The 72,089-nt window shown below is 40.7% G+C and overlaps 1 protein-coding gene across 2 annotated transcripts; it reads left to right on the top strand.

The window, feature by feature from the left end:
* The first annotated feature begins 23,594 nt into the window (after positions 1-23,594).
* Positions 23,595-32,520, top strand: FAM110C (family with sequence similarity 110 member C). Of its 2 annotated transcripts, XR_014317193.1 has the most exons (4): positions 23,595-23,913; positions 24,111-25,280; positions 28,618-28,927; positions 31,181-32,520. XR_014317193.1 is itself a non-coding variant. In XM_082756969.1 (3 exons), the coding sequence occupies exon 2, from the start codon at positions 24,140-24,142 to the stop codon at positions 25,238-25,240; it is 1,101 nt and encodes a 366-aa protein (XP_082613095.1). In that variant the 5' UTR covers positions 23,595-23,913; positions 24,111-24,139; the 3' UTR covers positions 25,241-25,280; positions 28,618-32,520. The 2 variants fall into 2 exon arrangements, 1 of the variants encoding a protein (XP_082613095.1); XM_082756969.1 differs by having other exon boundaries at positions 28,618-32,520.
* Positions 32,521-72,089: the final 39,569 nt, after the last annotated feature.

The raw sequence follows: 72,089 nt of genomic DNA, 5'->3' as shown, positions 1-72,089 counted from the left end.
CTCTGGCAGAAAATCGAAGAGGAGCAGGGAGGGGCAACTGGTTAGATCAGCAGTGGCTTGTGAATTTGATGCTGAAAAGACAGCAAATATACGTAGGCTAGGTGCTGCATTATGCTTGATGATCCTGGGACCTTTCTTTTACATCAATCCAGATCTGTTATGTCACTCAGAGTAAACTTCTTTCTTTTACCTTTCATTTCACATTGTAAATTCTTCAGTACACTTCCTCTTTCTCATTGGGTATCTGCACAGAGCCAAAGACAACAGGTCTTGGATATCCTCCTGTCCTGTCTCAGCCATCACCACCTTGGCCTGCAGGTACCAGACGGGCTGGGCAGCCACACAATACCTCCATTGCCTTTACTTCTTCTCCCACCACACCATGAAGATTAAACACTTGTGACCTGCTGAGGTAGCAAAGGATTCATACATGAAAGAAGTTTAATAGGCATAAAACCACAAAAGTGCAAATCAGACAAAAAGCAACCGGTAGAATTACAAATTCATTTTGGAACCCAGAACACACACATACAAACAATAGTCACATTAACACACATGCTTCTTCAACCTTTTCTGAGGTTTCTCTTCAACGATGTGTGCCATGTACAGTCATTTACTAACATTTGTTGAAAATCTGTAGGGAAACATAAAATGAAAAGTCACTTGGACTGGTATGCACCAATGAGAAAACAAGTTTTTGAATTTCAAATAGAGCTTGTAGGAATACAGAGAGCTCTCATAAACAATTCCCATATTAGAGGGCATCTTCCAGGAAAGCAATTAACATTCCACCTCCTGTATTGCCTCCACTGGAGAATCTGGATGCTGACAACTGTTGACATCTGCTCACTTACTTCATTTCCCTCTTGCACATTCAGCTCCCAAAGATGAGTGCTGTTTTCTTAACTCCAACCCTTTTATTAGTGATAATAACAATGCTTCAGCGAGAGCAATTACAAAGCCGCCTCTTGAGAGACTTGGCAGTCATTTCCCCTCGTGCTAAATATGTCAGGATCTGTCACCAACAATTTGACCAAAAATAGTCTAAAAACTTTCCCACAGTGATATATTGTTCTGTCTATACCAATTAGCAGACAACAGGATAGTGATAATGCTGAACATTACTGGTTTTTTGCTGTAGGCCACCTAAATAAAGCTACCACTGTCCCTACCCACAAGACACATCACAAGAGCAGCTCATTTTCCTGTCTATGCTGTATTACACATTTCTAATTTACAGTGTAGGAAAACATCTGCACTGAGGAGAAAAGAGCAAAGGGGGAAACTTCCAAAATGCTACAGTCACTGGCAAACAGTTCCACCTCTATGGGGAACTCTTACCCAACTGATCTCAAAATCATTTTTGTTAAACTAAGGAAAGAGAGGAGAGGATCATGCATCATTGCATTGTGTGTCACTGGGTAGGTGTCAGCCACATGGGCTGTGGGGCTCCTCTGTGAGGAGAGGCTGGGGATGCCCCACGTCAGACACAGATGGTTCCAGACAGCTCCAACAGCCCCACCACAGGGCATGGCTGGGCCCACCAGCCAAGATGGTGGTGACTCTGGGAAACATATTTAAGGAAGCATAAAAATCATATGAGAGAGAGGAGTGAGAAAATGTGAGAGAAGCAGCCCTGCAGACCCCCATGTCAGTGCAGAAGGAGGGCAGGAGGTGCTCCAGCCCATGGAGAGCTCCCGCAGGAGCAGGACTCAGGCCAGAGCTGCAGCCCATGGAGAGGAGCCTACGCAGGAGCAGAGGGTCTGGGGGGAGCTGCCACCCATGGGGGACCCGTGTTGGAGCAGTTTGCTCCTGGGGGATGGACCCCATGGTACGGAGCCATGTGGGAGCAGCCCTTGAAGAGCTGCTGCCTGTGGGCAGCCCCCACAGGCTCAGTTCTGGAAGGACGGCATCCCGTGGGAGGGACCTCACGGGGAGCAGGGGCAGAGAGTGACCATGAAGGAGCGGCAGAGACAAAGCAGCAGGGACTGACCACAGCCCCCATTGGCCATTCCCCTGTGCCACTTGAGGGGTGGAGGTGGAAGAACTGAGACTGAAGTTGAAGTCGGGAAGAAGGGTGGGAGGAAATTGTTTTTAATTTTGTTTTTCTCTCTATCCTACTCAGTGGTTAACTGGCAATAAACTAATCTTCCCCACACTGAATAAGTTTTGCCCATGATGGTAACTGGTGAGTGATCTCACTGTCCTTAACTCAACCAACAAGTTTTTTTAATTGTATTTTTCCCCCCTATCTTGCTGAGGAGGGGGAGTGAGAGAGTGACAGGGTGGGCACCTGAAAGCTAGCCCAGGTCAGCCCACCAAAATCATTTTATTTCTGAACATGTGCATTAGTAGAACATACATTTTCCTGGTCAATGGACAGTTCTGAATAAAATGCAAGGCCTGGTGTTGAATAACAATTTACTGGAAAGATCTCTCCAAATAAACAAATCCAATGAACACAGTAAAGTACAATTTTTGTTAGCTGAATAAACTTGTACATACCAGTTACATTTTTCCTTTGTTTGATTCTTAAAAAGAGTTACTCTTTCAAAATTTATTTCACTAAGAAAAAGGATTTAATTCTCAAATCCTAGGCTATATTGCAGATTTATAGGGATATTCGACCAAGACACAGCTATTATTTTAAGAGAAAATTCATCTTCTACAGTATTTAGCATTCTTGTACTTGTAGCAGGTTCTTTCCTTATCCTTCTCTCCCTCCTTCCCTAAACACAGCTTCTTCCCTTAAAACATCACTAATCATTTTAATTAAGTTGCCAAGGTTTTTCCTCTTCTTTTCTCTAAACTCTGCTGTGTGAATCAGCTCACACAGGATCAGATTAAGCTGCAGAATGTTTTAGTAAACAGAATTTATTCTTGACCTTCAGCTCCCCATCCACTGTTACAAAGCAATTCTTCATTCCCTTAAGGCAGCATCTGAGCAAAAAGCTTCTGTATAAAAGACTTTCAGCTCCTGCATACTCCAAGGAATAAGCTGTCAAAACAATGCACTGAAGAGGTTACATCCCATAATACTCATGTCTGTTCACACCACAGCAAAGTTTAGATTCTACACACAGCTCACATGTCAATTCTGAATGTTTTTTTTGTGTGTGTGTGTTGTTGTTGTTTATTTGTTTTGGTTTTGTTTTGTTGTTTTTTGTTTTTCTTTTAAAAAGCAGAATTTAGCTATTTTAATTCATTACTTGATAACACTTTAGGATATAATTTTAGCTACTAGGAAAATGAATTGGTATAAGCACCCATAAATTCAATAAGAGGTTCAGAGACTGCTGTGACATCCGTTATCATCCTCAGCAGATCAAGCACTTCTCTACACTGAACTCTGACTCCTTTGCACCTCAAAGATCAATAGGTCTGTTTGATCCATGTTTACCAGCAAGAGTTTGGCCTTGTCCCCCTCTTACTACCACAAGGATGTACACTGTCTTTTATGTGCTATCATAACAGGGACAAAAAAACAACCAACCAACCAAACAAACAAAAAAGCCAGGCCAGCTAATAACATTTATAAGCTAGCATAGTGTAGGGACATTCTGCCCTGATTTTGTGTGTATCTGTGGTTTTCCTACAAGACGGGATGGGAAGTTATCCTTTGCTTGATTAACTTCTGAAAACCAAATGGAACCAACCCTAACTCATCAGAGACACTAGCAAGTTAATCTGTTATGTTCATATACAGACCAAAGTACTTTAGCATTGCCCTCACTGGAGCCCTTTCCCAAATACATACTGTGGTTATCAATACATGGCAAATTATGCATGTGGTCTTTGTGGCTCAGAGGATGGCAAGTTCAGCACCATGCACATGTGCTGCCTTAGCTAGTCAGCCTCAGTGCTGGAACTAAGACACATTTAGCTTGCTGTAATAGATGAAGCCCATGGGTCTAAATCTCTCCTTCCTAAAACTCAATATATGAGATTATATTATGACACAATGAAAGTTCAGATCCTTCCAAACCACTGGAACAACTCCAGTGTCTCACTTCCACATAACAGTTCAACCATGTGCACGGGGAAGTTGTATGCTGAAAACATGTTAGCCCAAGCCACTAAAATATTCTGCAGTGGTTCTACTTTGTCTTGTAGGGTTAGTCAACTTCCAACAACAATGGGAGAAATCACTCTCAGGCTGTAAAAAATAAAAATAAAAATAAAAATAAGCGTCACTCTAAGGCTGTAAAAAATTAATCCCTTTTGCAGACCACAATTTAGGCTCTAAACTTGAATGAATTGATTCATATTGATACATACAAAGGGAACTGAGAAAGAGGAGGCCTCTCCTTTTAATATTCCTCACAACATTTATTACTTATAATATTCCTTATAACACTGGGGAATCCAGAGTGGAGGAGACATCAAATGAAAGGATGTTTCATGTAGTAACGTGAGATGCCTTGTCCCACTGAACACTGGGCCCAGAACCACTGGTTGTACTCCAGCTGGTCTACAGGACCTGCTGAAACAGACCTAGACCTGTAACTCCCCCATGCCAGCACAGCCCATCTCTCCACACCCCAGCATCCTCACTGAAGGTGGTAAATCTGTTTCCTGTAATGCCAATCTTCTTCTTTTACAGCTCTTCAAAAAAAAAAAAAATATATATATATATATATATATATTAATCCTGAAGCTTTTATTTATTTATACTAAAGAAAGATGATCTCATTGAGCTGTAGAGTTCCTGAGGGCATGTAATGATATACTGATGACTGCAACCTGTGAAAGTGCCTCTACTTGTTTAACTTCAACCACATGAACTGTCCTGCTGAAGTCAACAGGACTACACTGTGAGTAAATTTAAGTTCATCTGTTATTTCAGGGAGAGGTAACACATTTGGAGCATGCACACTCATTTAGATGAGAGAAAAATTAATATTTTCCTGACAAAGTATCTTGTGTGCCCAGGTACAATAAAACCATTGTTTTTGTAATGAGTATTTTCAGCTGATCTTTAAAACTGATTGTTCAAGATAACATAAAAGTTCAAAATGAGCAAGTTATATAACACTAGGGAAAGAAGCAGAAAACAAGCATGGCCCTTCTACCATGACTCATTTTGGAGTCACCACCACCCAAAGGGGTGGACTTGGGGACATTTTCCATACTCAGAGAAGTGCAGAAATTATAATTGTTCCTTCAGCCTCTTTAATAATAACAATAATAACAATAATAACAATAATAACAATAATAATAATAATAAAATTTAGAATGGGCTAGTTTAATTCAGTGGGTGCAAACTGATTAAAAATAGGAACCCTGAGGTGTGAGCACTTCCAAATTTCCTAAAGCAAATATCTTTTTTCTCCCTGTGTATTGGTATCACATCCAGATATGGAAATTAATACAACACCTTCTTTGAATGCAGCAAAAATGGCAACAAAAATACATTGGCTCCTCAAGCCAGACATCACTGTATATTGCAAAGATTTTGTTCTCTGTATAAGCTCTGAGAAAGCTGAGAAAGCTTACTTGAGTAAGCTACAGTGGTACTTTTTGTTGTCATGTACTGTTGCCAAGATCTTCTGGATGTCATGTAAATATAGTTTGAGTTATCCATTCCAGCTTTTCATTTAAATAGTGTAGAAATTGAGTACTGTAGGCATTTTTTACAGTGGCACCTGTAAAATGACAACATCTCTGCTATATATTGTTATTGCTCCATTTACCATCCTCAGAATGATTTCCAGTTTTATACAATCATTCAAGTTTTATGACCCTGGTGTCATTGTAAAACACACTGGTGTTTTCTCATATGCATTATTTCTAGAAAAGGAAATAACCAGCAGTTAGGTGGTCCGTTTCCTGTGTTGCTCCTTTCTTATAAATTGTTTCTTAACTTCTACAGCAAAAAAAATCTGATAAGTACTTAGTTACAGCCCAGAAAATAGTGTTGGTCTAGTTAAGGGTACTACACATTTGGAAGTGTTACCAATAGACAACAGTCAATAAACATACATGACACTTCTGCAGCAGAAATTTCATGCTGTACTAATACATATTTCATTAAAGCTCACAGATGATAAAATTTCACATCTTAAGTGCCAAATTATTGCTGGAATTCTATATTAATGTCAAATCCCTACCATCCTATATTCCACAGCATAAAGACCTTGCCTTCTGCAATCTGTATGTGCATCCCATAAGACTTTCTCTAAAATCTCCATTTAATTTATTATATATATTTCTCACCTATAGTTACATTGTTGTTTTGTCCCATCCCCCCCCCCCTTCCCCCCATATATATATATAAAATTATTTTTGCTCATCTGATTAAAAATAGTGCTGCTTGGAAGAATTTCTGAAACTTTAATTAAAATAAATCTATAAATAAAATAAAATAAGTCTGGAAAAAGCTATATGGTCAGCAAGGGATGAGTCAGTGAAAGAAAAGCACAATGCAGGCAATCTGGAAATTAAAGAAAATGACTTATCCCAGCATCCATGCCAGGTTCCTATGTGTGCTCTCTAAGCATCCATTACTGGCCCCTGCCACCAGCAGGACACTGGGCTACTTGGATATATTTTTCCAGTCAAGTACTGTCCTTCATATAGTTTTATTATTTATTATTTATATATATATATAATATGTATATAATTTATTATTTATATTTTATATAATTTCCAACTGCTGCTTCTCCTACATCCCATCCTTCTCCTGTATTCATTAAATGAAGCCTCCTACTTTCATGCAAATGATCACTTATGTGTAACTTATACCACCATTATACCATTGTATATGACACCTATGAATTTGGCTGAGAAAGAAGCCTGGTTTTCATCCTACTTAATTATGAGATATATCAAACATCAATTTTAAACAACCTGTAGGAAAAATAGGGAAAGCTCTTTAAATATCTGACATCATGATATGATTCATGCATCTGCTCCCTATTTAAAGATGTATTTTGCATTTTTATGTAAGAAAAGAATAAATGGATTCTCAGTGGTCATATCTAGTTAGGCTTTAGCTAAAGTAAAGTGAGAAATTAACTACCCAAAGAATGTCATTAACAATGCTGCTCAGATAAACCACGATTACCAAACTGACAGCTCCTGGCATTCTTCTTTACTTTCTTGTGGTGTACATTCATTCAAAATGTCTAGAAAGATATTAATTACCTCGGCCTTTTACAACGCAAATCTAAATTCAAAGAACTGTGGAGAGTTGCAAATTGAATGGTATGCGAAGAAAAGGGCACCATGCTGACAGCACTTTAGGATCATTAACACATCATTACGACACCCAGCTAAACAAATGGCCAGACATAAAGGATCACATATCTTGTTGAGAAATATAATTTCTCTTATATAGAGAAATCATGAAGACAGGAAATAATAGCTCTAGGAAGCAAGATGTAATAATGCATTTTGTATCACACAGTACGTATTGTAATCAGTATGATATGGACTTCTGAAAGAGTTTTAGCAGTATCTAGGATCAAACTAGCCTGAAGAGAAAATGTGCTTGAGCTTAAGGTAAAAGGTAAAGTTATCATTGACTGTACAAACATTCAGCATATTCAGGCAGTTATAATCTATCCTGTATTAAACAGTAGAGCCCTATTAGGAATATGAGCAAACCTAAAAGGATGAAACATTGCTGTACAAGGGGAAGTTGCAATAGTTATTGCTCAGTAATGTCAGCCACAATATTTTGCTTTGGTTCTGACGCATTTGTCTTGTGCTACTGGCACTTGCTGTTATGAATATCCCAAATTTCTCAGCTAGGTTACTGGTAAGAAGTGCTAGATTTAGGCTGTACTGTACTGCACTCCCAAATCTCAAACCTTTAATAGTTATCAGTGATCCGTAAGAGTGTATATATATATATTATATAAAAATATAATTCTCCTGTGTTTGAAAACATGAGCACCAAATCATGGCAATCTATCCCTTTCTGGGTAGATTATGAAATCAGTTGAGGTGTTTCAGCCCTAAAATATGATTAATATTAATATTAATATCCATATCAATATCAATATTAATATTAACATTTATATTAATATTAATTCTCTTTCGTGTGCACAAAACTAAGTAGTGACACAATTAAAAGCAACAGCCCCTGGACTCTCACTTCCTCCAACTACCAATATATATATATTTTTAATGTATTTGAAGCAAACGTGGATGAGAACACTGTACCACTATAACTGCCATGTGGATAATACCACAAGCAAGAAAATTGCTGGTCACTCAGTAGTTGAAAGAGGGATTGCCGATAGAGCCATCATAGTGTTAGCAGCACCAGTTTGTGAGGTTGAGTAGTGTTGCTGCTCTTGAACCCATCTCATGATGAAACTGAATATGAAAGTGAAAGAAAGCCCTTTCTTTCAAGGGCAAAGAGAAAGAAATTAAGTCTTGGTGCTGGAGACATAACAGACAGAAGAGATAGTCCTGTACTCACTGTCAGCACAACATACCTAAAATTATGTATAACCTAAATATACACCGAGATTGTGATTCTTCAAAGCCTGCCATAGGTCTAGGCAGAGGAACACAAACTTGTCTTACATTTGCTGTCAGTCCCTCTCAATGAAAAAGAAGGAATACCTCAAGCCCTTTTTCATGTTCACAAAATTGTTGACTGTGGATCAATTAGTCCTAAAGAAAAGTTATGAAGGAGCAGCCTTCGACTGCCCCTTCCTTTCTGAGACATACACTGAATAAAGAAAACAAAATAGAAAATTTTCTTTGAAAAATTTTAATTTGGCCATTCAGGTTTTTGTCGTTGTAGTTTGTTTGTTTCTTTCTTTCTTCCTTTGTTTTTCCAATGACCTTGGCTTCTTGTTATTCCTACAAAAAGAGCATGATCCTTATAAATTCTCAAACATGGTTTTATTTTCTCTGAGGAGTTCTGTATGTCACTGACCACTCAGCAAAGTGTCAGATAACTTGCAGAAACACAAAGACTGAAGATTATTTAGCAGCACCTCCCTCTTATGAGGAGGTGGCCCAGAGTGATATATTTGTGCAGATTCTCAGGTGGACACTTTGTTCAAAAAGCTCTTTGTCTCATTTAGCATAGTGAATTTTGGAAATGAGTGAATATGTGCAAAGCTCACAGGATACATCCACACAGACTGGCACCTTAGCTCAGACTCCATACCTCAGTAACATGCTTACACAAATTCCAGAGAAGAGCTAGTCTATGTCTGCCCAAAGCAAGTATAGACAAAGGGAACGAGGTGCCCACTGATCCCATCAGTTCAGACATGCACAGCACAGGGAACAAAATTGTGCAAATGGAGACACCCTTACTGTGCTATTCACACTCTAAATTCATACTTTGGTTTTCCATAGATAGCCTTTTCCATGCAGGCCTAACCTTTAGATGGAGGAAAAAAAAAAAACACTCAAGGACTTCTACGTTGGTCAGCCATGGCTGGAAACACAGGGTGGAGAAGGATGTAACCAGTAGATTTGAAAGCCCTCAGCTAAACATTACTATTTTAATACTGACATAGTCCATGGGCTGCAAGACTGTGTAAGAATTCAAATTGTCACTTCCGTTTTAAACTCTGGATAACCCAGGACAAATATATATATATATCCTCAACCATCATAATGCTGTTGTTATGGTTATGTGCTGAATCTTACAGTCCCTGAATATATATATGTGTGTGTGTGTATATATATATATATACGTACACACATATTTTTTTTCAGCAATTCATAGCAGGAGTGTACTAACCATACCTGTGCCACACCCTGGGTGAACTTGGCAGCATTATTAGTTGAGGACATACAACAAAATTGCCAAAAGTCCTGGCCAAAGGGCAAAGTGTGGTTACATTACAGGAGAGTAGTGTGGGAGCAGGGTGTGACTCTGAGAGACTTCCTGGCACAACACCAGGGCTGCACCCAGCATTACCTTCTGCAGATTTCTGCACGCATTCTTCCTAAGCAGGCATATTCACACAAAAAGTTGCAGATATTTTCATACAAGCCCATCACCTGGACAGCTGTGTAGCAGTAAAAGAGGTATTCCAAAACACATGTACTAATCATTTGTTTCAGACTATCCCACTCTGTCTGAAGGCTCACTGGAATACCATGGAGATATAAACGAAGACTATGGTATGTTTTTTCCCCTTAGTTTACATGCCAAGTTTTGTAGATCTAAGATCAAACACACATCCCCTGTTCAGAAAGAGCTAGTTTGCACATCTGGCTTGACGACACAATATACCTGAAGTGGGTTTTGCACAAGTCCATCAGATATTACTTCTACTGGTTGCATTCCAGCAGAGCACACCATATGGATAAATAATTCATTGTTCAAAAGAACATTCAGCACCTTCTGCTAACCGCAGCTATTTTGATAACAGTTAAGTGATAAGCTAACTAAAGCCAATTGCAATATTTTAACTTTATAAAATAAAAATAAAAAAATGTGGCAGCAGACTTTTACACTTACTCCCTCTTTTACACTTAGTCCTTTCCAACCCACATCCTTGGGAGAACTCTTTGTACTTGACAAAAATGCATTGTTTCTTCTGGCTCTCAAGGAAGCTGGGATTGGACCCTAATTAATGCAAAGCATTGAGAGAACCTGTATCTGTATCCTTGGTGACCACAGAGCAAATGGCCCCCATGTGCTCTACAAACTGCACTAGAGGCCAAGGATGACCAACTTAAATATCCTCTGCTTGATGGCTGGACTTGATGATCCTATAGGTCTTTTCTGACTTAAGTTAACTCTATAATTCTTAAACTTCCCATGCCATGTTTTTATACCATATCTGTTCCCCGGAATGAACAATCTGATAGAACTGAGTAAAGAAACCATCTTGAGGATGAACTCCATTGCAGCTGCATTGAATGAGATGTTCCTGGCAGCATCTATCAAGTAGAGTTGGAACAGACCTGCAGTGGTGTCTGGGAAAGATCTAAGATGCTGTCCCTTCCACACAGCACACACACACAAACACATGTTTGGACAAAAGAGGAGAAGCTTTGTCAGGAAGCCTGAAATTAGAGGCTGAAATTCATTTTTTTACTACCATCTTGGGGGAAGCCAGGCTAAGAACCTGCTGCTCCAGGGGACATAAGGGTAAGGTTAGTGGATAGAACATATACAGACCTGCCATCCACACTGAACACGGTTCCATTGTCCGCTGGGATGTATTGTGTTCAAGTCTAGTTTTATCAAAAATCTTTTTTTCCAGTCAGGAAATCTGATATTGCTCTGCAATGCATATCAATGTGCAATAAAAAGAAATGATCAGGTGGAGATTTGGCTGAAAAACCCATATCTGAACTGCATTAAAATTGATGTAGATGCAACAAAGGATTAGCACTGTTAACTGAGTTGTTTGGGCATGTGAGAGCCCTTCTTAGCACTAGCAAGATGATACTGCTTTTTTCAGACTCCGTGTTACTATTTAAAAAACGAAAAAGCCATTTTCGTAGCTGTCTTAGGTATTTGCAATATTCTGCTTATATTTTTCGATATAATTTTTGTCTGTTCCTTGAGGGTTCCTATTTCAGATGCCACAACCAGGACACATCTGCATGTTTTTGTTCCGAGAGACACAATGAAGGATGAGACTCTCCCTGCAAAGAAGGATCCAGGTCAAGGACTCCAAATGTCCTGGCCGGTTGGCACTGAGCACAAGCTGCTCCGTGACATGGCAGCGATAACGGCCGGCTGTTCTCCACGGGGGAGCTGGATGAACATCTGCTCTCCTCCTGGAAAGAGCTGAGAGACATGGAAACGGGACAGTGAGCCAGAGTCCCAGCTGGGAAGCCATAAGCCATAGGAGAGCACAGAAGGGAAGGCAAATGCCTCTCATCAGGCCCCAATTAGCACAAGTGTGATGGGGGAGGCTGCCAGCCCTGCGGGCTCTTAAAGGCTTGGCAAAGGACAGTGGAGAGGCAGTGGCAGGGGGAAGAGAGGGAAAGCATCAACAGAGAGGGTGAGATGAGGCAAAGAAGGGAGTGGGCAAGATGGACAGTGTGGTTTATGTGCTCTGACGGAGATAAAATCACCGGTGGCAGTAAAAGCATTTCAGCCTTCCCTGACACAAAGCTGTTGTCCAATGACTTTGCCAATAATCTAATAGTCCTCACCTCTGTCTGCAGCCACACAGTGCAAACCCAGGGATGAACAGTGTTATTGGCAAAGAAAGCGAAACCCCACTGCTGTTGTGCTAGTGACTGCAGCCCCCATTTCCATGAGCCCTTCCATCATTTCTCAAGTTGAGCTACAAAGAACTATGCACTGTGTAAACTGTGGTCTCAGTCCAGGTTTCCAATGTGTGCCGTGTACACCATGGCTCTCAGTTAGACAGGACAGAAATATTTCATGTATAGGATTTGGGTTTAAAGTGAAAGAGAAGGAAAATTCACATTTGTGTTGGAGAAAATGCATTCTTCAGTGCAGAGGTCAGAGGTGCAGAGGTGGTTTTAGTGGTGTTCAAGCCCAGTTTGGAAGGTAAGGTGAGACTGATGTGATTCAGTGCCTTCATGTTCTGCCCTTCTCAAAGAGGTGATTTTCATTAATGCTGTATTTATACACGCTGACTACAAATAACGAGATCCAAACTAGATAAAAGCACTTGATAGCAGAAGGATTTGGAACTGTCACCACTTCAGATTATGTGTAAAATGATTTAAGTGTTCATTAAAAACATTGCCTATTATCTTACTTCTTTGTCTGGGAAAGGAAAGATTTTGTATCTTTTTATTCTTTACATACTCTGTGCAGCAGTATGGAATTGAAAGTTGATCTTGCCAGCAGACGTCCTTGCCAATCACCCCTTTTCAATTCCCCAAATCCTTTAAAACATGTTAGGACAACTAGGTGAATGATGTCTAATCTCAGCCTTTTCAAAGAATATCATGGAAGCATGAAAGAAAGAAAGTAGACGTTAAAGCTCAGAGAGGTACCCTAACTCTTTGATATCCATTTACATATTCAGTGTTAGAAATGTTTAGATAATATTTTCAAAATAAAGACATCTCTCAAATAAGACAACAGTAAACCAAAGTGTGCATTCTTTGTCTACAATATTAAAGCTTCTAAAAAGGTTACATTGAGATTAAATTATTCTTTAATAATTCATTTAGTTTAAATTATTTTAGAATATAAAATAATTACAATTAGTTAAGTGATAAATTAAGCTCTTTACAATATTGGTCTCCTTCCAAGTGCCTTTGTAAAGGTTCAATGGGCATTGATATTTTTGGATAGCCTAACAGGATGCAAGTTATTTTTATTTCTGGAGCGATTGTATCTCCAAGCAAAGAAACTTGCGTGGTGCTACACGTCCTTATCTCTGACTGAAGACAGTGGGGAATGGAGCTGATGATAACATAAGAGCATGAAACGATGCTTTGCAAAGTCCTCATTTTTGGATGAAAAGCTGTAAGGAGAACACCCTGTAATTTTTCACCATCTTTCTCGTCATCCCTGCCATGCTTGTATATTTTATCTTGGCTGAAGCAGCAGGCCCAAGAAGGAAGGAAAAGAAGAAAACCCTGGAATGTTTTGGTCTTGCAGATGACTTTGTGTTCTCAGCAAGTCTGTGCAAGTGTCAAATGATTCACAAATGGTTCACCAAATGCTGGCTCTGCCACAATGAGATCAGAGGGCAGTTCCAAGCACCACAAGGAAGCACACGAAGCCAGAGCCAGGGCTGGATTTGCAGGGTTCTTCCTTCCTCCTGTACTCTGCAGGTGCCTGGCCCTGCAGCCCTGCTGACACGTACCCTGGGCAGCAGTAATGTTCCCCTTCCTGAGAGCTGGCATCCTCTGAGAAAATGTGTGCAACTGTTGGATTTGCTGTTCTGTCCTCAGAGGGGTAAAGCTCATGAAAAGAAATGGTGCTAACCTGACTACTGCACCCTACATCAGGAGCTCTACCAGGAGATGCAAGAGGAAACTCAAATGTTGCATGATCAAGTGTGTCAGCACCCATCTACATACCACCTCCCAACATAGGAAAGTGTTTTAGTTCAATGTGGGTGGGATGCTCATTGCTACAGGACTGGGAGGATCAAATTTGTTCTGTAAGTGGGGGTCACTGGGAGAATTCTACACAAGGTGCACAAAGCTGCACATTACAAAATCACAGAATCAGAGTCGTTTAGGTTGGCAGGAACTCTGGAGGCCACCTGGTCCAACCCCTGCTCAAGCAGGGCTACCCAGAGCAGGTTGCCTAGGCCCATGTCCAGGTGGCTTTTGGAGATCTCCAAGGAGAGATCTCCACAGCATCTCTGGGCAGCCTGTGCCAGTGCTGCATCACCTGCACAGCACAGAAGTGCTGCCTGGTGTTCAGATAGCACCTCCTGTGTTGATTCTATGAAAACTGCCAGTTCATTTATTACTGAGTACTAGTCTTAAATCAAAGGATTATGATTTTTTTCTATAACATGCTACATCAGATGAGTTTGTTTATTAATCCTTACTTTCTTCACGTTCCTAAGAAGTTGGACATAGATTCTGAACAAGTGGTTGGATTAATTAAACTTTTTTCTTGTTCTGTGAGAGGAAAAAAAAAAAAAACAAAAACAAACAAAAACACAACAGTTTAATCATTGCAGTACTTTAATGTGGTTTTCCTTTAATGGGTGAGTTTTTTGAGAGGGTTAGAAAATGTACTTATGGAGGCTATTTTTGAAGAAGAAGAAATTTTGTAATTTGCAGTTACACTTTTAACTTTTAATAACAAGAAATGAGTTCTATTTGGCCTACATTATGGATCTCCTTCTTAACTTTAGTTGATACTAAAATAATTGAGATTTTATATTCAAAACCAAAGAACAATAAACAGAGGTTATTTTTCTCTCCAGTGAAGGCTGGCTTTCATCGGAGACAAATAATTACTTTAGACTGTGAAAACGGTATATCACATTTCTTTGAAAGCCAGTTGATTTTAATATTGCTATCATTTCTTTATTTTATGCTGAAAGACATTTTAGGTATTTTGCAAACCAATTTAGTATACAAAGCAGAAACCTATAATTAAATTTAGAAAAATATAGGGAAAAAAAATAATAAAGGATCGTGGTAAAAATGAAAATGAAATAGGAGATGTTCGAGAACATCTCAAGTTATCAGGTATTATTTTTTTTTTTTTTTTGACTTATCCTTATTTTTCTGCAAAATCTGAATGGTCTTTATATAATCTTCCCTCGCAATACTATTTTTATTTCTAGGCCATGACCTGCTCTGATCTCACAGCTGCCCCTGCTTTGAGCAAGAGCTTGGACTAGAGACCTCCTGACGTCACTTCCATACTTAATTTCCCTGCAATCCTATGATCTGTGCAAATTCCACTCTTTCTCCATTTTTGAGCCTCAGCATGCTTGTAGGCTACATCTCTGACATTGAATTGCTCAGTTCGTGGGGTTGTCCTCAGCTCCCAAGGCAAGAAGGTCTGTGCACCAACGAGTGCAAGGCAGACCTTCTGCACCCCTACTGCAGATACAGACAGACAGTCTATGCCTGTGCCACATCCTCCATCTGTGTGAGCAGAAGAGGGGTCATTTAGTCCAAAATATCTGAAAAGTGAGGGTTGTACTGTAGTTCTCCAGGGTGAACTACCCCTGCTTGACAGCAGACCGCCAAGGGTGCAACGTGCAGGGCACCAGAGCCAGAGGGCAGAAGGAACCAGACCTGGTGCAGCCCTGGCTGTGCACCCTCCAGTCAACCTCTGGGAGTGAAATCTCATTAGCAGAACCCAGGAGAAATGCCAGTCCTGAAGAAGAGCAGCTGTAGGCTCCTGAGGTGAAGCCAACATGAGAAGCCAACAGGGGATGAGGCTTGAGCCAGCAGGTCACAACACATCCCTTGTTCTACCTCTCCACTACCTTCAGCCTCTTTAATATTAGCTCATCATTCTGTGAGGCATATGCCTACCCATAGCCCTTCCTCCTCCACAGCAGCCTTCACAGAAATCACTCCATATCTGAGGCTTGATGCAGTGAAATTTCACTCAGTTTTAGATTAAGAGATCCAACAGACTTTGTGCCCTCTCTAACATGCAGCTCAGAATCTATTAAGACTCCAAAAGCCTTGGGCATCTACTTTAGAAAAGTAGAAATCTTTTCCCTTTTTGTTTTTCTCTACAAATATGTATCTTAGAAACTCTTAAACATATGGACTTTTTTATAGAAAGAATGCCATAAGTAAGGCTCCTGTGCCAACAGTGCTTGCAAAGATAGAAAATGATAAGAAATAGGTAGAAGTCTATTTCCTGGCAGGTAAATTCCTGGTTGGATACTGAATGGTCACATGGGATAAACAATTAAAATCTCTAATGCTTCCAGTTCCTTTCTGTGTATTGAATCTTCTGACCCGGGGAAGAAGATAAGGTTCACATGTGAATCCTCACAGCTCAGCAGTCCCCAAGCTTGCAGGACCTGCACTTTCCATGAACTTTGATCGTTGCTACTCATGTTTACTGGGAAGCACAGGAGTGTTACAGGAGGAAGTAGCAGTCAGGTGTTTGCCTAACATTCCCAGAGAAGCGCTTTCCTTTTGTTCCTGCCAGAAATCTGAAGTAGATGCATCCCAGCTTAAGCCAGGGTTGAACATCTTGATACCACATGAGTTAATGTTTGCGGGTTAGGGGTGGATCTGTTTACTAAATAAATTTGGACCACTGGTTCCCACAAAACCCCTGCTGTATGAATAACTGTGTGAGCCTGTCCAGAGCAGTCGCTTCGACACCAGCATGATAAGAGCTGACTGAATCTGTAATTTTGTTTAATGTGGCTGTTGCAACATAAACCTAACGAGGCTTGAATACTGGGGCTTATGTTTATTTGTTTTGTATAGCTTTGGAATTAATATAATTATACAGAATGGCTAAGCCATTTTGCTTTCATTATCCAAGTTGTTATTTAATCTTCAATCAGATTAGAAGAAATCTGTTATCGCTTTCAAGATAAACTCCTGTAAATCAAGACTCTGTAGTCAGGTCATTTCAAGAGTGTTGGGAATTCTCTTCTGTTATTATTCAGAGCTCAGTTGATGCTAGATTGTATTTAGAAGGACTCTGAAATGCAAAGGGAAGGGCATTCATAAGCTTTGTTGCACGTGGTCTGATTTCACAATGTAAAAAACTGTCAGAGAACCCAATTACGTCTGTGGTCTCAGATTGATTGTCTGCTCATAAGACTAAAACAGACATGATTTGACCAAATCTACACTGTTAATCTCTCCTGTTAGCCAAACAAGATACCTGGGAATCGTAAATAGTCTGCACTAACTCCCATAGTTAGGCAAAGGAAACAGAGCCTATATATCCCCTCTGTAGAGGGGATATATAGATATATATAGGGGATATCAGACTGCAGACTCCCTTTTAAGCTTGGAAGATATTTGGCTATTATGTCTGAACTGAACAAAAACCCTTAGAAAATGAAAGGACAAACCACCACACCTTCACAGACACCATGACTGATGGCCATTCTATGCAAAGGTTTGTTCTTGGCAAGGGAACTCTTGATAAATTACTCATTTTTCCCATCTAAGCTCCAGAAGGAGCTATTAAGTCAGAGAACTCAAGGAGCCCAGAAAAGTTGCAGGAACACAAGCACATTTATCAGCTCTCCTAGATTTGCATACTTCTTGTGCATACTCCACTAAAAAGCAATCACCCTCTGGCGCCGTTAGATAGCCTGTACTTTAGCAGTCTCCTTTAGCTATCACAAGTCCATTAAAAACTGAACTGCCTACCCATATGTTAAGGGAAAGACTTTAAGCTCTTGAAAAACATAGAAAATTGCCAGGCATCTTAGCAATGGCTCCTTCAGTGGAAAGGTAACATACAGACCTTCCTTGGTCAGTAACTCTGCTAGAGACATCATGCAAGATCTCTTCCAGATCTAAATTAATATATAGAAAGTACAGATAAAAAATTGTCTTCAGTCAAGTCTTCAGAGATTACATAAGGAAAGGGGATAAAGTTTCCAATCACTGATAAGAAAGACTGAGAGTTTGCTAGCTACATCTACCAATTAAGTATTGCAAAGACACGTAAAATTATTATCCAAATTATTATTAAAATCGTAGTAAGAAGATGACAGGCTTCACATGTTACATATGCTCAAATGCTACAAGTTCTTCCTCTGCAGGTAATATCAGTAGTGTTTTGGTGTTTGTCTGATAGATGCATTTATTTAAATGTTAGGAGCTGTGCCCCTGTGAGATAGACATATTTATTCAGTTACCTGTAAAAGCAGCTCGATGTTTGGCTGTGGCTTTTTGTGTGTGTTCCTGTCTTCCTTGCAACCAGACAGACCTTGTGAAGCTGTCCATCCCAAAGCACTGCTGGAGCTTATTAGATACTGAAAACGTAGAGTGTGTCTGCTGCCTTCTCAGCGATCAGTACAGTCATTTATGGGTCTCTTCCCCTGGAACCGGGAAGAGGACCTATGCTCAGCTGTGGTGGGAAATGCTGCAGCGCCAAGGCTCCTGTGACCATCCTGTTAAGGAAAATGTGTCAAAACATAGGCCTTAATATAAATATTTTGGGCTTAATGAATCAACTCTTACTATAAATCTTTTCATATATTGTACAGAAAATGAATGACAAAAATAGGACAAGGCATGGGATTTCCAGCAGTCAGTGTCTGAGTGAGGGAACACCCACATAAGCTGGTAGGACATGTTCAGATGTCCTGTAAAGCTTAGACTGAAATGGAGATTGTAGAATTCCTGTGTGTCATTAGGATTTTCAAACATGAATATTATCCTGTTGATTTCTAAATTTGAGCTTTTATCATGGAAAATGAGGCTAGGAGAGATTATAACAGCCTGCAAGGTAGAAGAGCTGAGGTTATCAGATGTTGCATTGTGATTTGAACCCACATCTCCAGAGACAACTTGCTGAAACCATTATTGAGAGATCCTTCTTAAATCCTTCCACTTTGCATGAGTAATTAAAAATTCACTGGGGATCTCCCTCTTCCTAGAGGGATTCTCCCTCTTCCTCACAAGCTGAGGTTTTAGAATTAATATCTTCTACCTACTATCTTTAGTAAATTTCAATTAGGCAAGCAGAACAATTTTCAACAGCAGAATTTGAACAATAATGAGCTAGAGTAGCCATGTTACAGCTACTGTGTTGGGAAGCAGAAAATCTCATTTCACACCTTGGCTCCACATCTGGGAGGAGAAAATGGCCTTTCGAGCTGAATACCCCAACTAGCAGGATGTAGATGATATATAAGAGAAACCTGCCAATCCTCTGTCAGATATCCAGTAAACCAATGACCTTTCATATTCTTCCTAATATGGTACGTGCACTCGTAGAGAGCCCAACTATTAGAAAAAGCAGAGGAGTCCATAGGATGCAAGCATACTCTGAGTCTCAAATTCTTGACCACAGCAAGAGATGTATGACGGTGTTAGTGTCATTAGTAGATGTCATGCCTTAGCACTGTAACAACAGAAATTTTGTACTGGTTATTTTAGACATCTACATAGCAAGGAAACAGCAGGGAGAGTTTTGGTGATCCCAGTGACACATACATGCTGGAAGTTCCCCAGAACATCAGGAGCTGTACAGTGTTAAAACCTATTTTAGCCTTAGATAATATGAAAGGGATTTTCCATGAGTATGAGATCAGTCTAACACTACTTCCCTACAGGAAAACTGTACAGGTAAATATGTTGATGAGTGAGAGATATTGCAGCAATACTGCCTATAACTTAATTACTTAAAGAAAAGCACGGACCCATCCCTGTGTGGGGTCAAGTGGGAGTTGTTTAGGAGCTCAATTGGTTTGTAAAGGGTTTTGCAACCACTGAGGGATGCAGTTTCATAACTGCAAGCTATGACAGTGGTTACAGAAGAGTGTGGGAACATTTATCCAGCTGACACAGGACAGAAACAACGGTAGGAGACTTTTGCTGAGTGCCAAGTTTATTTTAACAGGTGTAGCATGCATTCATAAAAGCTTCCCTCTGCAACATGGTAGCTGTATTTCATTGTGGAAATTCTAGCTTTTCCCCATCCTTGTATACAGTACTCAGTGATTTTGATTCCTCAAACAACACGTTAAATAAGTCAGTCTCTTTAAATCAATATATTCAATCTCAGCATTTTAACACACACTTCCTACATTAGGTACCAAACTTGGGGTTGGATTTTTTATTTTCACATGTGTTACTCATGCCAGAGGTGTCTGAAAGGTGTCTGCTGGTCTAGGTTCAGTTGCACTGCAGGGCCAAAAGGACATGAGAGAGGAAGGGAGCCTGTTATGGCTTGTGTCTTCCCCATTAACACTGTCTGGTGTAGTATATGCTGCATTTGTCCTTCCTTTTGTCTTTTGCTCTCATTCTGCTATTCCATGCTATTCCATGACTTTTTTTTTTTTTTTTTTTTAATGCTCTCTGTTTTTAATAAGTTTTCCCATACATTTAAATGAATTGATGTGCTATTAATTGCATAGTCCTATTTAGATTTGTAATGGTTCTTCAACCTAGCAAACACTATACGTAGGGTTTCCAAAATAATTCTATTTAAATGCAGAGACCACTAGTAAGAATAGTGAACAAGCTGGACTGATTTTAGGAGGACACTGTTTTCTGTCTAAGGTGCTAAATTGTTTAATGAACTAACCAACTAGGAATTACAGGAGTGTGAAAAGGTGCTAAGTGAGCTGGCACTGGTGGGAGAGGCTAAAACCCAGAACACACGAGTGATGTAGGACTGTCTCTACCAAAATCTTTTGCTGTCCTGGAACACAGCTGTTTACAGGCATCTCCAAAGCTGGAGCATCCCATTTCTTTCGGATCTCGAGCTCTCTCTTCTTGTGACCTGTATTCTCCTTGCTTTTTTAACGCCCATTGCCGTTCTGTTACTGCCAGCTTCATTTTTGCCCTTTGACCACTACAAAGGGTCAAAGGACCGTCACTGTCACCGGGAACTGGGTGGTAGCAATAGACAGAAATGACCTAAGCATTGCACACACTACAGTTTTTACCCGCAGTCACATTGCTGCAGCTTGGATTTACTGGCTTTCTAATCACCCACAGCAGGAAAATGTGCCCTGCACACCTTTCTTATGCATACAAGCAAGGAATTGGTTTGTGTTACCCCTAACAAAAGGAAAAATTCAACTGCTTTGTATTTAGCAATAACTTTAATTGCCAGCTGACTTAGTGTTTTGTAAAACTTCCACTGAGTGGGGAAACTCTTGCTGCCAGATAAGGGTTAGGGTGTGCAGGATTTGCTTCTCTTGCCTTTGCTTAATGCATCACTGCCAAAGAGAGACAGGATGGCAGCTGACAGGTTGAGGGAAGGGGGATGCTGCTTACTTCCATTTTAGTGTCTCTATGCCTCTGCTGGGCCGGGAGCAAAGCTCATTTGCTTGAAGACATTCTAATGCACAACATCTTGCTCCACTTTGCAGAAATTAGGAATACAATGGCTCTCTCTTCTTTGAATATTGTGAGAGTGTATCCATAAATATATCAGCTAACTTCAAGATATTTAAATATAAATATTTCAAATAATCTTATCTAAATATCTCAAATAAATGCAAATGAATTAACAGTCTGAGAATTGTTGTAAGTTCTTAAAGCTCAGAGATATAAGGTACAAGAAATTGGAAAAAGAAGAAAAAAACACCAAGATGTACGGAGGAGTGTGAAATTATGTTGTTTCATTATATAGTTTTTGAACTCCAAATGAAGGAAAGAAAATAAGACAAAATTTGTCAATATGAGGATAGGAATGAAACTTTAATCTCATTAATAAGTTCGTCACATCTATTGGCTTCCTGCTACGGTTCTTTGTCAGAAGAAATAGCCTTCTCCATAAGTGCAGCCTTCCATGAAGCATTTAAATATGTAACAATATTAAACACACTCTTGCACATTTTTGCATGAGCTGCTTTAATAGTGAAGGGCTCCTTAGTAATCAGCTGTGCTTATATCATCATTACTGCTTATTATCATTACTGTTGAGAACATTAATTTTTAGGCATGCTGATATGGGAGGCAGCTCTACCTGCTCATTCTACATATCCACAAGAGTTGCTTTCAAAGTGATGTCAAAGTACATGTGTTGCAGTCATGCTTATGGCAGGCGTCTCTTCTGGGATTGTTGCCGGGAATAGGAAGAAGTTTGTGTTATGAGATTTCCTGAGTTCAGACCTAAGCATCTAAGGGCAATGAGGATGTAAAATGAATGTATAGAGGATGCAAAACCACGTGCAGAGGCATGTTGGAGAGGGAATATTTCTGTTTACTGCTACTTCGAGCAGGTCTTCACTGAAGTGTTAGCCTGGATTCCTACCCCGGGGCAACCCTTTCCTTCTCACAGTGGGAACATCTCACCAAGCCTGCTGGCCTTGTGCAGGGGATTGGGCTAAAATGTGGCCAATGCTTTCAGCATGACTGGTGACTCATTGCTTTGCATTGAGGGCACAGATGAAACCACTCCATTCGTTACACTCAAAAAGTAGCATACATTCCCTGCACTGTGTTAGGGAAGTTGGACCATGACTTAGGTGGTCCCTTGACTGACAGTCATAATATGGTTCCAATATTGCACAGAAACTATGGTTATATCCCCAGAAAAGCCAGACATGCCCAGAGGAGTGCTGCTCCACTGAAAACACAGCTGCTCAGGTCACAGTTTAGTACCTCATACTGGTTTATGCCTGAAAGAGGATAATGTCAGTGCCAGATTCATGGCTCAACTCTTTGGTGATGACACAGCCCCTGGACACAGCCATCAGAACAGGGGTCTGTTGGGACAGCATTTTTTTTTTTTTTTTGGTGTAAGCACAAAAGCTATCACTTTCCCACCCCAGTGCAAAGCACCTCCCTGTACCAGAGGTGCCCAGACCCCTGCTATCTCCTTCTACTGGGTGGCAGGGGCATCCATACCCAACTCTTGACCTACACTTCCTTGACATAGATGGTGCCTAGTAATTTATTCTGTATTCCATCTATCCCTTTGCATTTGCCACAACTTGGTGACTGTAAATATTGAATTCAAGTCTATCACCACATGTTCTGTTATTATAATCACAAAGGATTAATAGACAATGTAGAACCATAGAAGCATCAAGGCTAGAAAAGACCTCCAAGACCACCTGGTCCAACCATCCCCCTACTACCAATGTCACCCACTAAACCATGTCCCTAAGCACCAGGTCCAACCTTTCCTTAAACACCCCCAGGGATGGTGACTCCACCACCTCCCTGGGCAACCTGTTCCAATGCCTGACTGCTCTTTCTGAGAAGAAATTAAAAATAAAAATAATAATAATAATAAAAGTGTGAATGAAAAACCTTGCAGACGTAACCCGGCTTACATTTTCTGTATTAGAAAAATAAATAAATATAAAAAAATAATAATAAGCTCTTTGGAAGCTCTGTCCGACTCAGTTACAAGCGACCACAGGGCAGACTTATCGCTCACCAGGCTCCACGAGGCAGAGCCGAGCTCCCAGCCCGCCCCAGGTGTCTGCCTCCACGTTCGCATATTTAAATCACAGCAAGCAGCTGCCCTGCCCGCTGGGAGCTGCCGGCACGGGGCGGGCAGGGAGGGGGGGGGAACTCTGCCCTGTACTTCTGAAGGGCAAAGCAGCGCCGGATCCTGTCGCCGCTGTGTCGCCGTGTCGCCCTATCGCCGACACCCCCCCGACAGCAGCACGCACGTCGTCCCCGGCCTCGTGGGGTCCCCCCACCGCCCCCGTCGGAGCCCTGCCCCGGTGCCACCGCCGGGGCCGTGCCGAGCGCCGCTCCCCGGCGCGGCGGGGCCGGGATTGGCTGCGGGGGCCGGGGGGGGCCGGGCACGGCCGCGGGTGGGTGCGCGGAGGAGGCTGCGTGGGGCAGCACAGAGAGAGCCCACGGCGGCGGCCGGAGGGAGCTGCAGTCGGGGACTTCTGTCCACGGAGGGTCCTGAGCCTAAGGGTGGGTTGTTTTTTTTTTTGGGGGGGGGGTGTTATTAATTTTTTAATTTTTTTATACTTTATTTTATTTTTATTTTTATTTTTTATTTTATTTTTTTTATTTGGTGTTTTTTAATATTTTGTTGTTGCTGGTGGTGGTGGTTTTAAATTTATTTATTTATTTATTTATTTATTTATTTTGGTGCCTTGCCCACGCAGGACGGGGAGCGGGGGGCCTCGCGGCTGCTATGCCCGCCGAACCGCTCAGCCGGGCCGTGAAGATGCACGCCATCCCCGACCTGCACTCCTCGCTCACCGTGCGGCTCCTCAGCAAGGGGCCCGAGTACCTGCGCAGGCAGATGGGGGCAGGCACCCCCGGCAGGAGAAGCGCGGTGGAGAGGCTGGCAGCCGACAAGGCCAAGTACGTGAAAAGTCAGCAGGTGATCGGCACCAAGCAGGAGCCCGTCACGGTGTTCAGCTCGGCCTCGGAGAGCAGCAGCGAGGCGTGCTCGGTGGAGAGCAAGATCAACAGGGACTTGGGCAGAGGGAAGGGCACGAAGCCGCTGGAGCGGGCAAAGGCGACGTGCTCCTGCCGTGCCCCCCTGCAGCACGGCCCCCCCATAGCCAGGCGCAGCACCCCCAGGAGGCAGATGCGGCCAGACTCACTGGTGATCTACCGGCAGAAATGTGAGCTGGGGAGAGGCCAGAGCCAGGACGGCTCACGAGGGAGTTTGGTGAGGAGGCTCTTCCAAGGGCCTGGAAAGGAGAAGCAGCTGGCCTCCCCTGAGATGCCCAGAGTCATTATGGAGGACACCGCAAGCACCGAGAGCAAAGAGCTGCCCATGGCAAAGCACAGTGACCACGAGCCGAGCAGCCATGGGGCTGAGCAGACTGCTGCTGAGAGCACCCAAACCCCGGGGCTGTGCAAAACAGAGCTTGAGAGACCCTCAACATTGACTGTAGCTGCTGAGGAGGTCAAGGAGGTGAAGAGGAGAGGTCTCCATCGCTCCCAGTCAGACATCAGCTCTCGCTACTCCAAGTCTTTCGCTGAGTTTGATACATTTTTTAAGTACTGTGGCCTGGAGCAGGAGGTCATCGAGGATCTGGGAAGAGAGAACTTCTCGGTGGTGTCTGACAACATCTCCTTCAAGATTCGCAGCATCAGTGTGGCAACATCCGAGAGCGACTTCACAAGGCACAGCGGGGACGAGGGGCTGCTGGAGGACGAACTCACCGAGCAGGTCCCGAGCAGCACCTCTGTGATCGAGCGCAACGCTCGGATAATCAAGTGGCTGTACACGTGTAAGAAAGCCAAGGAGACTAACAAGGCGATGCAAGAGCTGGCATGAAGGCTTCTTTCAGCATGCATTGCAGCCTGGCAAACTCAAGGTGTGTGCAAAGCCTCGCCCTGTTGATTTATACATTTCTCTTTCCTCTTCAGCGAGCACTAGGCTTTTCATAATTTATTTTAGTCTTTTTATGAACGGTGGTGGGAACTTGTATTTTGTAGACTACTTGTCATAATATAGCATTTTTGCAAAGCAGAAATCTGGGGCATTGCAAAGAACAAAATGCAAACAAACAAGTACAGCTCGCCAGACTGAGATCAGACCCCCTACGAGAAATCAAAGCGTCAGTGTCTATGAGGGCTGTCTGTCTTTTGCAGACTCCTGCTTTGTAAATAGTTTGTTTTCTGCATTTCTGCTATATTAAGTGCTGAAAAAAAAAAATTAGAAAAGTATTAAACCCTTAATTACAGCAGCTTATATAACAGACTGAACTCAAACTATTAATAATGAGGAGTACACTGTATTTTTACCGTAATGCTACAGCTTCCCCCTCTTTACTTTCCCTCACACTCTCCTTGTTCCCTTTTTTTGCTTACACATAGGCAGCCCTACTCTCAGGCAAGCAAAGCAGAGCCAGTACTACTGCTATCAGTCTTCTTGCTGTGCAGATTGTAAAAGTTTGCTCCAGGTGATCCCCTAGCATATGTTATCTGTCCTGTTTGATCATAGTGGATTTGGCTCTTCTGAAGTGGGTTTTGCTGTGCGGCTTGGTACCGGTGGCTAGAAATGAGTTGTGTGGTTTTCTTTGTATAGAGGGATACATTGCTTTGTAAAACTACAGATAAGTAATACAAATATGTGGCGTCAAGGTTTGGGAAACAATTACTTCACACGGTGAAATAGAATAAATTTAGCCCTAGCGAAATCTGATATCCTGGTTTTAGTCAAAGCTGTGTTTATTTTGCATCTGATCTCAAAGAGCTGTGTTCCTGGGGACTTTGGTACTGATGTTCTACTAGACATTTTTTTCTCCTTCCAATACATGAAGCCCTTAAGACAAGTACCACAGTATGGTCTTTAAAAATTGCATGAACAGTTCTCAATGTGAAGGATTACATGTATGTTTTCTGACAGTTTGTAATTGGTGCATGAGAAGAGCATCGCTTAGTGCAGGTACAGCTCTTGAGAGTGAGTGTAGGCCTTATGAACGGGGAGCAATGAAATGCTTGAGCCTCTTTCTCATGTGGATGTGGGGCTGTCACTCCAGATTCCTTTAATCTATGAAATGCAGAAATCCATTAATTTACTTAAAATAGTTTTAATTATGTGAGAAGTGGATAATTTTTAAAATTTGTATTCTTCTTGAAAGGATATTTTTGTCCTGCAAGTAGAGCAAGGAAGGAGAGACATTTTTGTACCAACATTTCAAGCTGCTTTAGATAAGAGCAATTGTCAGGTCTCCGCCTGACAAGTTAAAGAAGCGTTGTTATGTGACAGATCTTTTCCAAATTACGTCAGAGAGAAGAAAGGACTCTTCTGATCATTCTTCTTTGCTCATACCTCTGTGATAAAAGGCAAGGGAGATACACAAAACAGTGCATGTGGCCATTTGTGACCCTTGCTGTCACAGCTGGCCTCACAAAACACTGAGGACGGATGGTACAACTCACTCTCTTCCACTGCAAGCAGGAGCCATGTAACAAAACCAACTAAATTTCCATGAAGGGAAGCAAAATAAAAACCTGTCTGCTCTTGCGTGGCCTTGTGAGCAGTAGGTTCCAGGTCCAGAACAGCAGTCGTCACCACAGGATGCCAGAGCCTGCTCAGGAGGGAACAGTTGGGCCTTTCCCCATCCATTTGCATGGTGCTGAGGATGTCCAGCACTGCAGCTGAGACAGGAGATGTTGGTGACCACCCCAAGGAGCATGCAGTCTTCAGAGGCTGAGGACAAGAGGGTGCTTCGCCAGGGCAAAAGCCAGGGCAGGAAGGGGAAAGGTGTTATTCAGGGGCTGAGCTGGTGCAACTTCACAAAGGCTTGGTCAATGTCTATTTATTTATTTTTTTTAACACCTAAGACAAAATAACCATTCAGAAAGAGTGCTAGCCTAACAGTGTGGTAAAAAGACCTCCGTGAAGTTCAAGGGACAAATATGATCATTCTGCAGTAATTTTAATTTCTAGAAACCACATGTTCTAGGAATGATTTTCCTTTAGCTGTTCTGTACCCCTAGCAATGGTGCTTACTGCCATTTAAATTGAAATCAGAGTAGAGCATGAGGGAATGCTTTACGCTGGCAGCGATTTTTTTTGGAACCAAAATTCTGGCAGTCTTAGAAACATTAATCCACACGGTTCATATTATAAACCTAATTTTAAACATAATACTAGAGCTGACTCTCAGCTGATACACCTCAGTAGTAGGTCTATGATTGTTTCCAGGTTAATTTGTGGACACTTTCTGAAAAAGAAAATACCAGTTAGGCCACAGAACCAGAAAGAGTTCAGTGAGGTCAGCTAAAAATACCAGGGCACAACACCTAGAATAAGGGATAGGAGTCACCAAGTTACCATATGTTAAATATTATAGTTACCAGGCAAAATTTAAGCTATCTTCATGTGATCTCAGGTTGAGTCTTCTAGTTACGGTGTTTACATTAACGTATACCCAAATGTTCATCTTCTCATTCAGTTCTACATTTTCTCTGACAATGCAGCATCAAGTTAGATACGCACATTTTTTACAATATCCACATATTTGGCTTTGTGGCTCTGAGACACATTCTTGAAGGCACTTCATTTTACAGAGAGGCTTGAAAAGTATTACAACTTCTTTGGAGAACGAAGCAAAAGCCTGTTTTTCTAAGATCTAGCATTTATTACGTCTAAACTACCTTTAGAGAACTGCATAGCTTGTATGGGTTGGTGAGCACCTCATTCATATTTTATGTTCTCTGTTTAATTTTTCATGAGCTCTCTGGAGCCTGGTGGGACACTGCGTAAGTAAAACAACTACCTGAAGGATCAAGTTCCCTGACACATCTCATCAGAGTGATGAGCACAGAGTCTAAATGTGGGCTGTGGGCTTCAAAACACAGATTTCCTCAGTGAGATGAGCATTGCTGTTTCACAGTAGGATGTTACCTGAATTCACCTCTGCAGTTCAATTCTGCTGGCTCCTCTCACTGTCAGCTCTGCTTGACTCCAAGAAAGGGGTTCACAGATCATCCTCCTTCCTGGCTTGAATCAGGATTATGCAGCCTTGTGTTTCAGCACCATTCTTACTTGAATGTTCATTATTCACATGGAGATCTCATGGTAGGGGAATTTATTATGTTGGCAATAACTGCAAGCATCTGAATAAAAGCCTTGTAGTATCACCTAATGCTGTTTGATATGATAAATGATAAATGACACTTTTTTTTTTTCTCTTTCATCAGAATCCTTGACTTGGAAGTTGAACAAAACCAGACACTGGAAGAAACTCTTCCCTCATCTGGCTCATGGCTACTTTGTCCAAGTTTAGCATTTTCTTCTGGCCTCCTTCCCTCGCCCCTGTCCCTCTTGACAGCCTCACTCTTGTCAAAAGCACAAAGGGTGTCCGAGAGCATGACGACAAGCTGAAATCATGAACTGTGCCACGGCAAGGAAGCAGGAAATGAAAGCTCCTGGCAAAGCAGAGCATGCTGTTGGCAGAAATATCCAGCATCAGGTCACCGCCCCAGGATGTCGCTCTGGGATGTGGCAAAGGTCCGTGTTGCACACCTGTCTCTCCCCAGCAATGAGTTTGTCACCAGGGATGGGAGGAGAAAGTGGGGATGAAGTGGCAATGAGCCCTGGGTCAGGCCTCGCCCTGCAGGCCAGCTGGCTCCTCCCAGCCACTCAGAGGTCCCATCCCACCAGGTCTGTTTGACCAGGGCTCATCCTGACATCGGGAGACGTTGTTTGCCTGGCTGGTGAGGACTGTGGCAGCTTTATCTGGTGTGCTTGGCAAACATGCTGTAAGCTAAATCCCTGCCAAGCCTCTCTTTAAGGCTGTTCATTGAACACTGGAGTACCTTTTGTCCATCTAGCTTGCTCTGTCGCACACCCTCCTCAGCCAATGGGGAGGAATAGCTTCTAAAACACTGCCTGAGTTTTTTTCAGAAGCGCAGTTCTAAGAAACAGGTAGTCAAAAATTAGAGAGGGTTTGGCGTTATTGTTGCAGTGCTGCAGAACTGTACAATTCACATTTATATGGGCTCCTCTACTGTGCTTACAACATATTTCTGCCTCTACTAGAGAGGGTTTCGTTCCAGTGCTTGGCAGCTGGTGGCTCAATACCTTGTGTTTTATGCACCATGAGTGAGCAGTGGGCTTACAGGATCACAGTAGGAGACTGTATCCTAGGCTATGCAAGGCCACGCTTCCCTAGTGTGGGTCTGGAGTAGAGTTGTACTCAGGATGTGCAGGCCAGCATCCCTGCACTGTGACATCTCGCAAGAGGATGTGCTGGGGCATAGGTGCAACCATGCCAGGTAGATGTCCTCATGGGAAAAGATCAAGTGTAGACAGCACCGCATTGAATATCATCAATGGAATGCTTCACTTGAACTGGCCAAGTGAAATGTATTTCAAAAGCTGATAAAAAGTACTTTGGATCATCAGTGTAGGGAATGGTGCCTTCTGCAACAACTCAGGAACCTTGCTGTCTATGCCCCAGATACTTAATGCAATCTTTCGCTACTTAATAAAGAATGTCTGAGACCAAAGCTTTTTTTTTTTTTTTTTTTTTGTGGTTTGTAATATCCACAAAAAAAAAAAAAAAAAAAAAAAAGAAACCAGTGTAGGCCCGTTGCCCTCTCAGTCACACCAAGGCCTATCTGACAGCTGTGCAGCGAGGACTCCAGCAGGGCGTCCTGCAGAGGCTAGATGTGTGTTGCCACAGGCATGGTGTCCTTCTTGCCACGCCAGACTTCACAGACCTGGCTGTGAGGAGTCCAGAAAATGGAGCTTTCATTCTCTGCATTCCTCTCCGCTTGCACACCAACAGCTCTCAAGGTGCCTCTTCTGGCCCAAAACAGCTGCCAGCGTGGCTGGGTGGAAGCAGAGCCCAAATGAGCACTTGAACTGCATTTTTAAAGTGTTTGTTGCTCTCGGTAAATAAACCTGTAGGAGAGGAAAGGGCAAGAGTGAACAGCAATACTCCTAGAAAACATCCGACGTGGGAGGCCCGGTTTCCCGTTTGAACTTACACAAACGTGGCACGCTGACAGAGTCGCCCCTGAAGCACTCATCAAGTGCTGCAGTTGACAGCAGTTAAATTCACAACAAGATGGCCGGGTTGCATTTACATATGTTTTAAATGTGCTTGTCAGTCACTGGATAGTTAGTTCTCAATTACAGCAACAGTTTGAGAATGCAAGGCATTTGTCTTCGTTTTCTAGTGTCACATACTAAGGTCTGCGTGTCTGAAGTTGTCTAGATAGGCAGATAACACTTCCCGATACAATAATTTTTGAGCCTGGTTTAAACTTAGGTGAAAACCAAATAGTTTGCATGAGTGAGCTTCTGCAAATGTAGAAAGAAGCTATCACACAGGGATATCCTTGTTAAATAATGAAATTTCTGTGTGCTTCTGTTACATTATTATTTAAGGATGATTCTCAAAAAAAAAAACAAAAAACAAAAAAAAAACTACAAGCCAAGATGCTGCTAATATGATTTATGCACTGAAAGTGCAATTTATAAAGGGACACAGACTAGGTTTATTACTCATGAACGTAACCTGCTGTATCTGTTCTTTTCATGTTCACTTTGCAAAGTATTTAGATGCTTTTGTCAGAGGTTGATACCTGCTTGCCTTTGAAAATATGAATTGACTGTAGATGGTTTAGAGCCCAGGAAAAATCTTTTGCATTACAAGTTGGTGCCCCACCACAATACAAAAGAATTATTTTGTTTGGTATCCAAGGAAGATTTTTAGTTTCATTTTCAAACTTCTGTTCGTTTTCACTTTTTCAGATGAGCGGCTCTCAACTTTGAAGTTAAGATTATAATGCTAGGAAAAAAAATAGAAGATGCATTGGTAGTGTGCTTTCAACGATAGAAATGTTCAATTGGCTTGAAGGTACTGAACATCAGTCTTTATCAAAATCAATGAATGTTTCCTGGCAGAGATTAGTGAAACCAGAACTGTCCCCATTCTGAATATTTTTTTAATTCCCCATTTTTATCTTTATGGACAGTTTAATGTGGTTGTGATGACTTTCCACATTTATATGTGGCAAAATTTCCCTTGCTTTGTTCAAGCTTTGATAGGAACCCTGAGCCCTCTGAGGTATCATTTATTCCAGAGAAGATGTGGACCTATCTAAGATCTTCCCTTGGTAAGCTATGGATTCCCTCTATTTAAAAATATCTTCTGGATAAGCTAATAACCTATTTTTCCCAGTATGCCAAGAAAGGCAGTAGATGACAATCATTCTTTCTCCATACCTCTTGTGAATGAATGATTTGGTGCTTATTCCAAAGATTAGTACTTCATTCAGCTCCTCTTACTGTTACATGGGATGGCTTTTTCTTCCATTTGTTGGGTGTTTCACTCATATCCATCAAAATGAGAAAAAATTGCTACTGTTAGTCACTACCTGTCTTTTCCCAAAAGAAGTCCTCTAGATGTTTTTACTACTTCGCTATAAAAGACAAGATTTGGAAGGGCTGTTTTTTTCAACTTTAGTGATAAAGCGAGGTAAAGCAGGCCACTGAGGTAAATCAGAAGTTTGGAAATGGGTTTCTATTCTTTTGGGAAACCTAAAACTGGGGCTGAGGGCAAAGACAAATCATAAATTGAATGATTTTGTCAAATGGAGTGCAAGTGTGCAGTGCTAACTGCTATTTACACCCAAGTGTTTCAACGTGCTCCAACCATGTGACAGGACAATATCCACAGCCGTAACATAACATGTGAAAGGTACAAAGTCTGATTTTTATGGCCTAAACGTTAATATTTGCAATAAAGACATCAGGTAGAGACTGGAATCCTTGCAATATATTGTAAATATTACTGTACAGAGATCTATATGTAACAAATACAGATTGTTCTATTATACATGTATTACTTTTCAAAGGGAGATAGCCCTCGTGTTTTGTGAATTTGGAGAAACATTACAACAATGGGCATTAAGCAGAAACTTCCCTGGGAGGAGGTTGACCTGTCATTGCCTTATATGAAGTTTCTCACATCTTCTTTTGAATCTTGTGAAATAGAGTACTGGTCAGACTTGGTATGCAAGTTCCTACATTTCTGTATTTATAGCCATATAAATGTACTGTGTACTATTGAGTGCATACAAATAAAAATACCACGCTGAGAGTTAGTTTTGTTGTTTTGTTTTGTTTTGTTTTCTTAAAAAATATCTTTTTATTGTTCTGTTTCCATTAGCATACCATTATTTTAAAGCTAGTATCCCACTACCCAATTACTTGCTCTGAGTGAGGCTACAGATGTGTTGGCCATACCAAGATCCCTGTATGAGAACCAAGGGTTCTTGGTAAGTTTGAAATACATGAAGCCAGGGTTGTTTCACAGTAATTTGATATTTTCATTCTAGAATATGGCTAAAAGATGCACTGTGTGTTTCTGAAGGGCAGTATTTTTTTTCCAGACTTTGATATTATATTTGATTTTCCTCACTGTCAAAAACTACTATGTGCTGCAGGCAATACCACATCCATCACAAACAAGCATGGCCAGTGCCCAAGCAGTGAGCCTGAAGTTCTGCTTAGAAAAAAAACGTAACTCCAGAACCTTAACAGGTTTTCCTTTGACTGCATTCCATAGGAAGAATTCAATATATGTGATGTTAATTCCCTGTGCATGCATTCTGTGAAGAAAGCAGGAGAAATAATGATTGTATACAGTAAGCTTTTACCAGAGACCAGTATACTCCAGCTGTGTAATTATCATTTTGGCATGGCCTAACCTGCTCAGGTGGAAGTGTTTCAATGACAAGTGTTTGAATGCAACTTGAGGTAGAGCTGACTGATGCTCACTGTGTAGATTAAGCTCTTCCACAAAAAAAAAAAAAAAGCAACATTTATCATCATTGACATAGAGCCGTCCCAGCATAAACCCTGTCTGACCTGTGTCAGTACAGGATAAAAAGCAAGTCTAGAAAAGGGAGACAATTTGTGCCTCCCCCTTTCTGTGTGGGTTAACCTCCCTTAGCAAGCCTTTGCCAGTATTGCTGCCTTTGGGAGGAAGGAGTCATCATAGCCCGTGAATATCATAGAAATCACAGAATGGTTTGGGTTGAAAGAGGCTTTAAGGATCACCCAGTTCCAACCTCTCTGCCATGGGCAGGGACACCTCCCACTAGACCAGGTTGCTCAAAGCCCCATCCTGCCTGGCCTTGAACACCTCCAGGGATGGGGCATCCACAGCTTCTCTGGGCATCCTGTTCCCATGCCTAGCCACCATTACAATAAAGAATTTCTTCCTTATATATCTAATACCTTATATCTAATTTAAATCTACTTTCTTTTAATTTAAAACCGTTATTCCTTGTCCTATCACTACAGTCTGATAGAGTCTCTCCTCATCTTTCCTGTAGGTCCCCTTCAAGTAGTGGAAGGCTGCTATAAGGTATCCATGGAGCTTTCTTTTTGCTAAGCTAAATAATGCCAACTCTCAGCTTGTCTTCATAAGAGAGGTGCTCCAGCCCTCTGATCATCTTTGTGGCCATCATCTGGACCCACTTTTAACATGTCCATGTTTTGTTTTGTTTTTTTTTGCGCAGGGGACTCAAAACCAAACACAGTGCGCCAAGTGGGGTCTCATGAGAGCAGAGCAGAGGGAGGAGCAGAGCAGAGCACCTCCCTCCACCTGCTGGCCACACTTTTTTGATGCAGCCCAGAATTCTTTTTCTGGTCTTCAAGTGTAAATTGCCAGCTCATGTTGAACTTTTCATCCACCAGTACCAGTATCCTTGGGCTACAGCTGAGCTTAAGAACATTGTTATTAAATGAAGACCCCTCCTACAGTCCTTTATTATATAGGGCATTTGTACCCCATTTTGTGGTATCCAGTGGATTTCTTTGAGAAATAAGGATTTGCAAGCTCCTGTTCTTGGAGTGTCTGGTGTGCGTAACCTCTTAAACTCCACAGTTTACTGATTCACTGCTTCTCTTTTGATTCATCTCTCAGTAGTAAATAGGTGTTAGAAAGAAGCTCTGCAAAGACTTAGAGACTGGAAAAAAGCCTCTTCAGGTGTATTGTAGATGGTGCATTCTGAACACACAACGGTAACAGTATCTGCAAGAGCATTTGACAAAGAACTGTGTGTCATTGGCATCCAAACAAGCAAATATAGTGCTTAGCATTACCCTTAAAGAGATGCCTCTGAATACTGGAGGGGTTTAGTTATATTTACCCTAGATTTATCCTGATGGAGTAAAGGGTAATAGATCAATTGACCTAAGTGGAACATTGCAAAATGGGATTAGAAATGACCACTCTTCTCATCTGCAGGTAATGATGTAAGAGGCGGTTAAGTCCAGGGAGGTCTTCATGACTAAACAGTTTCAAAGACAACACAACTTCTGGATCAAAATAAGTCACATATATCTATATCCAGAAATCAGTTTAACTCCTCAAAGAATATAAAATCCTGTGAAATTAGTTTGCACATTTGTAGGGGTGTTGGATTGCCTCAGTGATTAATATGTTTTTAAAAAAATCTAAGAGCTTTGGTTGTTTGTATTTCATAGTTTGCCAACCAACAGTCCCATGGGTGTAACAGTTTTATATTCTTTTTCATTGGCTACAGCAAGAGGCAGAGGGTGGTAATCACTGACAGCTAGCCACGAAAACACATTATTATTCATCAGATGATGATCAGCATGAAACAGTGCTGAACCAACCAGAGCCAAGATGTAACCCCTCATACAAAGATACAGGCACAACTGAGCAAACTAATGGGAATGCTGTCCTTACTCCTTCCTGTCAACCCAACCTCTTGCATCACTGTTTTTCTCCATGGTGAGTAGGAGCCTTTGCAACTTCCACAGTTACTCACCAGTTCGAATTGCTCATCTTGTGCCCTCTATGACGGTCCCTTTCTATGTTTACTTTTCCACTTCTCTCATTCATGTGCTGATTATGTTACCCAAGGTACTATTCTATCTATCCTCGTTCTTGTAGTCTTTTTTTTTTTTTCTGAGTAATATTTCCAGTTATAACCTTCTGTTCAATCTTTGTTTGCCCCTACCCCAAGGAACAGGAAACTAAATGTGCAAACAGATGAGAAGTGAATAAGGTGCATAGTTAAGCAGCAGCTTACTGTGTTAGAGGCCAAGTCTGCCGTCCATTTTCATGTACACAGCCCTTCCTGCATAACTTAGCGTATCTTTTTTTCATTATTTTCCCTCTTTTCATCGTTGACATCTGTTTGTAACATCACCCTTGGCTTGTCTTTAGCTCACTTAAATAAGTTTCTCAGAGCTGTTGTGTGACATTTTATTTGTCTGCAAAGAGCTCTGAGTGCAGCTACTGCAAAAGCAAATGGCAAATTACAAATCTTTTCAAGGTAAAATGTGGTCTAAACCTTCTAGGAACTTCAGTGTGGCCAAATAATAATAATAATAATAACAATAACAATAACAACAATAATAATAATAATAATAATAATTAAAAAAAAATCAGTCCAGTTCTAGTGAACAGGCGGGCTTTGCAAGAGTAGAACTGAAAGCATAAATGAACCTGAAATGGTTCTGTTTGGGAACCAGCTGAAAGGTATCTCCTGAACTTTCTGGAAAGACACAGCTTGCCTCTCATCAAAACAAATGCTAACCAACGACTCTTGATTTTAATCAACATTCTTTTATGTATTTATCAGGGAAAAAAATCACCTCTAATCTTTTGATGAAAACCTTTTTCATGGTTCTCTAAACAAAGTTATGATCCAGATAAAAACATTCAAACATTTTCAACTGTTCAGATATTGATTCTGGACAAGAAAAAGAAGGATGCCAGTTGTTGTCCACTTTACATTTTGCTTCAAGCCTGGTCTTCATCCAAGCTCATGGTTCAGTGGAGGACGCATGAGTGTTTCAAAGGACTTACATCACGTGGTGCGTCTGGCCATGGGCAAGTGCTGTGTTTTGTAGTAGGTGTACATTGTATGTAGCACGATAAGATCCTGGCCATGACAGCAAAACAAAAACATTGCTCACTACAAATATCCTCATTATTAAGAATCCCATGATGTTCATTTCCTGCAGCTTTCTCTTGTGCTTCTTTTTGTTGTGGCTGAACTCAAAGACAGCTGGGGATGATCTGTTGGTGGATGAATAATCAGGATTACAATTTTGCCACTACAACGAAGTATGAAACATTAAGTGAAGTAAACAAATTCTATCAGAGGAGGAAGTAAATACGTGCAGTTCTGAGTGAAATCAAATGGAGAGAAAGATGACAAACAGGAAACACAAAACACTCAACCAAGTGGATGTTGTCCATAGGGAGAAGTATTCAGCATAGCACCAAATCCATCACAGGTAAGAGAAAAGACAGCATAGGTGAAGAAAGTGAAAACGAAATCAGTTCAATAAGAATTCTCAGTTAAAAATGCAAGGATGAGGTGAACCAGAAAGCTCCCGGACTGTGGAAAGAATAAGATGTAGTTGTGGTGATGGGATTTTCAATTGTGTGGGGGGATACAAGAAAAATGCATCATGGATAAAGTGAGAGATCACCTGGACTATTTGAATTCATTATGGATAGTAAGGATGGGTCTGTTATTGTGCATGAGGCTGCTGAGCTTCTGAGGTAAAACAGAGCTGATGTGAGAAACCATTTTAACGAAGTCTTTAGGACTAGACATTGCTTTTATATGATGTTTTTCTTCTCAGGCTCAAAGGTTGCCAGTGTGATTCACTAATTAATTAATGGTGGTACCTTCAGGTAGAAAGAGCCACATGCTACTATGGCCAAGAGGAGGGCTGCAAAGGTATTCGGTAATAGCCTGAGCTCCTTGAAATGGTGTAACATTTCAAAAGCACTCACGACCTTGCGGAGTCATAACTCTCTTTATCAGAAGTATCTCAGAGCCACTTTTACAAACAGATGCTGGTACTGAGGGTTCAACCACATGATGAGGCCTCAGCAGTGTAACGTGCCAGCTCTTGTCCTTGAGCTGCCGTGGCTGTCCAGGTGTTCCCATCGAGGAGTGATGCAGCCTAGCCTGTAGGCAGTTTACAGCTAAGGCGTGCTGCTTTGTTACTGGGGCAGGCTAACACAAACAATATCCAGCAGCACAACACATCTCACCTGTCTTTAACCCCCCTAGCCGAGGCTACTCACCCCAGTGTCAGTGACACATCCCATCTATCTAAAGATTAGGAATACTATTAGGAATGAATCATTTCTGGAGCTACCTATGTTTCATTGCTGATTGCATCAGGGGGCTAGATGACTACATTAGACTAGACTACTATCCTTTGGCAAGTTAAAGTTAAACAAGAGGAATCCTACCTTCAGACGACATTCATAATTTAACAGGTCATCATGAATTCAGTATCTGAACCCATAATGCTACTGACATTTTTAGGGAGGGGTTGTGATTTTTTATTTTATTTTCAGTCTTTTATTGAGATATAACTTTTTGGTCAGAGTGGCTACTATTTCTGAAAATCCCCAAAAATGTGTGGCTGGAAGTAGCCTGAGTATGGCAAACCCAAAATATTTCAAATGCAAAATTTCCCAGAAGAAATACTGTGGAAACAGGATATTAATTGGCAGAAAATCCCCATGTGGGAAAAAAAAGTTGGGTTGCTAGATTGAGCTTAGGAAATATGGGATAACAGTTATATCTTGATATGGAGAGGAAGTGTAAAATGTATATGTACTTCCTTAGGAATAGACAGATTAGTTAAAGATAAACTCAGCATTTGATGCACTGATTAACTTACGGAGAGTGTGGCTGTCTAGTACAACTTCTTCGCTGCTGCTTTCAGTCTGTTTTCTTAAGGTCATTTTAAACTCTCAACCTGCAGTTTAAGATGGTGCTAACTGAGCCGTGGTGACATTTGGTATATCCCTTTGATACAGCACAACACAGGAGACAAATCTGAAAGATCAAGTGGTTTGCTACTATCTCAGAAAAGACCTGGGCCTTAAGCCAAAAAACAAAGCTATTGTTGGAAAGGCAAGGAAAGTCAAGGCAAGGATTGATTACAACTGCCTTTGTATATTTCAGAATGAAAGAGGAAAGAGCCGTTTGTGAAAACAATAGTAAAGGTGTTGAAAATTGGCAGGGAAAGGATGTGTGAGTCATTAGTGTACACAAATGTAGATATCAAAATGGTAAGGCTGATAAAAAATCTTCCAACAGAAATAAAAAATGCGAGTTTTACTGAGTTCGTGTTTTTCACAAAAGTACTGAATAAATTTTCCCACCAAATTTTTTGACTCTTTCCCCTAAGTTACAAATCTGTGCAATCAATATATATTTGCCAGGAGGAACAACTGCAGGTCAAAACGAAACATCACAGTACATAGTGGAGGAAGCAGTACACCCAGAGTACATCCAGCCCAAAGAGAAATACATTTAGAACTGTTTATGAATTTAGAATGACAACAACAACAAAAACAAATCCCATTTAAAAGTTGAACATAATTTGTTATAACTTTTTCAAGTGAATTTCAAAGAACAATAAATATTTTGAAGGGGTATCCAATATGTAACTTTTTTTTTTTTTTTTTTTTTTTTTTTTTACAGGTAAGGACCAGAACTGTTGTGACAAGGGTTTAGAGAGCTCTCGTTTTCTCATTAATGTAAAAGACTGTTCTACTGAGTGTAGGCACATTACCCCATCAGTCTTAAAACCTCAACATATGAATGCACATTCTATAGTCTGTTAATATTGAAGTGTAATATCTGTTAACATTCCAGTCAGAGAAATAACTTATAAGCCATTGGAGTGCTATATAAAGATTCATTTATTTGTCTCCAGGAAAATTTTATGCTGCTACTTTCAGAGGTAATGCATTGAAAAGGAAGCTTTCATATTAACTCTAAAATTGGATAATATCTTAATATGTGAATGTACAACTACTGCAGCTATTAATGTGTAACGAAGTGAAAGACACTTTGGAACAAAAGTCTTAATCTGTTTGCAGTTTTCACAATTGTACTATAGTAAAAAGAAAAAAAAAAAAAAAAGACAGGTCTTGTGATTTACATGTACCATGATAAAACATGTTAGACATGGCTTGCATCAAACAGGAAAGTAAAGGCAATTTCACCTGTAGATATCTTTTTTTTTCTAACAGATATATGTCCTCTCCATAACTATTGTTTTATCGCTGCTTTTATGTCTGTTATGAAGCACTCTTAAATCATCCAGGAACTTTTTAACTTCCAATCAGGCTATTAAGAAACACTATCTTTATTTCCAGGTGGAAAACTGAGGAGAAAGAAATGAAAACTACATCAAAATGGAGAAATCACCTGTAGATATTAAAGGGTAAATATTTGTATCCACAAGATAAATATAGGGAAAAATAGGGGAAGAAAGAAAGACAGAAACAAAAAGAAAAAAACAACACTGGGAAGAAGGGAGAGAAGGGAGGGAGGCAATATCAGGCTGAAATAAAAGTGGCTAGGAAATAAAAATCCATAGAATACTTTAAAACAAAGCCCATGATTTGTTGGTAGCTCAAGGGGTGTCATATACCCCGCTATCCTCTCTGGTAAATGATACTCTTCTGTTAACATTTCCTAAAGTCTTACTTACATGATTTTCATAAACTGTTTAGGAATCAGTTATTTTATGCTTTGCTCCTGAATTTGTCCTCCCCCAGCATTCTTTTCCCTTGGATTATTTCATTGGGTTTATTATGAAAATAAAGCTGTTAGCAACGTTATGCAATGCTCCCCATGGAAATGCTAGGCGCACCTGAAAGTCATGCACTGTATTTGCCTGAGGTATTAGCTGCTCCTCCCATAAAGGGGCAGAGATTGCATCTGTTTGCAGATGAAATCTATATTATTGATTTCTAGCCACCAAGGTTCATGCTGTTTGTTGAAACCCCAAGGCAATGTATGAATTGCAGCACCAGAGAGACACTAGACAATTTTGCTTGCTTCTGCTCCTTGCACTAGCATATATATCTTTTATTTTGACTTTCTGCTTTAGAGATATGTCTACATTGCATTTCATATAAATATGTTTTGTATCCTGAGATTTCTCCTGCTTTTCTCAATGTGCTAGTGCTCCTTGCTGTAGCAGTCGGTCAAAGGTGATCAAAGGAGCTGAGAGGAGATAATTTTAAAAGCGAATTGCTGATCAAAGGAGTGGAGAAAAACATTTTGACATATGTGACATTATGTCATGTGAGGATTTGTACAGAGAGAATAATGGTCTATTTTATTACAGAAATAAAGGCTTGTAATAATAACAGGCTATTAAAAATCACTTTAATCCCTTGTATTATAGTCTAATAAGAATTAACTAGTGGCTTTCTGAGAGCATTTCAGCTCTTTTCCTCTGCTCTTCAGACCTAAGGACTCTTCTCTCTTTATTATAAATTCAATTCTTTCTCTGAAGTCTTTTGAACTGGTTAGTTTTGTAGTCTTCTTTTGTTGGCTTTAGAAAACACACGTACTTTCTGAGGAAGAAAAATCAACTAAACTGGCAAAGATTAAAAGCTGTGAATGACAAAACGTGTAACTGCAACAACTTTCGATACTTTTGTGAATCAACCAGGCAGCCATCTACTTTGTACCAGGCTTTGTGCTGTGGCTAACATGTCAATAAAACTCAAATTATACCCAAAGCCATAGGTTGCTGCTCTCTGCACCATACATGCCTTGAAATCACATGTGCCCAGACTGTGCCCAGAAGTGCCCACACTGCTTGATGTTGCACAAACATGAAATAAAAATATATTTGCATTGAAAGCAGTTTGCGTTCTATGAGATATAAAGTAATGACAGATAACTATAGTAAAGTGAACAAGCACCAAGTTAAAACAAAGCCAACACTTTCAAAATACTGCTAGATACCTTAATCTGCAACTTAATTTCTCAACCATAGCCCTCATTAAAGGCATGAACTGTTGTGAAAGTTCTTCCAGTTCCGGAAAAAAAAAAAAAAAAAGGGTCATATTTTAATGCCTCAATACAAGTGTGGGACAAAGATATTTGAAAGTTAACAGGGATTCATACTACATGTGGTTGAGAAAGGCCAAATTCAGAGGCATCCGGTGGTCCATTTTTTGCAGAAATGCAGGATAAAACTCCTCCTTGCAGTCTGTCTCCTGTTGCTGGTAGTTCAAAATTCTGAGAATTTTGGTTTGGGTTCCTGATCATAAATACCATATGTGAATCTATAGACATGCATTCAATATTTAATATTCTGGGCAGGCTTCCACTATTCTTTCAATGCTTCTGTATTAGCAGTGCTGGAGGGAAAGTGCATTATGTCACCAAATGGTTATATGGATTTGAACCTAGCTTTAAAATAAATCAATAAGAGTGCAGTTCACAATGACAAATATTTCCAGTCTCTTTTTGATAAGATTCATTCTTTGAAGAGATCCAAGCATGTAAGAGAACTATGAAATTCATCAACATTTCTCCTCTTTTCTTTTATTAATTCTCATTTATTTATTCTTTTTGGCAGACCCATTTGCTTCCCTCATCCAATTTCTGATCTATCAACCAATAAAAAGTTAATGCAATCTAAAAACACTACAAACAACCTGAAAAAAAACACAACCACATGCAAACTCTCTTCCCTTCTGAAGAACTGGAATACCTGTCCCTTTTTGCAGAGCAATGTGGGTTTGTGAAAGAATAGACAGACAGATGCAGACCAATAAAAAACATTAAAACATGAATCACTTTCTAAATCATTAAATGATGATTTTATCATATCTCTATCCATTCCATTGTATGCATGGCTCACTAGGAGCAATTTCTCTTCAGAATTCCTCAGTGACTTTCCTAGGAGAGTTTCATCACTGTAAGAGAAAAGCAGACAGTCCAATTACAGTATCATGGATTTCCCCTAATTAACACTGTCTAGTTAGAAATTAAAATGAATATGAGCAACACAAACATTTCTGGGGATTGCAGACATTAATGATTTAATAATCACTTTGATATGTATAGCCACTTCCACATGTGTTTACATAACAGAAGCACCAAAGCCTGCTGATGTGGAAGATGATCAGAGGAATGTTCCTAATTAGGCAGTGAGCCAAAGAGAAAGGTCACACTGATGAACTCTTCACAGTATTGACGTTCTTAAATTGCAAATAATCACAGGATTGCTAATTATTTATATGGGACACATCACACTGGCAAGACAGTCAACACTTGTATATCAGAAAATAAAATATTCATCTTAGGAAAAGAAAATTTTCACCATGGATATTGAATGGATATGAATGGATTTTTATATTTTGTACAACATCAGAAAGCTAGAAATGCTGAAATGTTTCGTTTCAATGGTTTTGAAATAATTGACAATTTTGAGAGCTTTCTTCTAAAATGTAGCAGCATAATCTATGTCCACTGCTAACCCCACTCTATCACTTCAGCCAAAGGAGAAGACCACAATTTGATCTTTTTCCAGAAGGAATAAAAACAAATGCAAAAACTGCTTTCTGAAAGGAACAAGAATGACCATGACTAGGTGGCCTAATATTGGATTTGGCACTGTAGGGATCCCCTCAGTGTCCCATAAACCCAAGTGAATTCTACACACTCATCAACTGGGATGCTGGAAATAAAATGTTCAAAGGTCTTTTCTAGAGTTACACAAGCTATAGACCTAGCTAACAGTGCTCTTCTGAGGATGACTGATTTTGCTGCAGCTGAGCTACCACAATCGTAAGAACACTCAGCAATACAAATTTAAGGGTGCCGAACCTTAGTTTTTGCTTAGGGCAGAAAATGTGAAATGGGAATACAGCCTTTTAATTCCCCATTTACTTGGTTGACAACTTCCCCAGTCCATGGTAGGTGCTATCAAAATTCCCTGGTATAATAGGAGATGTATCTAAATGTCTTTGATAATTTTGGTGGCTTGTTTGTTTGTTTTTGAGAATTTAGGATATTCCAAAACACACACACACACACACACACACACACACACTGCCAGTATCTCAAAATGATGCTTTGAAAATTCTCTTTACTCCTTGGCACTTTTCTTAACCAGTTAAGGGCCTCATATGTATACTGACTGTAAACAAGAAAAAACAAGTGTACAACTCTAGGTGCAAAGCCATAGAGTGCTTGCTTACTATGTTAGATGTAATCCTGTTTTCCTTTGTATTTTTAACTAAGAGGCGATAAATCCTGATCTAACTACAACAGTCACTATATTTTGTATCCTTCGGGTGCAGAAAATTCTTCCAAAGACCTGAAACATGATGGTCCATCACATTATCAGTGACAATTCAGGATGCTCAGAGCTTTCTGGCCTGTTCTTTCAATGCAGCTCCTCTGTTTCTGCCGATGCTGGGGGCCAGGGGCTGCCAGCAGGCATATGGCACAGTGAGCGAGCTGTGGCTGTGTGTACCTGCAGTACACAGTGACTGTTACCGCAAACCTTTTAGTATGAAACAGTTGAGAAAATGTCCATTGGCAGGGGGCCTGGAGTACACAGTGACTGTTACCGCAAACCTTTTGGTATGAAACAGTTGAGAAAATGTCCATTGGCAGAGGGCAAACACAACTAGGAAATGTTTCCTTCAGCAAGATGATAGAGCTCTTGCTCAATCCTCTTACTATTCAGTAAAGTAGCCCTTCAGAGAAGGGATATTTTTACTCCATTCCTGTGAGAAACTGCAAATATACAAATTCACCACACCCCACAGCAAGCCTGGAGTCTGTATTATTTTGCTGGATCCATTTTTAGCTACCACAAAGGAAAACATGATTTCATAATGCCTTCACTTATTCACTCTCTCTTAGCAGCCACGGCTCGTGAAGCAATTTAGGTCACCCAGATAGCTGCACTCAATCTCTCCATCAGCAGAGCTTGTGTTCAGGAAGAGCTCACCATTAATCATGCCATGTATTATTCAGGTATGTGCGTGTTACAGTGCAATCAGTGCAATCCACAAACATGTGCAAGCTAGTCATGGCTAACTAACAGGAGGCACGTAAAATAATTAAGAAATAAAATATGAGGCATTCAAAAGGAAATCAATGATATTTTGGAGTGTTTTGCATAATCTGGAAGAAATGACTGAGCCTTGAACAACATAGGGAGTACAAAACTATTCACTAGTTGCACTGTTAAATCATCTTTCATACCTTAGATAGAAAAGGATAAGCATGTGTAAAAATTATGAGCATGGTTATACACCTGTACTGATCTTTTAGCTGAGCTCCATGGGCTGCACTGGACCCACAGGGACCCCATATTGCCAGGCCTGCAGATATCCCAGATCAGATGCACGTTACATTGGGTCCCCAGGCAGAAAAAAAAACACACTTGCCCCAAAGATATAAGCAGGGAGTAAAAGCTTTTTCCTCCACACAATTCAAAGCCTGAGAACTGGGGAGAACATCTTACATTACCGCTCCTGTAGCATGCCCTCTACAGAAAGCACATCACTTGTTGTGCTAGCACTCAGAGGGAGTTAAGAATGACTTCAGCCAGGGCACAGAGGACATTCCCAAAACATAAATGACTCAGTAGGGCATGTAGGTTTGTGTCTGAGTGCCTTGATGAGAAGTGTGGCAAACAAGTGAGAACTAGTGCCCCCTGTAACATCCTCATCACAGTGGTATTGCTTCACCAAGGGTCTGGCAGTGAGTGCAATTCAGGAACTTAGGTTAGGCAAACTACACAACTAGAAATTTATTTCCACATAGGCAGGTGTTTTTTGATGTGAGCTTATATCAGGCAAAGACTCAAAAGTTAGACTCTATGTTATGGCACTAGATGAGGAAATCAAGTGTCTTCAGTTACAGAGAGAGGACAGAAAAGTTGAGAACATTTGACAGTTGGGAAAAGTAGCTTGAAAGTGGTTGGAAAAGAACAGTAAGGAGGAAGGACTGAGTCTCAAGCTCATGCAGAAATACCAGTGTTAACAGGTGTAACATGGTAACTTCTATCTTGGAGTATGAAGGAAGTTCTGGTTGTAATCTCCAATGGACTATTCAATGCCCATCTCCTGCAGCACTCAGTTTGGAAAGCCTTTATGGTGTCCTCAGAGAGTTCTCTTCAATTGGTACATGCATTCTGCACTGGGCAGGGATCCGGATGCAAGGCTGGGTCCTCTTCCTCAGACAATCACAACATCCATTGTGAGTTTATTTCTGGAAACTGGCCTTTTGCATCTCATAGTTCAGCAGCCCTCCACTTTTCCACCACCAAGCGTTCATGCAGAGCACACACAATTCTACATAACAAAGATTGAATTGATCCAACAAGTGAAAGCCTCGGAATTTCAAATGTGCTCTCAGTGTATTAGTATTGGTCCCTGACATGAGCACTGCAAAGCTCCTGGGATGTCAGATTTGTCTGTTCTTTTACCTAAAGGTCTTCAAAACACCTGTGCCATGTCTCACCCTTTCCCAGCCTAGCAAGTTCCTGTTACATAGAGCAGTTTGTGAAGCAAGCACCTGGGGCATGGGGCCAGTGCCAAAACAACCTTACTGGGGTGCCAGAGTGGCTTTCAGAAAAAGCTTCATGCCATACATGGGCAGCATGAATTATGCGATATCATTTTGTTCTGCTGTGCTGGATCCTTGAACCAAAATCCCATACAGGGAGTAAGGAATGTGGAGAAACCCACCTTGCCTTCACCATGCTCCCTGTCTGTGACAAGTGCCTGTAAGGTTTGCCTTATTTCTGGGACTTCCCTGAGGAGATCTGGCTGCCTTCACCCACTGAGGATTATGCAGTTCAGAAACAAGAGCTGATGAGGGGAAGTGTTATTCTGAACCTCATGCTTGCACAAGTCGAAAAACTACTTAGGAATGCGAAGGCCAGGTGCAGCTTTGGCTATGTGGCCATGAGATGGTGGGGTTCTGGATACTGAGAGGAGGAAGTGAGACAAAAAGGATCACAACCTATAGATACTGCTGGAGCATGCAGAGATGGGGCTAGGAAAGTCAAAGCTCACCTAGAGCTAAATCTGGTGGGGGATATACAAGGCAACAAGAAGGTCTTTTACAAGTCTTCTCAGCAGCAGAGGGAAGACTAGGAAACACGTGGGCCTTCTGCTGAATGGGACAGGGCAGCTGGTGACAAAGGTCAAGATAGTCAACAGTATGAGGTACCGAATCTCTTCTTCACTTTGGTCTTTACTGGTATTAGCTTTCAGCTATTCCAGGTCCCTGAGAAAGACTAGGATAGGCTTTCCCTTGCTGGAGGAGGATCATTTAGGAAACATGTAAACACACCAGACAGACACAAGTCAGTGGGCTCTGATGGGATGCACCCACAAGGAAGCTGGCCAATGTTGCTATAAGGCCATTATCAATTGTTATCTTAGACAATATTTCATTATCTTTCAAATGTCATGGCAATTGGGAAAGGTTCCTGAGGAAGAGAGCAAAAATGTCACTGTCTTCAAGAAGTGAGAAGGAGGATCTAGGGAACTACAGTCCAGTCAACCTCACCTTGATCACAGGAAAGGTGATGGAGCAAATAATCCTGGAAAATATTTCCAAACATATGAAAAACATGGAAATGGCTGGGAGTAATCCATATGGATTTGCAAAGAGGAAATTGTGCTTGACCTGATAGCCTTCTACAATGAAAGAAATGTCATGGTGGTTGAGGAGGTAACAGTGGGTGTTTATCTTGACTTTAGCAGGACTTTACACACCATCTTACACGTCATTAATGACCCAGGTCTTGGGACAGAGTGAACATTCAGAAATACTGAAGGAGGAAAGGTTGATAGCAGTGTTGCCAACAGACTCAGGGAGGTGATCCTTCCCCTTTGCTCATCACTGGTGGCACCACATCTGAGCAGTGTGTCATGTTCTAGCCTCCTCAATACGAGAAATGGACACACCAAAGAGAGTCCAATGAAGGGCCATGAAGATGATGAAGAGAGCATGTGCCCTAGAAGGAGAGGCTGAGAAGGCTGAGACCATTCAGGCTGGAGAAGGGAAAGTTCAGAGGGATCTTATCAATGTACATAAACAGCTGATGAGAGGGTAAAAAGAAGTGGGAGGTCAGGCTACGCACCTCCAGAAGTTCCTTCCAACTCATCTATTCTATGATCCAGAAGGAGAAAGCAAGAGCAATTTTTAGTCTGGAAAATAAGAAATTAGAATTCCAGTTTTCATGGTAATGTCTAGCCAATTAGTTCATCCATTGATTTTAGCATAATGCTCAGAAGAACATGTTTGGCCCATCATTCTCAGAAAAGTATTGACTGTCACTTCAGCTTTCTCAGGCCTTTCCACTGCTATAATGGAAATGACACCGCTGAAGTGGATGTGACTATAAAATAACTGGTGGTGTGCTGCTCTGCATGGAGGAAAAGAAAGCAGTATTTTAAAGAATAATGCCACTGAATAGCTGTGATAATAAATTTGAAAATACTTCTTATAAGAAGCATGTCTGAAAAGTATGCCAAAGAGGGGCTAAAAATGCTCACTTAAATACATCTTGTCTCACCCTGTGGTATTTATCACCTTTGTCATCTAGTGCATCATTATACACTCTGAAGGTCAAACTTCAAAGTCCTGCTTTAGGTTCTTTCATGTGCTCAGAAATGTCTGGTCTCTACACCCTCTGTAGAATTCCCTCCTGCAGAAGTTTTATCAAGCAATATGAAATTTATATTTGGCCTGTATTTATTCTTTTCTAAAGCTGAGGGAGATATGAAAGTCATCTAATTTTGATTAGTACTTTAAATGGGTCATTATCATATCTGAAACATCTGAATGAGGTTCTTGGAGCTGGCACATCTCAGAGGGTGGCATATTCAGATGCTTTACATGACATGGTTACAATGAAAGAGAGAGCTCTATAATTTTTCCCAAGCTGGAGTAATGCAGAAGGCTGCATACTAGATGAGAACTCCCAGGGGATACCCTACTGAGCGAGAAAGTGCCTATCATGTCCACACATTGCAAAGACATTTATGTTTCTTTGCTAAATATGCAGAGTGTCAACAAAAGGTAAGTAAATAAGAGGACAGAGGCTTGGACTTGTGCCTCACATCAGAGGCTAAGACAGAGTTCTGCTGATCTCCTTCACAGCCACCAAGAAGGAGAAACAGTCACCTCAGTTTGTTGTGGAGGCACAATTGAAGTCATAGCCACCCCCTTCCAAAAATGACTTCTTATTACCAGTAACATACAGCAGTGAATAAACCCTAAAGGAAGCAGCCCTTTTTGTATTCTTCCTGCACATTGCATGTCATTTTCTTCTGCTCCTTTTGGTCTTTTCATGATGTTTGGTCTTTCTCACCTTCCTGCTCACTGTAGAGAGTTAATTTTCTGTGCCAGCTTTTGCTGAGGGTTGGACTGCTTTTCAAAGTCCTCTTTCAAACACCAAGCAGTAAGGAAGCAGCATCAAGGCTGATGTTTATGCCTTTCTAACATAGCCTGTGATGTTCCTTTGGGAAGCTAGATCCTGGCACTCTACTCTTTTTTTTTTTTTTTTTTCTTTTTTTTTTCTTTTTTTTTTTTTTTCCCATGTTGGATCCATAGCTATGCAGCCAAGAAGGGTTAAAAATGAATGGGGAGACTTGGTATCAGTGTAGAAAACCTTCTGCTGCTTGACTTCTGCCAGCTCATTTTGTTAAATGAACAGTGCATTATCCACCCATGGTCTTACAATATTCTGCAAAGAACAAGTAATTTTTAGGCACAAGAACTTATCTCATGTTTAGTTACTGGGTGGCAACCTCCAATTTAAAGTGTTGCCCCTGATAACACAGGCCAGCAAGGCTGCATACAGACAAGAGTAAATAGTCTGCTTAGTACAGTCCCCTGCAGCTCCCTGATAAAAGGAAACGAGAGCAGAGCTGCACCTTGACCAGCTGGAAGCTCGCAATGTGTTTGCAGGAGCTCAGGTTGCAGCCTGCATAAAAGCTTTTCTTGTGTGGTGCTTAGATCGAGCACCAGTGGTTCACTGGTGCATGTGAAATTAAAGCTAGTGACAGGTTAAAAAAAAAAAAAAAAAAAAAAAAAAAAAAAAAAAAGGAAAAAAGAGAGAGAAAACTCGTGGGACAGAGCAAGGAACAAGGGCACTGTTGATGTTATCACTCAGCTGGCAAACAGCAGGACTGGGAGAGGGGGAGGGCTGCTTGTCCTGGTTAATTCAGTGCGCTGCAGATTCAAAGGGGCTCTGCTTTCCTTTTAACTCCAGTTCCCAGAACAGTGAAACAAGGAAGAAAAACAAATGGAAGAGAATTGGAGATGAGCAAGGCAAAATACAGAAATGGCAGAGTGTCCTAAGTGAGCGAGGAGAGGAAGCCATAAAGCATGTTTTTACTCAAAACAGATGGTTCGTTTTTTGTCTTGGGCAGCAATTACCTGTTTCTTTCAAAACAAGTTTAGTGGCATTCATGTTATGGGTGGTATCACTTTCAGCTTTCTCCACATTTACCAGATTTAGAATATACAAGGATAAATAGTAATTAAGATTTCAAACCTGAACCCAGCAAAGCACTTAAACACAGCTTTAAGTCGAGGCACATCATCAGTCCCACCAAAGTCAACAAGTTGTTGATTTAATTAAAATTGTCAGGTACTTGAATGTTCTGCTAGACCGAGATCTCCCAGACACTTTTATTTACTGATTCCCCAAGGTGCCTAACAAGTCACACACTGTGTCCTCCTCCCAGGCAGGGCCCACCCGCTGATCCGTGTTCAGGCTCTGTGAGACATCACGCACATATATCCGTACACGTCACTACGGGAGCACGTCCTCACCTGGGGGTTATTGCTCTCTCACGTCATGCCCATGAGAGCTCCCTTCTACCTATCACAGCTGAAATGAGACAGGATTGACTGAAACAGTTTAAATACAGAAGGGGCTTCGCTAAACCAGCTCACTTTGACTGATTGAGGTCACAGAGTCAGCACTGAGCCAACAAATTTAGGAGGATGGCAGCAGCTTCTGTCTTGGCAAGGGTGCTGGAGGTGGCAGCATCTCCATCCCATGGGTCTGAGCCAGCAGGGGATGAGCCCCAGGGAGGGGCATGTGAGCTGCCAAACTGAAAACATCTGTGGAAATCTTTAATGTTTGTTTGATCTGAAGGTCATGGGAACAAAACACAGATCATTCTTTCTCATGGGTAGAGAGCGCCTTCACTCTGCCTCATAATTTGTTTTGTGTCACAAATTGGCAGTAGCTCCTAAAGGACAGAAAGGGGATGTGGGTGCCCCTTCTGCAGGTGTACGAGCAAGAAAAAGTCTCCTGTCAGAAGTCTCCCCTTTGGAGTTGAGCCACAAAATAGAGCCATTATTTCTGTTTCTCTGAGATATTTTAATGCACACATATAATGAAGAAAAAAAAAAAAAAAAAAAAAAAAGGAACATTTCCCAACCACAAGAAAATTACTGTAGGTGTGGACAGAAACTGTAAGTCCCATTAATTCACGAGGCTGCCTGTGTATAACTAAGCTGTACAGTCCCCTTAAGCTATGAGTGTCCTGAGCTTCAAAGCACATATGAGATACACACCTACAAAAACACATGGATTTCTGAAGCCTCAGGTTAAATATGTAATACATGGTTTATTGATTTGGCGTATTATGCTCAGTCTAGTAATTCTGTACCGTGCTATGCAATTAAAAATGTCAAGCTGATAGAGGAAATCTAAACTATCTTCCCCAAAACAATACTCACACTGTGACTCAGAACTGGCTTTGGGCAGGGGCAAAGTAGGCAAGAAGATTGCTGGGGAGGCAAATCAGACATAGCTAAGCCATGTATATAACACAGACTTGAAAAATCCTTAAATATGGGCTGAATTTTAGATATTTTGTTTAGTGTGAATGAATCCAATCTTACAGTAGATGTCATAATTAAGTGACAGATGTCATAATTACTTGTCTCCAGTGACTATACATGGGGCTGGCTTCTGGCACTCTGGGCAAATCTCTCAGCCCTCTGCTGAGCTCAGGCACCCCAAGTTGCACTGGCTATGTCTATCTCATGGAAGGTGCAAAAAATGGCTGTTGAGCGTGTGAGAATGCAGTAAGCCATATTTGTGACTTTTTTCAAGTAAACAATCAAACAAACAAACAAAAACTGTGGTTTACTATGAAACTGTTGAGAAAATCTGGATCATTTATTTATTTGGCTGTTAAACTTGATTAATACGTCGAGCAGAAGCAAAAACAGTGGTAGTGTTTAAAAAGTACTGTTGTTCTTCTCTGTCATTTTCCAAATTACTTTCTTCCTTTCCGATTGTATTACTCATTAGACTGTATTTCAAAGACCACTAATCAACCTAAGTGCCTGTGGCTTGCCCGGAGAGATGCAGTGTAGGAAGCACACAGTGTAGGAAGCACACAGTGTACAAATCCATTTCAATGATGAGATGAGGTGGGGCATTCCAGGTGTGAGCATGTCCATAGCTCCTCAACAAAAAAACGCATGCGTTTCTTTACATGCTTATTTCAGAGCACTTGCACAAGGCTTTTTGGCAGACAGAAAAGGCAATCCTGGAACTGTATTTCATCCCTCATGGCTGTTACTTCTCAAACCAGGTGCTGCCAGGATTAGAGGTGGGACTGAAGAAAGCACAAGGGGGAGTACAAACCTATCTTTGCCCACCAGCCCTGTGGTCTCCAACCTCACCGTTGCTGTTGTACCATCATTTGTCCAGCAGTCCAGTTCCTACAGCAGCAGGTACTATAAAGGTAGAGATGTTTCAGGGATGTACAGAAATATGAATCAAGACAGCTTCTTTAGCTTTTTTTCTGGCAAGTCATATCAGGATCCAAACCATTGTGGAGCAGACACACACGGAAGGAGGGGTGACCTTCAGCCAGATGCCGCTCAGTCTGTTGCTTGCAGAAACAAATGCAAGGAGCGTTTGCTTGATGTTAGCTGTTTGCTTACCCAAGAGCAGTCAAGAGCTGTTTGGACTGTCCTGTCTGACTGAAGTAGCCATGTGCTCTGCAGGGCAAGATACATTAATCTTCAGCACTTCTAGGGTGCTCAACATTTTACTGGCGCTTCACAAATACAAGCTGAAATGCCGTCATAACATTGATATGTGAAGCAGTGAGCTGAAAGCAAGGTAAGATAGCCAACGCTGCTTTCCCCTTTATACAAATTGATAACACAGACTGACGCAGAAAAAACAGTATCAAAACAAGACTCCCTGATCATAAATCTTGACAGTGGTCTGAATGTAGCATAATGGTGCTTTTTCTCTGGTAAAAGTCCCTTGGGAATAACAACAGAAACATGAATGTGTATGGGTAAAACAACCTTGAAAAACAGAAGCCCAGTGGGTGCAGAGGAATATATCTCCCAAAATGCTTGCAGGATCATATCAGCCATTGAACAGCAACAAATGAAAGAGAATAGAGGCAAAGAGAGGTTCAGTCCTGCAAAGATATATGATGCACACTGGGGCTCTGCAAAGCTCCACAAAGGTGACAGCTAGGCTATTCAGAGGCAATTGTCACAGGGCAGGAGCTAGGGTAGCCTCCTGAAGACCACAAAGGGTAAAGGGACACATGAATGAGAAAGACTGAAAGATGAAAGTATACACCCTTCTGGAGGGTGCTCTGGACCCTCAGGACCTGGGGGTCACACCGGTAATATTTGCTGATAAGTGTATTGGCAAAATGTCTCAGTATTAAACCAAAGAGTTAAACCCATAAAGTTGAATACTGACAACTATCTCAGGTGAGAAAGTTTCTGGTTTTGTGATCCAATCCATAGTAGTAATGCCCACAAACAACTTGTCAGATGCAAAAGCAGAAAGAACTAATTTAAATTTAGTGTTATATTATTAATAAAAATAGTTATTTAATCATCATCTGAAAATAAATATTTATTATAGGCTTATTCTTTTCCTAATTTTAAGGGTCTACAATTTGTAATCCTTTACTGTAAAACTATTTGACTAAGGTAACTCCAATAGCTCTGAAGAAACCCCAAAAGTTACAGAATGAGGTAGAGGGGGAACATTATTATAGAGCACAGTTAAAATCATTCTCCCCGTGTCTATGATACTGAACCCTGCAGCAAGAACAGAATACTTTATTGTCGCTAAGTGTACAAAAAGTCACGCTGCTCAGTAAAACAGGCTGCCTATCCATCACACAGATTAGAAGGGATGCATCACATCTGCATTTTGCTAGGATGGAGGTTTAATCTGACTCCTCTAAGAATGTCTAAATAAGCTTCTTTTTACTTGTTTGTTTACACTGCAAATGGAATATTCTTGTGTCAACTCAATTAATCCTTCTGTAAGTAAGTGTAGGATTCATCAAGTAGTCACTATGATCTGGTAGTGATTAAGTCCTGTGCCAGGCTCCTCATGAAATTAATCCCCAGTTCCTCAGGAGTTTCCAGATAGGATTTTGCTTCTGTTTTCTCTCATAGCAATGCTGGGCTGATAGGAAGTGAACAGGCAACAGTTCTTTATCTAAATCACATTACTGCTGCACCAGCATGCAAGGGAATAGTATTTGCTCAAATCAGACAAGCAGGCCAATTAAACCAGTAGATATTCCTACTTGGCAAAAGCTGTTACCAAAATTATTTCTTTAAGTCACAAGACTATGTGTTAAGTGAGATAAGTCCATCTAGGCAGTGTGTCTGCTTGTCCTGTTCAGGTATCCTGTATCAGTATGTTGCTGTGAAACCATGGGACATGTGTCCTTTTTAGCTCATTTTTCTCTTTGCTACTTCCTTCACATATTAGACCACTTCACTTTACTCGCTGGAGCATGCACTAGCTCTCTCATAATTCTTGTGAAGGAAATAGTATTGTCAGATAGCATGAATGGTATCACAATTTTTAATGCTGTACTTACAAACCCAATCCTCAAGTGATTGTGGAAATCTCAGCTCATTTAAAAAATAAATTTTAGCTTAATCAGCCCTCGCTGTTGTGAATGAAGGCTTGAAAATGAAAAATTCAAAAACCAGGAAATAAACAAAGATAATTCAGTCTGTGCTAGCTTGTGCTATTTTAAAAAAGTATAAATCAAACCCAACACCTCCATAATAAAAATGCATGCATTAATTTTTCATTTTCAAAGAAACTTCTTGAAATGCAAAAGTGACTGTGTGTAAAAACATGAAATACTGTTTTGTTTTAATTGCAAACTAGTAAGAGTGTCACATATATTCTTACACTGGTATTACTACTCTTGATTAAGAGGTGAGGTGTGGCACTGGGAAAACAAATATACACTAAAATGTTTAATGTTCTGTTTTTTCCCTTCTTACACTTCAAAAAATCAGTTTAATTTCTGCATATACATAGATTTTTTTTTTCTCAAAATATTAATTCAACAATCTTTTTTTTTTTTTTTTTTTAATCCTGCAATTAATATCATTTCCATTTTTGAAAAAAAAAAAAAAAATTATTGTTCTTCATGGATACTCAGTTTCAGGGGACACAAGGAGCTCTTTCTAGCCTTCTGTACAGAGAAGTTCGAATGAGAAAAGAGCTGCCACAAGAAAAAACAGGAGGGGTACATCTGTCCATATGCAGCTGTTTAGGCAGTTGTTCTCTGCTATACCCTTTTGCCGGTATAACTGGTAGAGATCCAGCCTTCAGTTTTAGATCTTTTTTTTTTTTTTTTTTTTTTTCATATAGAGAGGTGTGACCACAGAAATGATCTACCTCTTACCAGAATTTGATACAAATCTTTTCCTCTACAGTATATTTTTCTCCAGACTTGACTCTGCAAAATTTAACTTTTATTTTTTCTTTGTTTCTTCCAGCCCTCTCACCCAGCACTTTTCACACATTTTAACATCGCCCAGTAGTAGCTGTCATCACAGTTCATTGGGCCCATCATGAGTCTTTAATTTACCTTGGCCAAACTGGCTGCTTTGTGACTCACTTTGTAGCCTTAGGAGCTCACATTTGCTGGTACCTGGAGCACATGGAAAAGGAGGCTTGTGCTCAGTGTTAAACCTTTGAGTAACTTAGCTGGTTACTTGTGTTTAACGAGCCTGAGATATGTATTGACAGTTGCCTTCCATAGCTGGTACCTTGACAAAAATGCACCTCAGGGCTGTTTTTAAACCTGCCTATATTTGGAAGGACACCAAAGGTGAGTGCAGTTATTAAATTCATTCTACATGGGCATCACACCAAGATGTTTTGTTTTCTTACAACCATGGGTGACAAGTCAGCTCCAACAGCAGGTGACAACAGAAGACCATCAGGGAATGAAAACCGTATAACAAGGTTCAAAAAAAAAAGACAAGTGTAAAAAGGCATATGGTTGTCTGGGGAGGACCTTTCACACTCTCCTAAAATCCTGTAAAAGTTGAACATAAATAATACGAATTCAACATCGTTGACATTCTGAGACAGAAAGTCACGTTAGTGATGCTAATCTCTTTTAAGGAGTTCCTGTTCTTTTTCCTCACTGTTCCTTTAGTTTCACATAAAGACGTCCAGCCTAAGCAGGACACAATTACCTTTAATGGGTGTCTTAGCAGCAGCTTTGTAAAAAGTGCTTAGATAATTTAACACAGAGGTCAGCTTTAATAATGAATCAGTATGTCTGCAGAACAGTGAAATATTTGTGGTGAAAACCTGTTGTGGTTTGTAGTGGAAACTCTAACAGAAATCCTGTTATGTCCTGCTCGGCTGCACATATGTTGTCCCTGCAGCAGGCCAATATATCTGCTGATCTCACTGAAACCAAAACATGGATCCTTATCCCTGATAAGGGATGCTCATCCCCAAAATAGGCAGACTGTCTCCAGGTAAGTTTTTTCCAAGCAATTATCAGGACTGGCTTAAAATAACATGAAAAAAAAAAAAAAAAAAAAAAAAAAAGGAAAAAAAAAAAAAAAAAGAAACCTTTTCCACAGAATTTCTTCCTCTTAAGAACTGCAGGTAGCCTCTCACCTCTTACCACTCTTCCACAGTGATTTGTTCTGAGAGAGTCTCTTCTGCATGCTTACTTCTCCAGCTCAGAGATGTCACCTGGACAGAATGTGAAACTTTTCTGCTTTTGCCCATGACTTCTGGCTGACCCAGTATGCAGAAGTCATGGAGAGGCTCTTGGGGGAGGAAGGTTTCTCTTCAGTACTCATTTAAAAGTCTGTTTCTTTGGGTGGGAGAGTGATTTTAGTGCATGGACTTCACAGACAATGAGTGTTTCTGCTGTATGTTTGACGTGCTCAGAATGTCTAGCTCAATAAGAAGAATCAGTGCCTGGTGCTGTAGTTTTGGTACTTCAGCCAATTAGGTACATACTGCACTGAAGCCTACAGATATTTCTGTCAAGAAAATCCACAGTCCTTTCCCTGACACCCAGCACTCTCTCACAGGTCAGAGGCAAAATCACCTGAGAGCTGCCTCCATGGGGAGAGATCACAGAATCACAGAATTACAGGGATTGCAAGGGACCTCAAGAGATCATTGGGTCCAACCCCCCTGCCAAAGCAGGTTACCTAGAGCAGGTTGCCCAGGTAGGCATCCAGATGGGCCTTGAATATCTCCAGAGAAGGAGGCTCCACAACCTCCCTGGGCAGCCTATGCCAGTGCTCGGTCACCTTCACCATGTAGAAGTTCTTTCTCATATTGGTGTGGAACTTCCTGTGCTCAATTTTGTGGCCATTGCCCCTTGTCCTGTTCCCACAGACCACTGAAAAGAGGTTGGCCATATACGCTGCAGACCTCATCTAGTTTAACACTAGTTTAACATGCTGGGAGGTGAGCAGGAGCCCTCCAGAGGGTATGTCTCATTCTTCCAGCCCAGTCCACCAAATGTGGATAGAGAAAAAAAGAGGTTTTACTCAGGCGCTGTCCTGAATAGCTTCATGAGGTACCATGTCATTTTCAGCCAGCAAAACAAACCTGACTAACTACAAGGTCTGTATAAAAATAATTATAATTAAAAGAAGGAAAAAAAAAAAAAAAAGAAAGAAAAATAAATAAATAAATAAAGGCAGACAAATGTCCTGGATTCTGGAGAGTTGATTAAATCACATGCCCTGTAATCTCTTATTATTATTCTAATCACTTCTGATATGCACTTTGAAACACTCACCTGGCTTTCATCCTTACCTCTGTCTGTTGTTTGTGTCTGAAGAACAAGTGACATTTATTCTGGGCTAAAAGACAGCTTTGTTCCAGACCAGATGTCTCATTCACTTCACATATGTCAGCCCTGCAGGTGCTACAGCAAACTCAAGAAACAGCAAGTTCTGTAGCAATTTTCAAATAACAATGTAGTGTCAAGATATTACTTAGACAAAATAACAAAACACTTTCTGTGCTTCCGTCATAGCACTTTTTCTTCCCAGACACTGTGCTTGCTTTTACATTGCTATAACTGAGAATAGCTCCACTGACTTCAGAAGATGGTTTCATGTCTGTGCCTCTAAGTGAAATTTTAAACTGGTACATAGTTATTCTGCATTTCTGAGAGATTTGGCTGGTTTAACACTTTTTTTTTTTTTTTTTTCTTCAGGGACTTGGCTTCAGATTTTTCTGCCCCTGTTACAGTGAAATCAAATAAAAGCTTTCAGTGAGTAATTTATGATTCTCAGCATTTGGGAGACAAATTTTCTTCCAGGGTTTCACGTGACCATTATATCATCTAAATATAAACAGCAAAAAGTGTTCTTCCATGGTTAATCCAGCTGTTACATCACATAGCATACCATGTCTAGGCATACTGCTCACATAAAAGATTATTCTCCTTCATAACGTGTTTGACTGTGTCTTGAGCACTGTGGCAGGGTCCACTACAGGACAGAAATAGGTGAACTGGGGTGAGTTCAGCCCATGATGGCTGGGAAAGGGAGTGCTTGCTCTGGGAGGGGAAACTGAGGTAGCTGAGCATGTTTAGCCTGCATGAGAGGTGGAAAAGGAAATCTTGTTGCTGTCTGCAGCTATCTAATGCCAGGTTATAGAGAAAAGGAACTCAAACTTCTCAAAAGTGCACAGTGGTTGCACAGTAGACATCAAGCACAAGTTGCTGAAAGGAAAATTCTTCATAGAAAATTATTTTTAGTAGGGAAAAAAAATTACCATTGCAGTGGTCAGTCATTGGAACAGGTTGCCCAAAGAGGCTGTGAAACCTCTGCTCTTGTTGTTATCCACAATTCAGATGGACTAGGCCCTATGCTATGTGAGTCACAGCTGGTCTTGTTTTGAGTGGGATGTTGGACTAGATCTTGAAAAGTCCCAGATGTCCTCAGTTATTCCATGATTCTATAAAGTTCACAACTTATAAAGATCTAAGTTTTTCATGCCTGTATCACGCCATGGCTTCACGTGTAATTTTTATTGCTCCAAACCAGGTGCTAATATTTTGGAAAGTTCCTGTGGTGGTTTTACCGTGCTGGGCAGCTAAACCCCACAACCGCTCTCTCACTCCCCCTCCTTCAGATGAGGAGGGGGAGAAGTAAAGCAAAGAACAACTCACAGGTTGAGATAAGGATAATTTAATTAAAGGGAAATAATTATAATAATTAAATAAAGACTACCATGAACTAAACAATTTAACTAAGGGGAAATAAAAAGGGAAAGGGGAAAAGGGAGGGGAAAAGGAAAAAAAATAAAAAGAAGGGAGGAAAACAAACAAACAAAATAAATGAAGGCTATATGGAAGTGCAGAGGAAAGAAATTACTCTCTACTTCCCACAAATGAGCGATGATTGACCACGTCCTTGAAGCAAGGCCTCAACGCACGCAGCCGGTGTTCGAGAGGAGGACCGACGTCTTCTCAACGAGAGCCCACCCCTCCCCTCTTCTTCCTGTTTCCACCTTTTATTGCTGAGTGTGACACCACATGGTATGGAATATCCCTTTGATTGGTTTAGGTCAGCTGCCCTAGTGATGTTTCTCTCCTCACTTTTTGCCCACCCCCTAGGAGGGTTAGAGAAAGGCCCAATGCTGTGCCACTGCTGCTCAGCAGTAGACACAACACTGGTGTGATAACACTGCTGTTCCAGCTACAAGTACAGAGTACGGCACTGTATGGGCTGTTGCCGGGAAAGTTAACATTCCAGCCAGACCCAGTACAGTTCCACACCAGTAAACAGTACTGATGGTCCCAAACATGGTCTCAATTATAAAAACCCATTTTCAAATGCCTGGATGAGATGAAAAACCTTAAGCAACCTTGGACAAAGTAAATCTTGCAGTGAACTACTTATCTGTAGCTTATACTTTAATACATTTCAGTTCTTTGTTGGCTCAAGGGAGCACTTAAACAATTACCTTATTGTAGTATAAGTACCTTATGATCTATATAAATAACTGGACAACCAGATCACCTCAAACTACCAAGTGATCAGGACTTGAAGAGCAGTTGAGCTTGAAAAGATTTAATGTACCTTGTGTCTTTTCCCTCTCGCCCATCACAAAAGAACTGTGTAATCCTCCTCTTTGCTTTTTTTAAGACATATTTCAGCTACCTGCTGATTTGTTTTAACAGTGACAGCTTACTGTCTGTGCAAATATGGGTACTTCTCAAATGTAAATTGCAATTGATCTACTAGAATCTCTTTAGAAGTGGGCACTGTAAAAACCTTCAGTTATGAATCTGGGGCATGGGATAAAACAGTGCCCTTTTATATCTGTGTTGCTGGCCCTGTGCTAGATGGAAAGTAAGGTTTCTCTTTAAAAAGTTGTGTCTCCAAAATAACCATTACAGAACAACAACAACAAAAAAAAATCAAGAACAAAATCCCCAAGCCCTGCCACCCACCCCCAAAACCATAAAAACTCAGAATTTATTGTTATCCTCTCTAAAGTGTTTTCCTCTTGACACAGAAGAGCAAACTGCTAATATTGGGTAATAAATCCCAGTCAGAAACAGCTTTTATGGGTTTTTCTTTGGTTTGTAATCTGTTTCCACAGTGTGTAAGTGGAAGAAGCAGATAAAACATTTTTAAGAAACCACAAATAAAATTTGTCTTTTTTTAAAAAAAAGACTTTAAAAAACAATCAGACTCTTGTTTTGCTTCATTGAGTGCTTATGTTTTAATTTTTTTGAGCTCTCTTCACTTTATCTTTGACTACCAGTTTCAGGGAGCACATGGTGTTTGAAATGTTAAGCCAAGAGAAACCCATTATGTGATACCTAGCACACAGATTCACAAGCCAAAAAAAAAAGTGTCCACAGCCCAGAATGAAGAAGAGTGTTGTTGTTTTTTTTTTCCTTCATACAAATATTTAAAAAGTATTTTACTTCACACATTAACAGAAATGTTGAAATATGAGTACAAACAAACATTTAGAAGTAGTTCACTTCTGAAATAAGTGTGTGGAGCTGGGATCTGCTGCCAGTATGGATCAGATTCTTCTGCCTCTGTTTCTCTCCAGTGGAAAATGAGTACGTTCAGCCAAATAATTATGTCCATAACTTTAAGTTTTGACACATGAAAGAAAATATATATAGCACAGTGAAGGGTGGACATGCTTGTGCTGCCTTTAAACTAGATAACAAGGGAAAGCAGTAATACAGCCACTGGAGGAAATAAGGAGGAAAATATGTCATATTCAATGACCACAGGTGGTTTGTATTCTGTTTGCTAGTCCATACCACATTTTTAGTTATCGTCTCTTCTCCTAGTAAAATGAACTTCATTGTAGATTACCTTTAATTTAGATTGTCACCTTCATTTGCTATGCAGTAGCCATAGTAGATTAAGGCACATGCAGAATGAAGTCTTTGCTGAATTAACACACCTGTGTAAGTAACTTGCTATGCATGCACTGGATTACCTAACTGAGTGTCTGTCTATTCATGCTCTATGTTGATTGCTCTATGTAGATTTTTATCTCTAAACCACGTCTTTAAAATCATTGGGACATTTATTGCAAACAGGTACAATTTCAGAAATTCATGACTGCTATCCAGAGAAACACAGCAATAGCTTTGAGTTACCCTTTAGTAGTGTTAAGGAGATGTTTTATCCTCCACTGTGGATTAACAAATTATATAGCTCAATAAATAAATAAATACATGCAGTTCTAGGGCTTCTAGTCATTTCCCACAGTGCAGATAGTCTCCACAGTCTGACAATCAGACAACTTATTTCCAGAATTTTTTTATAGGGTTACTTGCTCAAAAATTGATGAAAGATTATTTAGAAAGGACAACAGTATTATAGTTTGGAGACAGAATGCTTTCTGGACATTTTATTCCTTCTTTTAGGTACTTTATTTTCCTGTTCTTAAGAAACTTTATTTAGGTATTTTATTTCCTGGCTGAAAATGTCAAGGTACAAGATGGTTGGTTAAAAATTCAACATGATGCAGAAATATTGATTGTTTCTTAGAAAATATAACTACCTATTAACAACCTAAAATACCCACCTCTCCTGGAAAAACTAATTCATTCTGATTTTAATTAACAATTCTAAAACCAACATTAAACATTCTAAATCAGCACACATTAAGATGAACAGGACATACGATTAGTTCAAATTCAAGCTGCAGAGCTGTAGGTCACACATATTCTTTATATATCCTTTACCCATATATATCTATAATTAGATGAAGGTCAAGGGGATCTGTACAAATCAGAACTTGCTAGAGCACAGCTTCAGGTTTTATATTCCTTGTACAACAAGTATAAGACTTGCCACATGCAATTACCTATAGTCTTAGTGCTTCAAAATGAGAGACATAGTCATATATATTTCATAACCTCCCAAAGCTGTGTGTAAATGAATAATTGGTACAACTGCCATGACACTAGCAAGTGATTCTGTTTCTGAACCTGGTATGATCCTGCTCTTCATTGGTTGGTAATTAACCAAACAAGCTTCCCACATGAAAGGTGAAATCCTAGCTGTACTGCAGTAAATGCCAAAACTTATGTCAGGATGGCCAGGATTTTATCTAGAAAATTGTATTTACTTTCTTAAAAGAGAACATATTGAATTTCCTTTCTTTAAAAAAAAAAAAAAAAAAATTTAAATCATTTGCAGTACAAAAGTTATGTAACATGCAATATCCCATTCATCAAGACCTACCTGGGGCTACCTTACCAAATAAATACTTTTAAGAGGAAGGAAAGAGCTGAAAGCAACCCTTTGTTTGTGATGACTGTGCAACTGGAACAAGAATTAACAGAACACAGGGAAGAAAAACAAACAAATCCTCAGGTACATGACTGCTCAGGTATAGTCTGGGTCACTGAAAACTAGTTTTCATACTAAATCAGTCAAATAGAAGATCATGTTTCTCCCTATGAACCTTGACAGACTCAAAACCTTAGACCATCAAAGCTTCTACTAAATACTGATAATAAAATTCATTGGTGTGTTACCCAAAGGTTGACTTAGAAAAGGGAAGAAAAGTAAAAAAAAAAAAAAAGAAAACACAATACTTGTCACATAATACTTATATGTTTCATCACATATATTTTAATGAACTTCAGTCAGAGTGATAAAATTGTTTGGGGCATTTGTGTCAAAAGAAAAAAAAAAAAAAAAAAACTACAGATTTTCAATCCCACTTGAATTTTCAGTGAATACACAGCATGATGTTTATAGACAGGCACTTTGATGTGAGCTACAAACTGTGTGTTTTTAACTAACTGCTAATGCTAGCCTCCCTTCCCCCAAAATGTCACCAGCAAGAAAAGATATAGTCTTACTTCATGGTAAATAGTTATGTCTATTGCTTAATTTTGGTGGTTGCAATGGACTTATCAATAAAATTCATACAAAAAGTGAAAATTTCTCCTGATTTTAATTATTAGTTATGTTTCTTTTGGATATTCCTATTGTTGGATAATCAAATATAAAATGTTAAAGTCTGCATAAATCAAAGTTAAAAATATTATTTTAGGAACAAATGAAAGGTAAGAATAAACCCAGTTAGTACTAAACAATGCAAGAGTCCAGGTCCTCTCCATCTCATCTTCAGAGGAAGAAACATACCACCAAATAGATTTTTTTTTATATTTTTTATTTTTTCTTCTTCCACAAAGGTACAGCTTCTTCTTATTTTGTCTGTCTAAGGTCCATTGACTGCTGAAAAGCATTTATCCTCTCAGGTAGGCTCAGTAAAACCTCACATATTTCCTTTCACTCAGTCTCTAGGTAACCATGAAAAAACCTGTATACTTGACACTGGACCAGAGTTGTTTCAACTGCAGTGGAACAAATTCTGTGCCATCTAAAGCCTGTAGCATCATGGAGGAAAAGGTGATTTCAGAACTAGAGGCCAAAAGCATGGAATGATTTTCTGTAACGAGCCTCTACAGAAATTAACTCAGGGTCCAATACTGAAGAAAGAAGAAAGCTGAATTTCAGTGCATGCTACTGCAATTAGGATCAGGCTTTCTCTGCCTCCACAAGCAAACCAAAACATTCTGCTTAATTTACAGAGTTCAGATCCAGCATTGATGAAATTAATGAGAGATGAAAGAAAACATTTTGGCAATTTCCAAAGCAAACAAGAAGTCATGGTTGGCTCTAGGAGGCAGACATAGTGTCTTACTTTCACAAGTTTACTCAAGGGAGAAGCCTTATGTAGCCAAATATGCGATCATACATGTTCTTTCCCATGCCTCATTCAAAAGTAACTGTGTATTAGATACATTTCCAAGTTGATACAAAGAGGCCTCGTTTCTATGTCAGTGTTTTTATGAAAAATTGCCCTAACATTTTTTGGCAACATATGGTAATGAAGCATTTTGTATTTTGTTTTATTTTATTTTATTTTATTTTATTTTATTTTATTTTATTTTATTTTATTTTATTTTTTTTTTTTTTCCTTTTTATTTTTCCTCTTTCCTTCTCCTTTGCTCTTACCCAAAGTCACCGTATATTGACAAATCCAAGCATTAGTGGTACTTCAGCTTGGAGAGAAAGCAGGTATTGGAGTACACTGATAAAGACTGTTGCACAGGATTCAATTAACTTGGAAGTGCACATATCAGATTTATATTTACAAGGTATCACTAACTGGACTGAGTAGTTTTTTAAGTAAATAGACCACCACTGGGACTATGTCAGGACTACATCTGGAGTGGTTTCCACTTTGCACTATCGGACACCCCCATTCCCCTGTGCCTGAGTCTGATTCTTTCTTCTGAACTCCATGTCATCTGGACCAGAAATCAGGAAACAAGGGACAAAAATGAACTCAGGTTTCCCCACAGAACACAAAAGAATCCCTTTTGGGCCAACATTTAATGGAATTCATTTTACATAGTTTAAGTATTTCACATTTTTGTGAAGACCAATTTCCTCAGTTATGTTAAAAATAATCATCTAGAGTTCTGAGATGCAAAAAAAGTGACTTTAATTTCTCCTTCATGGAGAAGACACTTCGGGGTTTGTTTGTTTTGTTTTGCTTTTGTCTCCTCTGGATTTTTTCAAAAGCTGAAAACTTAGCTGATTTGAAAATGCGTAAAGGTAAAAACTTCTAAAATACTATTTTGACCAAAAAATAAGTGCATTCATTCTCAGTTACAAACACTAGATTGCTACTAGTCATTACTCAGTGACATAAATCAGTATTAACATTTCAACCTGGCCTCAATACAATGCTGGTCAGGCAGCAATTACACTACAGTATAAAGTTACCATCAGGAGAAATATGGAGAGATGAAAAGAAAAGGTAAGAGTATAAGACAAACTGCTTGACCTTGAGAGATCAAGCTGGAAAACAGGTGCAGGAATGCTTTGAATGTATTTCAAATGCTGGAGAACATTAATGACACCAATATTTCTAAATGTATGGTATGACATGGCACCCTTTCCTTTGTATGCAGCACAAATACTTGAAAGTTCTGCTGTGCTGTGCTCTGTACATCAACACAATCCCACTAATGTTTGAACAAGATTTATTTCACTTCATCTTAGCTATCTAACCTGTCAACTACTTCAGCCACCTAAAGTTCCTCTTCTGGAGAAACAAAGTCTTTCTCTAGTGGAAGGTGACAAATACTCACTCACCACCTATACTAAACAAGATGAGATCATCATTTTCTGGAGGTCCTTATTCTTCTTTGTTGACTTTAAGGGGTTGCCTGCTTTTCCAGAGTAGACATTTCTCTCCATTGAATATAAAGGGAGCTTAGACAGCCAGCTAGGGGGGAGATGACTGGACTATGTGAAATTTCATCTTTTCATGTGAATCCTGTCCTCTGTCCATCAGAGCTGTGTGACTGACCAGCAGCAGCTATCTGAGATTGACTGGATGGTATTCCTTCTCTAATGCCCAATCCATTTACTGAAAAAGTATTACAACACTATGAGAAAGCTTGCTGATATTTGCCCAAATAACTCTTTTTGCTGCAATTTTCAGTGCTGGTTCCCAGATATTCTTCCTGCTGTAATATTTATTTCTAGGGAAAAGGCTTCCTATAGGTTTCTCATCTGTACCATATCCAGGCTTGCAATCATTATAGTGCAACTGTCCTACTCTTGAAATTGCTAGAGGACAAAAATTTCAGAGGGGTCATCAAACAGTTTACAGTCCAATACTGGATTGTGCTTAAATGCTTAAACTTAAAAATAACCCATTTTATAATAATCTTCTGCTTTTCCCAATCCAAAATGTTTTCTAGCCCCCTTTCCAGAGGGCTCTCATTAGATCGTATAAAACAGTTTCATTCTGTATGCTCAACTTTGAGCAGGTAACAGCTGTTCTTTTGTTTAGTAGTCATAAAACCTGACTTTTTATCTTTAAGAGAAGGACAGATTGACTGTATCATAAAATATTATCATGATCACAAATTTCATTACTTCAATCTGTGCATATATTGTTGAATTTATAGTTAAATTTCTCTGACAAACAATTCATTACCATATAACCGACCACAAAATCAAGCCATCTACATAAAACAATCTGCACTATTACAGTTAAAATGTGCAGCAGCTGGGAATGAAGGCAATTAAATTGCTTAACAAATGGACAAATTTAATTAGTACAATAGCAGTGAAACCATACCTTAAAAAAAAAAAAAAAAGAACAGCAACAACAAAGCAGTTGTAATTCTTTCCATAAAGAACTTGCATTAAAGACAGTCTGCTCAGGAGTTTTGCTTCTCTTTAAGCAGAGTCCTTTTATGGTCTTTTGTTCACTGCAAGTAAGTATTACCAGCTATAAGGCTCAGATTTGTGAAGTGCTGAGCAACCCCAGTTTTCAATGAAATCAGGAGAGGGCTCATGGAGTTCCCATTGACTGCAAACACACACAGTCTGCTGTGGAGAAGAGCCAAAACATATTTCTTTTTCCGGTAACCAGGAAGAATGGAAGAATATCTGCTGGGCTGTGGATTCACAACCAATTACAGCAGGACAAATGGCAAAGATTTTAATTCACAGACAGGACACAGCAATGGCAACATAAAATGCAACATGTGGAGATGTAGTTGAAATTCAGCCAGGCTGATATATGAAGCAGTGGCATCACAAATCAGCACCATTCAACTTGTACTGACAGGAGTGAAGTGATGAAAGGGAAAAGATGGTGTAAATTTAACCATACGTTACCCTTTTGCTTAAAAGATCAAATGCAAGAGTCAGTTCCCTAATTTGTACACAGTGTAAAGTCAAGCTGTGGGCTTTTGTCTTTTTGACCTTGTTCTTCTGCTAATATCTTTGGTTATTGAAAGGATCCATGAAGAGGCTTTAGCTAAGTTTAGACTCCTTGAAAGCAGCTCATTAGCTGTGCTCATCCCTCACTGTGAATTCCCAAAGCCCAAAGAAAATCACTCTGCTAAATTTCAGAGGTGTTAAAGATAATCCAGCCAGCCTAAGAGGCATTTTTCTTTCCATAGAATAAAACAATGCCTTATAGCTTTTGTTGCTATGTAATTTATGGCAAAGTTACAGACTGACTTTGATTGCAAGGGAGGTCCTCATGAAGTGCACTCTTTTGCCAGCCATTATTGCTTTGCCCAGGACATGCTGCACCTGCAGTACACAAAGCATGGCAGGAAGTTCCTTAAAAAGGGTGCAGGCTTTTTACAGAGCTTCTGGAAGAAAAGATGTCATTCAGATCCAGCATAAAACTGCTCACAGCCTAAGCATTTATTACAAAATAAATCTAAGGCTACAAAGGCTCTTGGGCAGCTCTGTTGTTAGAGTACTGAGGTTAAGGTATCCTGCCGATGTTCTTGCTTCTCTGTCTGTATGAGGAAAAGGGATCAGATGTTTGGCATCTCCAGCTTCGTCTGTATCAGTGAGTAAGATGGGCCAGGGACTACGGGCCCTGGGGCTAACTGGCAGGGCACACCTAACATCCTTTGCTCAAACAGTTTTTTAGGAACAGTCTCTGGCAGATGCTGTCGTCCAGATTGTGCCTGGGCGTTCCTTGGGGGAGAGCTAGTTGGTGCATGCCAAAACCATGCCAGGGGTTATGCGAACAGCAAGTTTCCAGCAAGTTGCCAGTGCTGGAACCTGTGCCCTAGCCCTGTTTTATTTACCATTATAGCCTTAGTCTCCATTTCTCACTGCCAACTCAATAATTGTGGATGCTGTTCTCTCCTCTAAATGGGATGAACCCTTTAGCAGATGGAAGGCAGAGATCACAGGGTACAGCGCCAGTTCTGTGACTAAATAAAACTAAAATCAGACCATGAGTCAGTGCCAGGGAGGAGTGGGTATGATCTCCAAAAGCAGAAGGAGGCATCTGTGGCCTCTGCTGTAACAGTCATCCGAGGCGCAAAGCTGAGTTATCTGGTTCCAAGTCTGCTCTTCAGACAGGGCGACCATAACTTTCTGGAGACAATCTCAAAGCTCCTTCCCCTTCAGACATTTAATGTCTGCAAACACTTGGGCAGAGTAGTGACAGCGAAGGCGTCAATGCAGCAGGACTGTCTGGGGCTTGTAGCTGCCAGAGCAAAGCAAACACAAGGCAACTATTCTACCACTGGACTGTCACCATTCAAAATCAGACCTTTCAGCAGGAAAAACAAACAAACAAAGGAAAAAAAAAAAAAAACAACCCACACCTTTCACTGATTTTACTGAAATCAGAATCCCATCCCTCCAACAAGTCATGAGCAACTGATATTTTAATACTCTTTTGTAAATAAGCAATCTGTTTATTGTCCAAATAAAACCATGGCTTGGTTTTTGAGCACCCAAGACCATGAGCTGGAGCAAGTTATAGCAACTCACTAATTAAGGTATAATTATTTCAGACTACAATTACTTTAATGAGGGGATCACACTGCTCTTCTCACAGCAGTGCGTCACAGCAATTAGTTTAGAGCTGGAAAAAGGCTGGTTCGGCGGCTCCTGATGCCCTGGGGACTTCGCACCATTTCGCAGTGTCGTGCCCAGCTGAACCATCTGATGACAAGCAATGGGCACCAACAGCGAGCAGCGGGTCTGAAGGGCATCCTGGGTTGTATCACAAATCATGTAGTTGGCAGGACCAGGGAGGTGATTGTCCCCCCGTACTCTGTTCTGGGGAGGCTGCACCTTGAGTACTGTGTTCAGCTTTGGGCCCCTCAGTACAGGAAGGACATCAAGTCCCAAGATCATGTCCAGAGAAGGGCTACACAGCTAGTGGAGGGCCTGGAACACAGGTCCTATGAGGAGCAGCTGAGGGAACTGTGGTAGTTTGGTCTGGAGAAGAAGAGGCTCAGGGGAGACCTTATTGATCTCTACAGCTACGCGAAGGGAGTTGTAGGGAGCTGGGGGTTGGCCTCTTCACAGAATCACAGAATTTTCTAGGTTGGAAGAGACCTCAAGATCATCGAGTCCAACCTCTGACCTAACGCTAACAGTCCCCACTAAACCATTTCCCTAAGCTCTACATCTAAACGTCTTTTGAAGACTTCCAGGGATGGTGACTCCACCACTTCCCTGGGCAGCCTGTTCCAATGCCTCACAACCCTTTCAGTGAAGAAGTTCTTCCTAACATCTAACCTAAAACTCCCCTGGCTCAACTTAAGCCCATTCCCCCTCGTCCTGTCACCAGGCACGTGGGAGAACAGGCCAACCCCCACCTCGCTACAGCCTCCCTTGAGGTACCCATAGAGAGCGATAAGGTCGCCCCTGAGCCTCCTCTTCTCCAGGCTGAACAAGCCCAGCTCCCTCAGCCGCTCCTCGTAGGACTTGTTCTCCAGGCCCCTCACCAGCTTCGTTGCCCTTCTCTGTACCCGCTCAAGCACCTTCATGTCCTTCTTGTAGCGAGGGGCCCAAAACTGAACACAGTACTCGAGGTGCGGCCTCACCAGAGCTGAGTACAGGGGGACGATCACCTCCCTAGCCCTGCTGGTCACACTGTTCCTGATACAAGCCAGGATGCCATTGGCCTTCTTGGCCACCTGAGCACACTGCTGGCTCATATTCAGCCGACTATCCACCATCACTCCCAGGTCCTTCTCTGCCTGGCAGCTCTCCAACCATTCCTCTCCCAGCCTGTAGCTCTGCTTGGGGTTATTGCGCCCCAGGTGCAGGACCCGGCACTTGGCCTTGTTGAACTTCATGCAGTTGACCTCAGCCCATCGGTGCAGCCTATCCAGATCCTCCTGCAGAGCTTTCCTACCCTCAAGCAGATCGACACACGCACCTAACTTGGTGTCATCTGCAAACTTACTGAGGGTGCACTCGATGCCCTCGTCCAGATCATCGATGAAGATATTAAAGAGGACCGGCCCCAGCACCGAGCCCTGGGGGACGCCACTCTTATTGCAGATAACCAGTGATAGGACTAGAGGGAAAAGCCTCAAGTTACTCCATGAGAGGTTCAGGTTGGAAATGAGGAGACATTTCTTCTCAGAAAGAGCAGTCAGGCATTGGAATGGGTTGCTCAGGGAGGAGGTGGAATCACCATTCCTTGGGGTATTTAAGCAAAGGTTGGACCTGGTGCTTAGGGACCTGGTTTAGTGGGTAGTATAGGTGGTAGAAGGACAGTTGGATGAGATGATCTTGAAGGTCTTTTCCGACCTTAATGATTCTGTGATTCTATGATCCCATGTGCTGAATCCCAAGCCTATGTCACGGGTATGGTGGCGACAGCCCAACAGGGCATGTTTCACAAACTCACAGTAAAACTGTTAAGTTCGTCTACTTGGCAGATCCTGTCTTGTTCACAGAGGAGTGCAGATAACTCAGGTCTTTGGGCCTGAAGCTGAGCTAATGCTTGTGAATCCTGCAGGATGCCTCACTCACTGCTCAGCACAAGACCAAGCCTGAGGGCAGCAACCATGCAAACTTCAGAAGCAGAGCTTAAATATTTCATCCACTGTAGCAGAGAGAGCAACCCGTGGCACTGAGGACATGCAAGCAGACATTGCTTGCCACACAGCTGAGCTGGAAGTTTTGAAGCAGCGCACTACCTTTGAAAGGCAAAGGATTCCAATTCCCTTGAGCATATTATCCTTCAGCTGGAAAACTACAGCCTGCTCAGTCATTTAAAGGCTGCCAGCAGCTGCCTTAGCATACACACAGTGTTGTGGACCCCTGCTCTCAGTCATATATGCTTATCACCACCTACCTGCTCTTAGCTGCTCCCTACTTTTGTCCTGAAGGGATGTGGGGTGGCCACACAAGCTAACCAAATTTAGGGTTCATATTCTCAGGTGAAAATCACCCGCTGTGACAGCTTAACCCCTGATTTTCCTAGCGTCCACCTGCATGCATTGTTATTGCTGTGGCAGCACCATCCTGAGGCTGAGCCATTTCGTAAAGGTCTTCCCGTCCATTTGGCTAGTGAATTATTGCCATCGTATCTTTCTTGGCACAAAACCAGCCTTTGGAACATGGTCTGATAACAAAGAAGCAACCAGTCTTCAGAAAATCCCACTGCTAACATTTCTGTATGCCTAATTCAAGTTGCTGCATCCATATATAGCCGGCAAAATGAAATGGCCTGATTTTCAGAGATGTTTGGCTCCTCCTTGTAAGTGCCTTTGCAAGACAGATGATTTATAAGGCTGTGCTGTAAAGCTTGTTAGCTGGTGGCTCTAAAGTTTAGAAGACTAATCTAACCTGACAGAAATAAGAGTTTTATGGAGGGACCATCTCAGAAGAGAAATATTTTATATGAATACACACCTCATGTAGAGAGATTGTTACCTGTCCTGGACTATAAACCAGGGTTTGGAGTCCTACAGATAGTTTCTACTGGACAGAGAAATTGATAAAGAAGCCAGACACTTCTTATATGTGGTCCCATTTATTGTCAACAGCAACAACAAAAATGCAAGCACTTGTGTTCCCTTCACAACACTGATTTAGCAGGGAAACTAACAGATATACAATCCTCTTTCCAGTAGCCCCATCTAGTAAAACACAACCACCCTACAACTCTAGAGGTGGAACTGCTCCTTCCCCTCCATCACAACTTTGTCTGCTTTGGAGCCACATGTGTAAGGGGAACAAAGCTTCTTTTTCCTTGGCATCAAGCTTCTTTCCTGCCTGCTAGTAAACCTTGCATATCTCTTTTTCATAGTGTCATACAATATAGGCCTTTTTCTTGTCTTTTCTCTTTTTGATTTTCTTCTGCTTTTTTTCTCACATAATCAAATATGTATCAGCATGTACATTTTTTTTTTATTTTTATTTTTATTTTCCTGGAGACTGCTTGTTTCCACTCTTATCTATGCTCAGAATATAATTATTTGCTGTATGAAATGAGTGGTGCCCTTCTTCCTACAGAAATCATAAGAGAGGTTCTCACAGTCTTTTCTGTGCCCTAGATGCCTAGATGTGCCCTAGACCTCCTTCCAGAGTATTCCTTTGTGTGAGATGCCCTTCTCCCACAGATTTCACAGGAAATAAATAAATATTCAATAGCAGCTGTGAAACTGATTCAGGACCCAAAATCA

This window comes from Aythya marila (genome assembly GCF_965140915.1).
Source record: "Aythya marila genome assembly, chromosome: 3".
NCBI classification, from domain to species: Eukaryota; Metazoa; Chordata; class Aves; order Anseriformes; family Anatidae; genus Aythya; species Aythya marila.
This window is presented reverse-complemented; position numbering and strand designations above follow the sequence as displayed.

What these genes read in the sequence shown, in the direction of transcription:
- FAM110C (XM_082756969.1), top strand. Translation starts at nt 24,140, where the DNA reads ATGCCCGCCGAACCGCTCAGCCGGGCCGTGAAGATGCACGCCATCCCC.